Source organism: Lynx rufus, unplaced genomic scaffold (assembly GCF_022079265.1).
Source record: "Lynx rufus isolate CCGP_SWC_20201006 ecotype Redwood Valley unplaced genomic scaffold, mLynRuf1.p SCAF_9, whole genome shotgun sequence".
Lineage (NCBI taxonomy): Eukaryota > Metazoa > Chordata > Mammalia > Carnivora > Felidae > Lynx > Lynx rufus.
Window position 1 is genome coordinate 51,803,289 of NW_025814897.1, and position 72,089 is coordinate 51,875,377.

Genomic DNA, 72,089 nt, shown 5'->3' on the forward strand with positions numbered 1-72,089 from the left:
TTGGGGATTCTTTCCCATATCCATTAGGGAGAAGGAATTTCTGTGGAGGACAAGATGCTACACGATAGGATAGGGAATTATAGTTGGATGAAATTATCTCATTGAATTTTTTATATTGTGTGTCCTAATGCCAAATTCATCTGTTCACTAAATGAACATTGATGAGCACAGCTCTAACACAGGTCATAGGGAGGATACACCGGATACCTGGAATATTTATACATATGTATGTATATCTTTATAGGAATGTAAATAGAGGTGCCTGGGTGGCTCAGTTGGGTAAGCGTCTGACTTTGGCTCAGGTCATGATCTTGTGGTTTGTGGGTTCAAGCCCTGTCTGGGCTGACAGCTCAGAGCCCGGAGCCTGCTTCAGATTCTGTGTGTCTTTCTCTCTGTCCCTCCCCCATTCACACACAACACTCTCTCTCTCTCTCTCTCTCTCTCTCTCTCTCTCAAAAATAAGCATTTAAAAAAATTTTTTAAAGAATGTAAATAAATATTTATACACATTAATTATATATATTTATTTAAAGGTATATAAATTATAAATAGACATAGATATTTAAGACAATACAAGTCATTTGCATGTAAAAGTGCAATTTCTGGACTCAGTCAGTGTGTGTGCATGGAGCAGGAGAGGAATATGTAAGGAGAAGACCAGCTGGAGGTTGGGTTGAATGATTTCGAGACCAGCATATTTATTTTGAGGTGAAAAGCCATAGTAGTGTGAGACTAGGAGGTAAGCAAAGATCAGATAAGGGACTTCTAAAATACAGAATTTTGACATTTGGCTATAGACAGTAGGGAGGCATCCTGTCATTCAGGATGCTGTCATTGAATAGTTACCCAAAACGAAGTAGCCCTTAGTATAGTTAAGTAGGGTCTCTTTAAACTAAATAGATTTTGCATGTTTGGGTTTCGGTTTCGTTTGATAGTTTTCTGTAATTGACAGAGGCAGTGTTTCCACATTCCTGGAGACTGTAACTTGCATTATTGTGGAAGGGCTGCGGGTATGGGAGACAAGAGGACTGACTTTGAACACTGATTTTGCTGTTAACCAGCGATGTAGTCTGAACCATAGCACTTTTCTCTTCGGTGTCACTGTCTGCAAATCAGGAAGGAAAGTGTTGTTGGAATAAATAACATTAAACCTCCTTGGATTGTTCACTTTGATCTCTTGTGACTGCCACTAACAACTCTTGCCTTTTGTCTTTTAGACGATAATCCAGATTAACACTCATTCCAGATAATATAAAACCCAACCTAAAGTTAAATAGGATTTTGAAGTTTGCTCTCACTTGGAAACAAAGTTCAAGAAGGAAAAATGTTATATGCTGCTACTACAAACGAATTGAATTTGGAATTTGGGCAGTTTTGAAGATTGCTGCCCTATTGTTGTTGTTGTTAAAGCTGTTAGTACTATTTAAAACTGAACAAGTACGTTCCTGTTTGGCATTTGTAATAGTGTGTGGTACATAGTAAGAGCCCAATAGAAATGATCTTCCTGATAGTGTTGCTTATGAGAAACTAATAAGCTAAATTTAGTAGTAGTATTATGTAAAGTACACATAAATTTAGTGTACACATAAATTTAGTAAATTTAGTAGTACTAGTATGTAAAGTACACAACACAGCATGTCCTCAAAAATGCTAGTTTCTGACTCACCTTATAGGGCCCTTGTCAACCTGTAGCTATCTATGTTGCTATTCATCTGTGCTTTTTGGGTGCTTTCCTGTAGCACCTGATCCATTTTACAGTACAAGTGGCTGAGCTTCAGTAATGGGCAGATGACTCATTCTGAAGATTGGAGATTATGTTAAGCATCAGGGCAGTGAGGGTGGAAAATAAAAAGCTCCATAAAAGAAGAGAGAAATAGAAAACCATACTTGATAGCCTCAATATTTTTGACAGACTTCTCTCTGGTTCATGAGTGAGGAGGGCAGAATGATGGATATTAAGATACCAGAGGTGGAGGTGCTACTTTTACCATTTTACCACTCAGTGCATAGCAAATTGAGCCAGTGCAAAAGTAGATTTTTATTATAATGGCCAGAACCCTTCCTAGACACAGATGAAACCTCAGCCCAAAGGAAGAAAGAAGCCCTCTTGGAAGAGAAAAAAAAATCACTTTGAGAATAGAAACAATACAATTCAAAATTGGATGATAAAATTTTGCTTATATTTAACTAAAGTAGACTGTTATTTAAGAATTTTGGAAAGGATATGACCTAAACTGTGCTTATTGACAGCTCTGCAAAACCTTGATAAATTAGATCTATACTATTGGCTTTGCTTTAAACCTAAGCTTGAATATGACTGCTGTATCTCCCGTTACTCAGTAACTGTACAATCTGAAGAAAACTGGTTGAAACTCCCAAACTTCATCTTTCTCATTTGTAAAATGAAGATACAAAACCCTAATTGCAGAGTCATGCTAAGGATTAAGTGAGATAACAGCAATGACCTTGCCTAACACAGTACCCGTTATTTAGTTGGTAATAAATCAATTTCAATTGCCCTAATGTCAGAACATTTACACGTTGGACAATCCCATTTTATTATTTGGTCCTCAGTTTTTCTATGCCTTAAATGAGTTTTGGAGTGAGATTATTTATTAAATTTATTACAGCTCTAGCATTCTACTCTTTATGTCTTTCTATGGCTCTGTTCCCTACACATATTTACATGCTAAGAAAACTATCAATGTTCCTAAAACAAAAAACAAAAAAACCTGGAATTTGGGAAATTTCAGGTATTCTACCAATGAACAGAAAGGGATCCTAGGATCAGTAGGCAGCAACAAGTAGCTTTTAACCTTACTAATTTGCCATATCTATTATATGTATTGTATTTCTGTCTGTAACCCAAGCCGCTCCCTACTTCAGGAGACTGAGTTTAATACTAAGAATGAAGAATTCAGGACATACCAGTTTGTTTTTTGTTTTCTTTTGTTTTTTACAGTAAAATCCTGGACTTTTTGCTTTTCCCCAGTTATTCCTATATGTTGGTATTATGGTGGTGGTAAATTACTTGCATATTTGCCTGTGTTGTCTTGTTTTAAGCTCCTTGTTCAATACCGGGACCTTGGCACTGGGAAAAGAAGCAGATTTCCAGTTTGACTTGTACAGCTCTTTCTTGGCCACATGTTTTCTTACACCTCGTTCCCCAATTGGATCAGGTACCATTTCTTCCACAGTGGATCTAGATGTTTAACCCTATTTGACATGATATTAGTGGGTTGCATAGGTAGTCTCTGTAAAATACTCCCAAGCTAGAAAGCATGATGTTAATTTGATTCTACCAAGCAAGACACCCTGCTTCCTAACTGGGGTGGAAATTTCTTACAGTCGTGTTTACCTATACCACAGACTTCTCTGAAGGGTGATGCCTGAAAATTTTCTTATCCACTCCCATAACTAGATCATGAGTGCTTGGATGGCATACACTAAGACCCAGTGTCTTATTTCTACTGTGGTTGCCACAGGGGTTGCTTGGTCCTGGGAACTCTGGAAGGCCCTTGTGGTGAAATATACAGGCAAGTAAGACATGGGGTCTGCTTCAACCAGTTCACAGTTTAGCTATGGAGATAGGCAGGAAAACAAATACATTAAGATGTTTGAAAAATAAATACTATAACAAACATAGGAGCAAAGTGCTAGTACCAAGTACAGGGTCCAGAGCATAGCAGTTGCTTATAATAAGCAACTTAAATCCTGAGAAACACATTAAGTCATTTTCCCCAGGAAAGGGTAAGGTTACTACCTAAAAGAGGTGAAATTTGAGATGGACTTTGGAAAAACAGTTTGAGAAGTTTAGCTGTGTTGATGTTTGTGCTGTTTATACTACTTGAATAATTCTCTGGAGACCTGGTTAAGGCCACTGTGGCTCTAACCTCATTCTTCCTCTTTTGCTTTCAAGGAGACCTAAAGACAGCAGGGACAATGATAACATAACCAATTTGGAAGTAGAGGCAAAGGCCTCATTGCAGAGAACTTTGCATGCCAAGTGAAACATTGCAAAATGATAAATTTACTCTAAATCTAGCCTGTTGCTTTTTCTGTTAATCCCCAGCCTAAATTTGAATTTGTGGTGAAGCACTCAGGCCATGCTCACCCCCCAGCTAAAGATATACAGTTTAAAAAGCAAATAATTGAGTACGAGATCCCCCATTATAAACCCATGGCCTCTAGAGTAGACAATCTTCATTACAATGTCAGGGAAACTGGGCCATATCTCAGGGCCCTAAAGGGCCTTGTCTCCATTCTGTCTCTTGAGAGTTACACATCCAGAATATAAAGGCAACATATTTGTCTTTGACCAGAACTCTGTGGGATCCCCTTTCTGTAAAACTAAAATGTCAAAAGAGACAAAATCATGCCACTCACTGATTCATATCTTGATACAGATCATATAAGGATAATTTGTAGGAAATATAACCAAATCAATAGGAAAGATACCCAACTAAAAGAAAGATAACTCAAAACCAGCCTAATAAATAAAATCAAAGGTTAAACTATGGATGTTGACAGCCTGAAATGGAGAAAACAACATTGAATTTTAGAACAGAATCTTAGGTTAATAACTAATTTCTGCAACTATATTTATTGTGTGAAACTAGGCACATTCTGTAGCCTACCCTTGTCATAATATGTGGACATGTTGCCATTTGGCTTTTCTCCTTCACAGGTTTTATTTATTTTTTTTAAAGAGAGTCCAATGACTTATATTAAAGCCCCTTATAAACTGTACAATGCTGTTTAAATGCATTCTTTAATTTTTGGCTATTTGTTTTGTATAACAAAATATGATTTGCTACATAAAAATTTAATATACAAGCTCTTTTTTTATATCACCTTTGTTGTGGTCAGTGAGGGACTAGCGTGTTGAGCTAGATAGTGTTGTTATGCACAACTGTGAGTTCCTTGAATCACATATGTTTTTGTTTTTTGGTTTTTTTAACTGCTGTGAGTTATAGTGCACTAGCATTTTCAGTATGGCCCTTTGTTTATGTTTCATAAGTAATATATATTCTGTCTTGGCATTGAGGAATTGCCATGACCCTAATAGTTTTGATTAAGTATCCTTGCCAAATCAACTACAAAAGAGCCCAAACTTATTTTCCCATTCCCTACTCAAGCAAAAGGAGAAAAAAAAAAGTGACCCATTTTAGACTGGAATAATACTATATTCCCCCCAACTCACAGATGAATAGATCTGTAATGAAGTGCAATTTTCCTCAGAAAATAAACTCCAACGAATGGAAAATTGGGGTTACGGCGCATGCATTGTGAAGTAATAGTCACTTAAGTATTGAATACAGCCAAAGGACAATTTGAAAAGATGAAGGACATTCAAGCAAGAAACTAGAAATCTGGCAAAGGTGAAAGGGGGTCCACTGGAAGCTTTATTGGACAGCGATTGCGAGTGTAACAGTGAAATAATGATTCAGTTCTGAAGGATGGAAGGGGTTGAAAGGGCAAAGTACATCCTGGTTCATGTCTAGACAATAGTTATGTACAGGCCATGGTCCAACAGGTGACTTCGCAGGGGAATTGATTAAAATAGAAAAAATAAGTTTCAAACATTAACAACCTGCACAGAAAATGAAAGATCAAAGCAAATTCAGGCTCCAGATGTGCATATTTAGGGTTTTCAAATGCTCTGAAAACACTTTATTTTAAGATCATTTACTGATGCAACCAACATTTATTAAGTACACTACTTACCCTATCCCAGGCATAGGAACTTGCCAGGGTCAGCAGGGACAAAACTGGATGAGATGTTTTTGCTCATGCAGCTTCAGACTAATAACTTTCACCTGATTCCAAGGAAACACACCATACTCTGTTTCTGAAGTTATTAGTGTAGGTTGAACCATAATAAACTGTCATTTCTGTAGGTCAAAAACATTTAGTATTGGCAAGTTTAGAGGTTCAGCCTAATATTATCTTTTAACCTTTGTTTGAAAGGTGGAAGCCTTTTAAGTAAATGTTCTTTGCCTTAAAAATATTTTTTCCCTCCTAATCAGCATTTTCTTCTTTGGTTTAATAAATGAAATCTCTTGGGGTGTTTGGATGGCTCAGTCGGTTGAGCATCTGACTCTTGATTTCGGCTCAGGTCATAATCCCTGGGTCATGAGTTTGAGTCCTGTGTTGGGCTCCCTGCTGGTGCTGAACATGGAGCCTGCTTGGAATTCTCTCTCTCTCCCTTTGTCTCCTTCCCCTGTTCTCCCTCTCAAAAAAAAAAAAAAAAAAGAAAAGAAAAGAAAAAAAAAAGTTTCACTTTTATTATCCCTTCCAGACTCACTTGAAATCTCCAAATTAATTTATTTCATGTTACAGTGTAGTGGATGCCACTGTGGTCACCTTCATATACTAAAGGATCAATATGCTGTAGCACAGACTTCCCTCATTCTTATATAACTTTCTCTGTAAGGAAATCTTTTACTGACATTCTATAAATTATGTTCTGGAGTCATTTCATCTTCCCTGTGTCTGAAACCAAAACCTTCACTCTTTACCTTTGGGATATATCTCTTATTCATTATGTTGAATGAGTTGTGTTATCAATTAATGGGTCATATATTAGTATGACTGGCTTACATCCCTCTCCCGCATCCATTAACCACAACTGCCAAGTTATTTCTCTAACACAATCGTATGATACCAGACCAGCAGCATTAACAGCTGTATATTCTTGAGAAATGCGAACACCATGCTCCACCCCAAACCTACTAAATAAGGAACTTTGGGGTGGGCGGGTCCAGTCATCCTGTTTAGGAAGCCTTCCAGGTAATTCTCATGCAGCACTTAAATTTGAGGACAACTGATCTGAAGCAGTAGTTCTCAGTCTTGACTACATGTTGGAATCAGCTTGGAGAATATCAGTAAGTATTGATTCATGGGTCCTAACTAGAAATTTCGTTCTTATTGTGAGGCTGCAGGATGGTTTTGTTAAATAAGCTCTCCAGGTGTCACTAATGAATAGCTAAGGTTGAAAAGCTCTGGCTTATGAAAGTTAATAGTTTTCACATAGCTTCTGTGATTACTACCTGCGAAGCCAGACATGAGGCTTCTTATCTTGGGAGGTGAGGTTCGGTGGTATAGAAATGGGTTAGGGATTTTAGATCAATTGATCAATTGATTGGTTTATCTTAACTGTCACTTATGCTGAATGGATGCTGGATGCCTGCTGGTGACTATAGAATAGTACACCAGCATGTACAACTATGGAAACCCTCAAATAAAGTAATCAATAAGTCTATCTATCTATCTATCTATCTATCTATCTATCTATCTTAGGTTTATAGAAATAGGATCTAAATTACTTAGTTGGTGGAGGGATGAGTGGAGTTGTGGGGGGAAGGAGTTATGGAAAATGCCATGCAAAGACAACTAGTCTAGCCAACTCAAATCTGTATAGCCTCTACCAATGTGGGACTGACCTTCTCAGCCTTTCAAAGACTGTGCCATATGGCCCCCACACTACTCCTTTCCTGTATGAAGGCCTGAATTACTTTAACTCCTCTTTTCCCTTATTCTCCTGCCCTCTCCACATTTTTGACTCCCCTCTGACTTCCTCCTTCATTTGTATCTTGGAAATCCTCGGGTCTCCAGCATAGACCATGGGCATGGGACTCAATTATTTTCTTGATTCTGTATTTTATCTGCTTGGAAAGGAAGGGGAGAAACTTTGCCTGTAAAGTTGGAAGATGTGGGGAGGACCACATCATGGCCTTGACTCTGGATCAGAGTCAGGTAGGATTGAACAGGTGAGCTAGGTCAGGTGAGAACTGGAATCCACTCTAGCTCTGAGAACCAAAGGCTCTAAAAGGTGGGAGGGGTACAACTGGGCTGGCAGGATACAGGGTGTGTGTGAGGAATTCCTTTCTCTGTAAAGAAAAATCTTGGGTTGACAAGATAGGGGAGGGTTTTTCTTAGTGAAAAGGCACCTTTAGGTCAGGGAGGCCCTGAGGGCAACTCACTTGGTCTTCTTTCTGAACGCTGTAGTCTTCCCCAGATAATAGTACAAACATCAACCAGCTACAAATTAAGTGTAATTATTTCTATTCCCCTTGTAAACAAAAGCATTAGAGATTATTTTACTAGAGAATGTATTTCTCTTTAAAATAATCTATTTTACCACCGTATTTGTGATGTTTTGTCTGTCGGTTTGCCCTTGTCTAAAGTCTAAATTGTTATCTTTTTCCTTTAAATGCATTGGAAGGTCTTTGGATCACATAGGGTTAGAGCCTGGGGGAAGCCTTCTCTTGGAAGAGAAGTCAGTTTCTGTGGGAAAGGAGAGAAGAGAGGCACTAGCTTAGAAATGGTTCTGGCTCTGGAAATGTGACGCTTTTAATGTGGAGTCACCCTTTAACCATCAGTAAGTCTAAAGGCTGAATTCTGAACATTCCTTAGTTCAGTCTTGGAATGAAGTTAATGGCTTGGGCTGGCATGGGGGATGAGGGGGTGGGAGAAGGTGGGGAGAGCACAGAAGAATAAATGAATATGCCGGAATGTAATTTTGGGCCATTTTATAGCATCTAGTAAATTAACTCTTCCAGTGATGTAGAATGGAAGAATCCAGATCTTTCCCCAGTGTGAGCCATTTGCTTTTCTCCCAAGGCTTGGTATGGTTAACATGGATAAAATAACCTTATCTCTTTGCTTTCTTAAGTCCTTCACTTTAATGTCATGAAAAGCCTTTGCTCAGGGAACCCATTCAGTGTGGATTGGGTTGGCAGAAAAGAAGAGAAGAGAATCTAAATGTTCGTCCTTTTTTTCCCCCCTTTCAAAAGCACAAGAGTCCCAGCTTGCAAAAATTAAGCAGCCAAGAATATTTGATGCCTCATTTTGAAATGTCAAATCTTACATAAACCTTTCCCAAAGTAACTGTAGGTTTTTGCCCTAGATATATTCAGAGAATTTTTATTACTGAAAAATGACACTCTTTCTTTTCAGTGAAGCTACATCCTATAACTACTACCTAATTCCTCATGATCTGCCATCTTTACCCTGGGGATGCCGAATTCTAAAGAATGGAAGGGTATCAAGGGTCAGGGTAAATGTTTATAGGAAACTTCAAAAAGACTATTGCCAAATAGCGTTAAGCTTTGGCAGTTGTGATTCATCATTTTCTTGGGGAGAACATTTTAAGCATGGCTGTCTTAAGTCTTAAGTAGGACTAGTTACTATCAAATCAGGAGAATTTTCAAAAGTAGGCTAGCTTGGCTTTACAGACACTGGTAGATGGAACAGATGAAATGCTTTGGCACTGATGAGAATGTTGAGCTTTCAATTTTCTCTGTGCTATGTTGCTTTTATTGTCCTCATTAAACACATTATTAGTAGACAGCTTTTATATTTATATTTGCCAAGGACTACAAATTGGCATTTACACACGCAGGAGACTTGACAGGCACTTATTAGGGAGTCTTCATATCTATCACTGTTAACATTTATGTATGGTTCTCCAAGTCTCTATGTTTTAAGCAAGTATTCTTCAAATTTGTTTGGATGCACTGACAGTAATAGCTAATAATAATGGCAGTGAGGTGCCAGGCCTTTTTAATGTATTATTTCTAATCCTTCTAACAATCCTGGAATTCAGATGTTATAATCTCCATTATCAGATGAGGAAGCTGAATTTGAGAATTACCTTGGCCTATGTCAAAGACACGCCAGGTGGAAAAAGAAGTGAGGATTCAAACCTGCGTTTGTGTAGTGACAAATCCCTACTTTTGTATCGGCATCTTAATTTTCTCAAGCATCAGTGAGATCATTATTCAGGGAGAAGTTAAACTTCATTGAGGCCCAGTCACATTTTGTCACTTGCCAAGCCTATGGATGTGAGACTGTGAAGCTAACACTCACATGACTCCACTTTAATGGAGCCATGTCTGTTTTGCCCTTCAGTACATTCCCTGTATACAGCACTATGCCTGGAGCCCAAGACTATGCAGTAAACTTTTTTTTTTTTTTTGAATGAGTGAAAAAATAAAGGAATAAATTGGCTTCCATATCTGTTGATCAAGAAGGTGTCGGATTCAGCCTGGGCTGGATTCCCAATTCTGCTTCGTAGATTCTTTAGCTGAATAAACTTGGAAAAGACACTCAATTCTACTAAGTCTCCGTTGTTTCATCTACATTAAAAGGAATGGTTTAGAAGATCAATTGAAAGATGAGTGTAAAAACATTTAGTAAATATAGTGTAAATATTAATTGCTATAGCTGCGATGTAATTTGCAAAGCCCTGGAAAATGATTTCTTATCTAGATTGAAGATTAAATCCTTCCATCTGCTTTTGGGTGCCTAAGTTCTGGCAATAATTTTCACATATTTTTGACTTTTTTATCTTGTTCCACTTTAAGTAATATATTTTATGTCAAAACCAGCTCATATATATATATATATATATATATGTGTATATATATGTATATATATATCTGTAAATATATATATATATTTGTATATGTATGTATATATGAAATTACAATTAAAATTAAGACAAAATTGCCATGAAATAATATTTAAATCCATTTTATGCTTGCCAGTGTTCTGTGTTCTCTTCTGCTTTATTTTATTCAAATAAAATATTGTTTATAACCCACTAAATTGATTTTAGGATCCACTTATTTGAAACCTGCTTTTTGAAAAATACTGTCTTAGGGGAAAGTTCTACTCTGATTTTAAACTCATGCTGTAAGACTTTTTGTTTTTTTATAGTAAGACTCTGACTCAACAGATGGTGTCATTTTTGAAGGGAAGGCAGGAGTGTATATGTGTGTGTGTGTGTGCACAAATGTGCTTGTGTGCTTGTATGTGCTTGTGGTTGGGGGTGACAATGATGTAGAAGCAGAGCTAATTAGAGATGGACTCTCTATCTCTATCTCTATCTCTATCTCTATCTCTCTATCTCTGTCTCTATCTCTATCATCTATCTTAGTATGTTCAGACTGCTATAACAAGATAATATAGACTGGGTCTTTTAAAAGCAAACATTTACTTCTCACAGTTCTGGAGGATGGGTAGTCCAAGATCATGGCACCAGCAGATTTGGTGTCTGGAAAGTGTCCACTTCCTGGTTCACAGTCCATCTCCTTGCTGTATCTTCACATAATGGAAGGGATGAGAGAATTCTTGAGGGTCCCCTTTACAAAAATACTATCTCATTCATGAGGGTTCCACCCTTATGTCCTTATCATCTTCCTAATTCCATGACATTGTGGGTTTAAGATCTCAACTTACGAATTTGGGGAAAATATACATATTTAGTCCATAACTCTGTCCATCTTTCCATCTATGCTTCAATGTGTCTTCTTTCATTTGTCTAAATCTATCCACCTACCTAACTACTGCTTACTCTATAACTGGGTCTATAAATAAATGAGTATAATGCTCATGTGTTTCTTTAGGATCCATCTTAGAACCATTCCCATGAGTTTCCTACAGTCAGTGCCCATACAGACTTCTGAGGAGATGAAAAGCATATCTGCTAACATGTAAATGTTGACAGGAACAGATAAGAAGCGAATAATGACAATCCATAAGATTTTTTTTTTTTTTTTTGAGAGAGAGAGACAAAGCACATGCACATGCACAAGACAGTTAGTGGAGGAGAGGCAGAGGGAGAGAGAGGAATCTTAAGCAAGATCCACAGAGCAGGATTGCAGAGCCAACAAAGGGGCTTGAACTCAGGACCCTGAGATCATGACCTGAGCCGAAATCAAGAGTCTGAGGCTGAACTGACTGAGCCACCCAGCTACCCCATAAGATTGTATTTTTTACAGCTTGAGTTTAGAATTTTCTATAATCTGTTACACTAAATATGTGCCACCTATTTTCTGAATTTTTTTGTGCCACCTACTTTAAACTCAATGGAATACATTATATATTTAAGAATTTTATATGTTACCGGTCATTTAACTTAAATGACTTTAAAAGTATTGGGGGGATTTATTTCTTAATTTTTAATGTTTATTTTTTGGAGAGAGAGAGAGAGAGAGAGAGAACGAACAGGGGAGGGGCAGAGAGAGAGGGAGACACAGAATACAAAGCAGGCTCTAGGCTTTAAGTTGTCAGCACAGAGCCTGATGCAGGGCTCGAACTCACAAACCGCAAAAAAATGACCTAAGTGGAAGTCTGACACTTAACTGACTGAGCCACCCAGAAACCCCAGGGGTGGGATTTATTTCTTAAGCAAACATGCAAAAATTTGAAGATATTTAAAAGTGAACATAGTTGAACTATGCATAAGAACTCTAGACATTAAAAGAGACAATGATATTAAAGTGCCATAATTTATTTAACTAGCTTTTTATTGATGAGCATTTAGGCTTTTTCTAATCTCATTTTATATTGTGAATCTTATTGCACTGAATGACTATATATCATTTAATTTACATATAAGTAATGTGTATTTTTCTCTTTTTTGGTAAATATTCCCAAATTGTCCTCTATAGAAGTTGTATGAATTTCATCCTCACCAAGAATGTGAATGCCTGCTTCCCTATATGCTCAATGATGTAAATTATCAAAATTATCTATTTTTGGCAATTCAATAGATTAAAAGTAAGTCATTGTAATTTAATTTGACTTTTTTTAATGTTTCTGGAAGTGAACTTTTTCCATGTGTTTCAAAATCATTTGCATTTTCTTTTGTGTGAACTCTGCTTATAATCCTTTTCCCATTCCACTGGCTTTTTTTGTTCTTTTTTCTTTATTGAATATATATTGAAGCCTTGTTGAAGCCAACAGTCTATGTTTTTTTTTTCCTTTCTGTGATGGATTGAAAATATGTTCCTGTTCATCTATTTATTTTGTGTAGTAATTTTTGCCATGCGGTTATGCAGTTGAACAATGTTTTAATGGCTTCTGAGTCTTGCATTTTCTCATAAATGCCTTTTTCAACCTGATATTTTTAAACATCCTAGGTTTTCTATCAATTCCTTTATAGTTTCATCCTCAAAAGAATATTTTTAAATGTTTGATGCTTTTGATCTGGTATTATGAGTGAGGCATAGATCTAATAATTACCCAATTGTCTATCAAGTTGTTGTAGAACCTTTCACTAAATACTTCATGTTTTCTTTACTTACTTGTAATTATTAACTTTATCATACACCAGACTCCAATACATATTTGAATATATTTCTAGACTTTCTAATCTAAGTCACTGAGTTTTTAATTGTTTGCCGGCATCACATTGCTTTGTTCATTGAAGCTATAGAATGTGTTTCAGTATTTGGTGGCATTACACACCTTAAACACCAATCTATTTTTTTTTCAGTTTTCCAAGTGATTCTTGATTGTTTTTTCATATAAAATTTATATAATAATTAGCTTGTTTACTTCCCACCAGAGAAAAAGTTGAATTTGAGTGGTATTTGTATCATGATGAATTGGTGGAATAACTTAGGGAGACCAAGCATCACTATTTATTGAATCTTCCTAGTCAGACTCTCTGTATGCCTTTTCATCTGTTCTAATCATCTTTGGGTTCCTCAGGAGCATTTAATATTTATCTTTGTATAGATCTTGACACTTCTTGTTGGATTTATTTCTAAGCGTTTTATCTGTTTTATTGGTGTTCTGAATGTTTATTTTATTTTATTTTACTGTGTCCTTTAACTGGATGTTGTTTGCATATATGAAGGCTATTATTTTATGTATAAAAATTTTGCACCTAGAACTTTACAAAAGTTCTTTTTTTTTATCGGTAGGAGTTTTTCCAGGGCATTCTGAGTTTCCAAGTAAACAATCATATATTATCTTCTTCCAAGTTTACACTGGAGCTCTTTTCCAGTATGTAATTTGTTAATTGATACTTTCTTTTTTTTTTTTTTTTTTTTTAATTTTTTTTTTCCACGTTTATTTATTTTGGGGACAGAGAGAGACAGAGCATGAACGGGGGAGGGGCAGAGAGAGAGGGAGACACAGAATCGGAAACAGGCTCCAGGCTCTGAGCCGTCAGCCCAGAGCCCGACGCGGGGCTCGAACTCACGGACCGTGAGATCGTGACCTGGCTGAAGTCGGACGCTTAACCGACTGCGCCACCCAGGCGCCCCAAATTGATATTTTCAAAAATACTAAGTAGTAATTGTGACTATAGATATCATTGTTTGGTTCTTAGGATTCTTCATCTCTTTCTCTTTTATTTTTTTATTTTTTTTTATATATATGAAATTTATTGACAAATTGGTTTCCATACAACACCCAGTGCTCATCCCAAAAGGTGCCCTCCTCAATACCCATCACCCACCCTCCCCTCCCTCCCACCCCCCATCAACCCTCAGTTTGCTCTCAGTTTTTAACAGTCTCTTATGCTTTGGCTCTCTCCCACTCTAACCTCTTTTTTTTTTTTTTTCCTTCCCCTCCCCCATGGGTTCCTGTTAAGTTTCTCAGGATCCACATAAGAGTGAAACCATATGGTATCTGTCTTTCTCTGTATGGCTTATTTCACTTAGCATTACACTCTCCAGTTCCATCCACGTTGCTACAAAAGGCCATATTTCATTTTTTCTCATTGCCACGTAGTATTCCATTGTGTATATAAACCACAATTTCTTTATCCATTCATCAGTTGATGGACATTTAGGCTTTTTCCATAATTTGGCTATTGTTGAGAGTGCTGCTATGAACATTGGGGTACAAGTGCCCCTATGCATCAGTACTCCTGTATCCCTTGGATAAATTCCTAGCAGTGCTATTGCTGGGTCATAGGGTAGGTCTATTTTTAATTTTCTGAGGAACCTCCACACTGCTTTCCAGAGCGGCTGCACCAATTTGCATTCCCACCAACAGTGCAAGAGGGTTCCCGTTTCTCCACATCCTCTCCAGCATCTATAGTCTCCTGATGTGTTCATTTTGGCCACTCTGACTGGCGTGAGGTGATACCTGAGTGTGGTTTTGATTTGTATTTCCCTGATAAGGAGCGACGCTGAACATCTTTTCATGTGCCTGTTGGCCATCTGGATGTCTTCTTTAGAGAAGTGTCTATTCATGTTTTCTGCCCATTTCTTCACTGGGTTATTTGTTTTTCGGGTGTGGAGTTTGGTGAGCTCTTTATAGATTTTAGATACTAGCCCTTTGTCTGATATGTCATTTGCAAATATCTTTTCCCCATCTCTTTCTCTTTTAAATATGATCTTTGAATTTGAGATAGATATGCTTTATCATGTCAGTGAAATATTTATATATCCTATTCTATCCTATATAAATATGTTTTCAAAGGACTTTTTAGCATTGAGAGAAATGTCCATATATTTGTTCTTATTTATTAATATTATAAATTATGACATATACCTATATTTATGGAATAATATCCTAAGCCAACAATTGTTAGGTTTGTTATCAAGTTATGCCTGCTTCATTAAAATAATTTGAGGCATTTCCTTCTATTTCCATGCTTTAAAACTTTGGAAATGATACTGAAATTCTTTTTCTTTCTTTCTTTCTTTCTTTCTTTCTTTCTTTCTTTCTACTTATTTACTTATTTATTTGAGAGAGAGAGAGAGAGAGCATAATGCAGGGAGAGAGGCAGAGTGAGAGAGAATCTTTGGGCTCAATCTCAGGACCCTGGGATCATGACCTGAGCCAAAATCAAGAGTTAGACCCTTAACTTACTGAACCATCTAGGTGCCCCTGAAATTATTTCTTAACACTATTATACTATAACAGTAGAACTATATATAACAGTGTAACTGTAACAGTCCTTTGCTTATTACTGGCATCCTTTCTGGTCAGGAGTCCTTCCTGACTAGTGTGCTTATGTGGTTAGGAATTTGATGATTATCCCAACCACCATCATTGTAAAACTATATTGAGAGAGATCTTTGGGAAGGAGTATAGGCAAGAGCCTGAGGATTACAGTGAGACACTTCACACATTTCAATGGGAAATTCCTTCATTCCTCAGAGTGATATCCAGCAAAATGAGGAGTTTTGAGTAGATTTCTTGCAGTTCCTTTCCCCTGCAGAGATAATACCAATATTACAGTCAGTATAATATCCAATGGTGACTGGGAAGAATTTCTGCGGGTTTAAAGGTTTTCCCTGTGCAAAGTCTAGGCTAAAATGGATATCCTATGGTTTCCAGTCAGGAGCCCTTTGTATATATTTGGATATAATTTTGAATTATGCAAGAATTCTCCCCTGTATTGCTTGAATTAATGTCTATAAAGCAACTAGCACCATGACTTATACATGGTAAGTGCCCAGTAAATATTAGACCACATTATTATTGGCGGCATTATGATGTCATTCAGTTATCACTAAATTCTTGCAAGTAGAGTTGAGAAAATTATAACTCACAGTTATTAAAAGGACTTGCTTGGGTCACACATTTATAATGCGGCAATACTAGATTGCTAATTAAGTTGTTTTCACTCTAAGACCAAAGTTTTTCTCACTAGTAGATATTTAGAAGTTGAGGGTTTATGTACATGAATGGAGAAATTCACTAGTTTCCTAATCTCTAACTGAAAATTTTTAAGCATCTCCTTGGTTTATGGATGTGTGCAGTAAATCCATTAGTGTAAGCTATTCTTCTGACTTTATCACTAATAGAAATAAAAATACTTTTATGCCACACTAAAGTTATTGTATATATGCTGAGATATCATTTATGCTTACCACTATTTTGAAATTGCACTAGCTATCATACCTGCTGCTTGAATAAATATTTGTAATTGTATGTCAATCTAATTAGTTTCTTGAGATGCTATGTACTTATCTTATGCACTTAAAGTATTATTATGAGAAAGGAGTCCATAGTTTGACCACAGAGTCAAAGAGGTTAATGTGCAAACACAATGAAGAGCCCCTGGTAAACTATGCTGTGATTGTCTGACCCTCTTGTCCTAGTCTGTATTTTTAACTACATTTCAAAAGGAACATATCATTGTAGGATGAATATTCCCATCTCATTCAAAGGAAATTTGAGACATCCATACCTGATAGTAGTTGGCACTGAATTCAGTGAATTCTTCAGCTGGCAGAATATCCAGATGGATTTTAATTGCCCGGTGAAGGGATAATTTTCCCCAAGAAATCCTACACATGCCAACACAGCCCTGTGAGCTAGTCACAAGGCTGCTCCTCTGCCAACCTTTTCAGTTTGCTGCAAATGGTGCTTTTCAAAGGGATCCTATGACAGCATCAAGCGAAATTTAGTAAATGTCTTTGCTGGATTGGGGTAGAAGTGAAATAAATAGCCAGCGCTCTAGGGGAAAGCCACAGACAATGCTCTCTTGCCTCTCAGTGTGCTTATCAGCTCACACACAGCGTTTCTCCAGAATGAATTGTGCTAAATCTAATCTGACGCCTTCCCCTGGAGAGATGTGGGGAGAATGTAGGGATGATCAGAGGGTTGATGGATTGGGACATATTCCATCTTCCTTTAGAACGCCAGTGTTTCCCTTCAACAGAGTCTTGGTATGCTTTATGTTCCTTGCATTTGGAGTGATTTTTGATGTTCTGGTAGTCAAAACCATGGTTTTCAGATTCTTTAAACTTTAGGATTCATAAAGAGTATGGATATATGAGAAATGTTTATAAATGGAAGTCACATAATTTTCAAGCAGGAAAGGACCAAGAGCCATTATCTTCTATCATCTAAGGCTTAATTCAATGGATTAAAATTTTAATTTGTATTTTAAAATGAATAGAATTAGCATTTCTTAGGGTCTATTTAGGCATTTCTATTTACTAAGGTGTTAATATCCCTTATTTTATTTAATCTCCATGACCACTCATTATTCTCATTTTGCATATAAGGAAATTGAGGATCAGAATAATTAACTAATTTAGTCAAGGTCACACAACTATCAAAGAACAGAGTTTGCCTTCAAATCAGCGTATCATCAACCTTTGCAGTTTATACCTGCACGATATTTTCAGAAAAGAAAAAAAAATACATATTTTGGGGTGCCATCTTGGAATGCTTCTTGACCTAGATCTTAAAGAGCTGAGTTAGAGTTGCATCAGTACAAGTAAAGAAGTTTTTTAAAACAAAAACAATACTCCTAGAAGCATTTCTCAGCAATAACAATACAAAGCAAAGTTTTCCACTTTAACCTTAAAGCAAGTATTCCACTTTACTTGTAAGTTTCTGTTCATTCCTCAATCAAATTAAATTGGTTTTTCCACATAGCAATTTGGAGAAATATCAGGTCCATTGGGATCAAGTGAAAAACAGATGTGAAATAATATGCATTTTTCATGTGCCCCCAAGGGTTGTGACATTTCCAATTTAGTGACACTCTGGGGTAACGAAAACATATCTCTGAGCGTGAAACCAAAGCTCTCAGTCCCACAATTTGGTTGCTGGAATGAGCTTATTTAGGTAGGTGGAGAATTTCTCTGAATATCTTGTGTGGAAATTTGCAAAGCTTGGACCTTTTTACACAATTGATCATTTACGACAGCCAGTTATTTTCTTGCTTGGGGAACAGCTGGCTTTTAAAAATACTGCAACATTAACTCACTTACCCATACCTACCCGTATAAATAACGTTATGCTGTCAGGGAGTTTGGTGTAACAAATCCTATTTCAGCTTTTCCTCAAATATAGGTATTAATAAAATAGAATTATGCTAAGATATCCAGATCATCTTTTCCTCATAGCTGGTATAAGACTCTTTTAGTCATTTATTAAAAACAAAATTACTGGGGCGCCTGGGTGGCGCAGTCGGTTAAGCGTCGGACTTCAGCCAGGTCACGATCTCGCGGTCCGTGAGTTCGAGCCCCGCATCAGGCTCTGGGCTGATGGCTCAGAGCCTGGAGCCTGTTTCCGATTCTGTGTCTCCCTCTCTCTCTGCCCCTCCCCCGTTCATGCTCTGTCTCTCTCTGTCCCAAAAATAAATAAACGTTGAAAAAAAAAATTAAAAAAAAAATTCCTAAATGACCCCTGCGTATGGTATCTAGATATTTTGAAGGGCAGAGGGGGTTTTGATAAAGCTTTTAATGCAAACTATTAATCTTCCAGCTTCGTGTTTATTGTGTTCTCTGTGTTTTGTTTGTCTATTTACCAAGTATTAAACACCACAGACATATTAACCCCATAACGACCCCTTGTCCTTTGGGGACTCCCTGCACATTAGGTGCTGATTAACTAGGAATGGAGCTGTGAGGAAGACCCAAAGAGCAAGGTGTTTGAAAGCATTATATACGTATCCATTCACTACTTACACTGATGATAATGGAAGTAATAGTTACTTATTATAATTAATATTGTCCCTGATTCCTGTTAGGAATTGTACTCTTCCCTCCTAGTTAAATGTCAGGATAACCATAACATCTACTCTTTAGGCATATAATAAGCCATATATGAGTAGCATAGTGACTGGCCATAAATTGAGCTTAAGAATATACCATTGGGGTTCATGTCTGGGTGGGCAATTTTGTGACTTCGTGACAGAACCAAGTGTGTCACTTGTATAATTGGAAGGTGACATATTGGGAAGGAGCTGAGCTGTCAGGCAAGGGATGAGGGACTTTTATTTTTTCCATAGAAAAGGAATAAGTGGATAGTAATTGCCTTTCTTTTCCACCTGGGCACCTGAACCTACTTTGGGAGGAAACTAAATGTCCCATATCTCCTGTGCATTAAAATATCTTAGCATTTGCTTTTCAGCTATCTCACCAAGCTCTCTGAAAGATTTCAATTGTCAGCAACCTGGCTGCAAGAGCTGGAATTTTGTTTTTAAAGTCACATGAAAAAACGAAATATCTATAATTTAATTATTTCTATTTATCACTTCATCTGGGCTAGGTCATATGAAAGGTTGATAGTTAATATGTTACTTAATTTAATGTTTATCTTGATATTATAAAAGAGCCACCAATTTTATTTCCATTTTATGAATGAAGACACTGATGTCTGTTGAAGACATGTAATTTATTAAAAGATATTAACTTAAACCCCAAGCTTTGGTGGTCCTTATACTGCTACTACTGATAAGAGAATCTTACCATGACTCTTATTCAATAAATGGCTCTTAAACTTAATGAGACATTTCATGTTGAATCTTCTCTCCTTAGCCTGTCAGCCTCTGCAGGGTAGTTGCAAGGTCCTCATGGTCTCTGCATTCCAGTCTCTTCACGGAGCAAGGATAGGGCCTGCCTTTTCATCTCTAACCACTCCTGATTGTCTCACATGGGATAGATTGACAGGAGTCCCTACTTCTGCATCTGACAACAGTTCTGTCTCTTTTTCAAGGGATAGCTTCAAATCCAAATTTTTAGCAGAATTTGAAAGGGCCTACTTTGCCCTTTGTCTAGAGCAAGAGTCAGCAACCATTTTCTATGAAGGGCCAGAGCCTGACGGTTGCTATTTTCTTGTTTTTGTTGTTGTTGTTGTTGTTGCAACCCTTATCAACACATACAAATCCATTCTTAGTTCACAGGTTATTCAAACTGAGCCACAGTTTGACAAAATCTGGTCTAGAACCTAATATTCTTAAATGCATTTAAACCTACTTGTGTAGAAATTCTTACATTGTTTATTTTAGCCCTAATAAAGCCACAAGTTTTATTGTCAGGCCACATTTATTGAAACACCTCTAACAGTTCTAACGATAACAGTAACAAAATATCACTCTTCATTAGTTGATAAAGGGGGTTTCAGCCATAATCCCAGATGTCTCTTTCTTTTTAAAATTCTTATGTTGAGCACCATCTGGAGCATCACTTGACCTGTCTCCATCCCCACTCTCTGGAACCCAAAGTCCTTCTTCTCTGAGTCAAAAGGTATCTCCTAGCCTCTGCCCCTCCCTTCTTTCTAGGTTTCTGTCCATTAGTGTAATTGTATTCCCTTAATATTTCCTTTCCCCTCTGATTCTCAGAGTCTGTCCTTTCAAACCCATTTTGGCAGTCCACATCACAAATTCTCCAGGAACCAGGCAGAGACAGAAAATTTCTTCTCAGTGTAGGGTAATGGGAAGGGCTATATTGGTGATCACAGTGTGCCTGGTTCAGGCTGCAGGGGGAATGGGGCAGGGGATAAGGGAAATGAATGATTACATTAACACTATTGAATTTTAGTTTGTCAAAAAACAATTATAAAATAATTTTTATATTTATATGGAATTGATAAAATGTAACAGAGACAAAAAACTAGATGAAATCTTGGTCAGATTAAGCTCTTAGATGAGATGGTACAGTGGAATGGGTATGTGGGAGATAAGAGATCTAGGTTTTAGTTCTGGCTTATCCATGAAATACCCAACTCACCTTGGCTAGCTTGTGTTTGTCCCTGGACTCCAGTACCCTATATGGAAACAGTGATGTTGGATTAGGTGAACTCTAGTTCCTCCATAGTGTTGTTATTTTGTCAAAAACAGAAGAAATACCTTCTTTCCTTGTCATTTAAAATACTGGAAATCCACTTAAAAAAAAAAAAAAGAATAGTCTTACCAAGAAAACTGAAACATCAAGTTGTTGTAGAAATTCTGTATGTACACACACAATATTTTTTTTTCTCAGTTGCTAAAAAATTTACAATTGTTAATGGAACAACTTGTGATGGGAGGTGAGGGATTTGCTATTATTGGAGCTATTCAAGGCAAGTCTAGACATGGCTATAATAGAGTCTGTAGAATTATGTGAACTCACCTCTGGAGAGCTCCATGCAGGATGGGTAAGATACCCGGAGGCATGTCTTCCTGTCTGCCTTTTATATCTAAGAACACATTACAGTCTTCAGACGGGTGATTATCTCTCCTTTAGTACTTTGGCTTAAAGATGGCATTGCCATCCTTTGCTATTCAGCTTCTGAAAATGCTGGCCAAATCCAATAAAAAATAATTAAATTGGTTTCAAAAAATGAGATTGAATTCTCTTCATGGTTGATACCATATCCATTTATTTAACAAAACAGTTTCTCTATTTGTTTATTTAACAGATATATCTTTGTGCTTTCTCTGTCTCACAGTAACAAAGAAGAGTGATACAGTCACTAGTCTATCATGTCAGGAAGGGCAGGGTTTTTTTCTGTTTAGTTACACTATTTCCCCATTACAAGTTCTGATATATAGCAGAACTCAGAAAAATCTTTTGGTTTTTCTTGGCTTGAAGACTTATAAGATGGAAAAATTAGACTAATAATTGGTAATAATCCTAATGCCATGAGTTACTATGAGATATGAGCGTAGGGAAAATTACATTTGAAATATAGAAATTGTTCAGAGTAAGGAGTGACTAATTCAGTTTTGACAGAAGGCAATAATGAAAACTTCAAAGATGAGATAATGATCAGAGCAGGACTTTCAACAATAAATAGGAGTTTTCCTGATAAATAAGCAGAGGGGATCATTCTACACATATGAGAGAGCAATGAGGTCAGTTAACAGGTTGCCTAAAGAGATTTGGTACAGCAGGAGCTTGAGAGTACAGAAGGAGCATGCTAGGTTCTGGAGACAAAGGTGCAGCTTCAGGTCATAGACAGACTAACAGACAGGATAAGGAGGCGGAGGACACGATCCATATTTCTGCTACAAAGATCCGATTGGCTAGAGAGTCAGAGATAGACTGGAGCTAAAGCAGCAAGATTCAGGAAAGTGAGTGGGGTTGGTCTTGAAGTAGCCCAAATGAGATCTAATGAGGCCCTGAATTAAAACAGTGGTAGTAGCAACAGAGACAGGGGAGAGAAACGAGACATTTAGATTCAACACAATTTCTGAGTTTCTAGAATTATTTTGTAGGTTATATATAGATGTGAGGGGGAAAGTGCATAAGCCCATATCTTGATAACTTGTTAAAATTTTTCACACCCTTTATTTTCCCATGTAGAATTTTAGTGACTTCTACTTGCATGGGATGTTTGGGGATGATAGAATGTGTTTTCAGCATCTGGTTCTCTCAGTAACGGGGAACCATGGGAAGTTTAAGAGCAGGTAAGTATGAGGATCAGAACTGTATTTTCAAAATACAATTAATAAAGCACTGAAATTAGTTGAGGGGTGGGAGTCTCATCAAGTCTGGCTCTATCAATTTAGACCAGGTTAATGGAAACCTATAAATATTTAATGTGAGGTAAAATCCAAGTTTGTGCTAACTAATTACTTATTGAGTCATGACATATTTAAAGAATCACTAGCCTAAAAATAGGAAGCCCCAAGTCTCACTCTGCAGGGGAATTTCCTTCCATTCAACAGATATCTAGTCCCCATCCCCTGAAAGTCAAGGACTGCTGATGTGGCATGGACTGCCTTCTGCAAATTTGTACGGGGTTGTTGCAAGAAGAGTGTGAGTTAATTTTAAAACTCATGATGAGGGGCGCCTGGGTGGCGCAGTCGGTTAAGCGTCCGACTTCAGCCAGGTCACGATCTCGCGGTCTGTGAGTTCGAGACCCGCGTCAGGCTCTGGGCTGATGGCTCAGAGCCTGGAGCCTGTTTCCAATCCTGTTTCCGATTCTGTGTCTCCCTCTCTCTCTGCCCCTCCCCCGTTCATGCTCTGTCTCTCTCTGTCCCAAAAATAAATAAACGTTAAAAAAAAAAAATAAAACTCATGATGAAGGATAGGCTACAGTGAAAATAAGGGAAGGATGTCAACAAAGAGATACAGAAACAGATATTTGAACCTGTCTGTTAAACATAGCGTGGGTTAATGACATTTCCTTCTCTGGAGTGATAAACAAGTGAAAGCAAATGAGAAAAACCTATTATGACAATTACAACTACACTCATTCAGTTCATTGATATGCGTTTAAACATAGTGGAGTTAAAAGATACTTATCTAGCTTATGAAAAATATTGCAGTAGGAAAGTTTAAAATCTTTCAAGAAAGATAAGGAAAACTTTGGGGAGGCTCGTTGTTAATAGTTTCTGTAAAACATCAACATGTATTCTAGGATCTTATGTTCTCTGTCAGTTACACAATTGTATCATCCAGTCCAAAGAAATTGATTTATAATAGAAATATTGCATCAATTTTAATGCCAATTCCTTTCAGACCAGATTGTTTGCTACATGTAAGTTTGATAGGATTTCATTTGGAAAATTCGTTGTCAGAAATTGAAAGATTTTGAAATGAAAGGTACCTGGAGGTCACAGGGTGAACTAGGAGTTGTTGAGTCTTTGGGCTACTAACCTCTATTCTTTGGACTCCAAAGCTCTTATTAAAACAAAACAAAGCAAAAAGGAAAAAGAAGAAAATTAGTAGCAATGCCTACTTTGAGTTTTGTGAGGATAAAATAGCAGAACACCTGATTACTTATTTAGTAGGTAACCAAGAGGTTAGCAAGAAGGTTACCTTGTGGGCATCAAATTGGTGTTACAAAAATGGTGGTGATAATGCCTTTAATATAACAATTAACTGATTTCAGTGAAAAGAAAAAACAGTTATAAAAATGACAACTACACTACAAAAACAAATACACTCCAAACAGATGTGAACATATGGTTTTAGAATTACTATTCACAATTGAAAATTGTGAAATATTCACCAATACAACCTAAGAGTTTAATAAGCATCAAGCTAGTGTGTCTTTTTTAGAGGCAAGTTGGTGACTGATAGGAAAGCAGTTATGGCCAATGTTTAACACTGTGGAAACTTCACGCACGTCTCCTAAAAAGTCTTCAGAGTTAGGTTGAAAGAAGGTTCTGATTCATATCAGTCCCTCCATGTTAAAATGTAAATATCTGGCATCCCACCCACCGCTTTAGGGTTGGTCTTCTCAATTCAGAGACCTGTCTACACTGATGTAATTATCTACCTTCTGTCTCCTGGTGAGTGAAAGTAATGTATGTGGTAAGCACTAATATATTGACCTCCTCTAGGAACACAAAAACATACTTTACTTTTCCACCTTGAGGAGTATGGAGAGAGTGGGATTATCCAATGAGCAGTTGTTGTTTTTTTTTTTTTGAAACACACACATACGCACACACACAGGAAAAAACACTAAGTAGCCAACAATATTTTAAAAACCACTACATTAAGACATGTAGAAATTTTTAATTTATACACTTATTTTCTCATTGTTTTGACAAAAAAACGTGCTAAGTTTCTGATATATGCAAGAATTTGTACTTAACTATACAAAGACTAAAAATTACCTACTATTCTGATTTAATCATAAACGGCAAGGCTCATAACTATTATTGCTGCTGTTACTATAACTACTATTAGTATACCAAGGTTTTTTTTATCATTATAGCATTTAATCTTTAAGACAACCCTATATATTGGTTCAATGGCTAAATACCTATCAAATCAGCAAAAGGAAATAAAATAAACATTTTATTTATGTCTTAGCCTAGGCTTTGGAATTTTTTTATTCCCATGAGAAATTGTGACCTGATTCATATGTAGGGTTGAAATTTATAGCTCTTCTGAGACCTCCAGATTATAAGCTGATGAGTCCAATAAGAGTTGCCAGATTGGAAACAGGATGGAAACTAACAAATCAAAAGTAAAATTTATCTAGAGGGACATAACTTTATCTTTTTATTTCTACAGATCTTATTTTTTTAATTCTTACAAATGAAACACGATGTGAATATAAACTCACAATAGAAATTGCAAAACAGAAGAAAATAAAAAGAGTAAGAGTCAGCATAAACAAACAGAAGAGATTATCAAATTGGATGGATGAGTAAATCAACAGAATAGAAAACAATAACAACAACAACTAAAGTGAGAGTTACGAAATACAGAGAAGAGATTAAAAAGAATCACACAGAATGTAGCACAAAGATCAAAGGTACAGAGACTAAGAAAGAATAGTTAAGAGACATGCAAGACAGAAGGAAATGGTCTAACATATGTTTTATTGGAGTTCCAGAAGTGGGAAATAGAGTGGGAAGAGGTAATAGCTAGAGTGATAATGGTGGATAGTTTTCAAAACTGATTAAAGACATGAAATTTGACTTCTAGGAAGACCCAATAAATCATAAGCAGAATAAAAATAAATGCATAACAGGATATATGGTAAGGAAACTGCAATACACCAGACATAAATAAAATATCTTAAAATTAATCAACAGAAGAGTAAGATCACTTAAGATAAAATGATAGTCTTAAATTTGACTTCCTGTTAACAATAGTGGAAGTGAGAAGAGGAAAATGGGATCTGCAGAGTGTTCCAAGAAGTAAAAAGGTTTGCAGGCTAAAGTATTATTCAAGAATAAGAATAAAATCAAAATAATTTTGGGCAAACAAAAATAGCATTTCCCACCCACAACACTTACAATAAATCAATTCTAAAGGCTATATTTTTAAATTCAATTTAATGAATGCATTCTGGATGAATAATTCCAGGAAAATATATGAGACACAAAGAGAAATTGTGAGCAAAGAAACTCAGTGACTTAATTGAAACTGATTGTATAAAATAATAAAAAATATTTCATTGGATGGGGACAAAATTTAGAACCAACATAAAGGAAAAGATATCTAAAATGGGGGAGGTAGTAATAATTAGACTGAAATATTATCATACCCTTCAATTTTTCCAGAGGATGCTGTGGCTATCAATTTTAAACTTTAAATGTTCATGTTAAAATATAAAAGTTAACCTCAAAAAGAATAGAAATAAAATTTATATTTTTCCAACCAAGACAGAGAGAAAATGAAATTTTATAAATAGAATCCATCTAAAGAAGGCAGCAAATGAGAAAAAAAAAACACATAGGGAAAGCAGAACCAGTAAAAAATGAAATGTAATGTGGGAACTGTAACTCCATATATACCAGTAAGCAGGAAATGAGAACATAAAGTGTCTTGTGTACTTAGCAAAGGAGTTGTAACAGTTTTCCATGGGAAATAGGGAGTCAATGAATCCTGCAATTGTATCTCTATCTTCCTATGTAACCATGAGTGTTTGGTAGGCAATTCTTTCTGATTCAGCTGTGTATTCACATGGACAACCACTCCCCTCAGTGCTATTAGAGACTTAAAATTTTTAAAGTTCTTTAAATGATGACCAAGATACTTAGCTAGACTGACTTCTTTTTGAAGGAAAAAGCAATCTTTCTTTTGGTCCTCATTTTTTGAAATGATCACATGTTGAGTATATATAAGTAAATGATCTCTTATTTTCTCTAAGATGTTACATATTTTATCCTACTGAAGTAGTAAGAGTTTCTAAAGGACTTGCACCAAGATTTTGTAACCATAAATATAGACGTGGAATTAATAATGAGAATAATACAGTAGGACTAAAGCAAATTACTTTATTGAGCATTCACTCTATCTAAGACACTGTATTAAACATCTAGTATGTATTTGAATCCTCACATATGTAAGATATGTGGTGTGTACTTAGTAATCACATTTTATAGCTGAGAATCTACAGACTTGAGAGACCTAATGCTTCCTTAAGGTTACACCTAAGGAGTGGCTAAGTAGGAATTCAGGCTCAGGTGTTTTGACTTCAGAGTTGATCCATTATACTTACTGTTTCTCAGGCCTTCCCAAACCCTTCAAGTTCAGTGAAAGTCCATTTGGCTGTTTTTATGTTGATGAAGTAAAGAACATTCAGACAATCAAAGAGAAATGGGATTTTATTTGCATACTTGATGAGAACAGCACCACCAGCAACAAAAATCTAAGATGTTTGCTTAAAATGCACATATTCTGTTGTTTACTTTGGATAGATTTGTGATTGTCATTAAAAGACAGCTCCTTATTCTCTCAACATTCAATTCTCTTTGAACACCACTCTTTACTGGGAGATAAAAGCAATGTTAAAAAAAGCTCACTATGAAAGATCAAGAGTGGCATTTAATCAACAAGTATTTATTAGCAACCTCTTCTGTGTGTGTAATTGTGTAGGCTCTGGAGAATATGATGATAAAGTTCCTCTCCTGAGGGACTGTACTGATTGGCAGAGGAGTAGGAGGAAAGCACGTAAGTACATGATCTGGCATGGAGTCAGCCTTTAGGAAAATTAGTTGAATGAATGAATGAGGAAGAAAGTGTTAGGGATGTGTTCAGTTTCAGGGGTGCCTTATCAAACAGGCACAAACAGGATGGCTTCAAACAACAGAAATTTATTGTCTCACAGTCTCAGAGGCTAAAATCTTGAAATCAAGGTGAAGACAAGGCCATCCTCCTTCTTTTTTTTTTTCAGCGTTTTTTTTTTTTTTATTTATTTTTGGGACAGAGAGAGAGCATGAGTGGGGGAGGGGCAGAGAGAGAGGGAGACACAGAATCTGAAGCAGGCTCCAGGCTCCGAGCCATCAGCCCAGAGCCCGACGCGGGGCTCGAACTCACGGACCGCGAGATCGTGACCTGGCTGAAGTCGGACGCTTAACCGACTGCGCCACCCAGGCGCCCCTAGGCCATCCTCCTTCTGAAGGCTCTAGAGGAGGATGGTCTTTGACTCTTTCTAGCTTCTGGTAGTTGCTGACAGTCCTTGGTGTTTGTTGACTTATAGATATATCACTCCAGTCTCTTTGTCATCATGTAGTGATCTCCCTGTATATCGGTGTCTAAATTTCTTTCTCTTTATATGGATAGTAGTCATTGGATTAAGGCCCATTTTTAATAGGCATGACTTCATCTTAATTTGATTACATCTGCAAAGACTATTTTCTAATGAGGTCCCTTTCACAGCTAACAGGCATTAGAACATGAACATATCTTTTGGGGGGACGTGACTCAATCCGTAATGAGGGGCTTTAGAAAAGTTTTATGGAGTATAAGAGCCTCTCGCCCCCACGTGTGTGTGTGTGTGTGTGCATGTGTGTGTGTTTAGGTATATGGGAAGGCAGAGGATGACTTCCTAGAGAAGATGCAGTTTAGTTGACATTTAAAAATATGTAAGGTTATCCTAGGAAATGGTACGGGGTGAGGCTGGCATTGCTGGTAGAGGGAAGCATCTGAGAAGCTGTATTGAATAATGTCACTGTGAATCCTGAGCCTCAGCCCAAGAAATCACTAGTGTGTGAAAAGAACTAACTCACAATCTGTTGGTGTTCTTTATTGTTTCAGCCAATCCTCTTATACCTGATTATGTATATATTTTCTCACATCTAGCAATCTGTATGTGAAGTTTATGGTGATTCTTTGGCATGAACTTTTATGAACCTCATATTCCAACAAGAAGCCCTTAGTACTCTGTCTCAAATTCTGGGAATCAGAAATGACAATGTCTGCACCATGCTAATAATGAAGAAACTTTTGTGTTGAAAGAACTAACCTTACTTTCTTCATTGTTATTTATTAGTAATTGTGCCAAACTAAAACAAATTGTCTTTTGGTTGTTTAAAGTGAGAAGACACTAAAAATGAATCACAAGTGCAAACTATACAAGATAAAGTATAGAATACTACAATGATATCAAAGCAATTAATCTCCTAATATGGGTTATAATTATTATAATTTTGAGTAACTATCAGCCTTCATGTACGGATTTGAAACATCTTTGACCTGAATTCTCACGTCTTTGGTTAATGAGAGGTTATAAACATTACCATAAATTGTACCTCTAGAATATATAGTTTGTTCAACAGTATAAATTTGGAATTCATCAAATAAATTATGAATAAATCTATATTATGAAAGAGTATTCCTTTATTAAAGAATGTTTTAAAGGAATGTTTAATAGCATAGGGAACTGTTCATGAGGTATTGTTGAAATTAAAACACTGTTCACAGTGTATCTGAAATTTTGAAGTAATGTGTACGTGAAAGGAAACACCCCAAAAGACAAAATATTATATATATTTTACTTGTGTTGTTCCATATTTTTCAAATTCATGGCAAGACTAACTTGTACTTAAATAAATTTAAACACTTGAAAATACATTAAAAATGAAAAAAAAAGGAAATTTAAGATACAATTTTATGTGAGATCTAGGCAGTGCTGTGCTTATAAATATTTAATAAACCAGTTTACTAGAGAAAAATATAGATGTTTATTATTAATTTTACTGTTATATGCAACACACAATTTACAAAAAATAGTTTCATATACTATATTCTTTATTGTAACTTTCACAGCCATTGATTTTGTAGAACACTTTCTTTGATATTTGCCAAACTCGTATCTATAGACAGCTTATAGTGTCAGGTAACAGATGAGTATAGTTCTGAGAGAATTGTTAGTTGACATTTTGTTTATATTAATTAATAATGAAAAAACGAAACAATGAAGACCTTCTATTTTATCCTTTTTCCATTACACAGAAACAAAGGATGTAAATAACTTCCAGAGCAGAGGTAATAGTAAATTATAGTAAAATTATTATGAAATGGAGTTTTGATTATTTATCCCCATATCTAAATTTATACTCATATAACAATGTGAAATAATTGCTTGCAAACTGTAGAGAAAAATAACTGACTCTCAGAAGTTGGTGTTAATTGACTTCAGCATACCACTATATAGGAGAAAACACAAACAAATATAGGTGTAGAAAGCAGAACTTGGGCAAATTTTACTGCTAGCCTGCACATTAGAATCTCATGGAAACCAAAAATATTCAGTCGGTATGTATACATATGGTAGAAGTTATCCTACATACATTAATCTTATGATGATCTCTCCTTACATAAAATTCAAACACAGACATATACATGCATACATATGTAATGTGTGTGTAAATATAATATATATGCACAGATAGACATTTATGAATATACATGTGCATCTATATTTTTTCTAAATTGTATTAAGCTGTTTATGAAAATAGCTGAATATCATCCATCATGGATAATCAGAAAAATAGGGAGTTTGGGGCTAGAAATAGAAAGAAATAAAGGGAAAGGAGAGCAGACCAGGAGTTAGAGTTTGTTCTGTTATAATTTTGATTATTTTTTGAAAAAATCTAGACTGAACTTCCTATACATTTTATTTTTCATATATTTTGATGACATTTTCTCCAGAAATATTCGATCAATTTGAACTTGGATTAGCTGTGTATGAGAATGTTTAATAGGTGACACTCCTTAATATTCTGTATTTTCTTTTTATCTTCTCAATTTTATAGGTGAAAATCATATTTGATTGTTTTAATCTGTATTTTGAAATTATTTATCAAGTTGATACAATGTGTAACATTTATTGGCCACTAGTAATTTTTCATTTATAAGTTGCTCTTTCATATCTTTGCCTGTATTTCTATGGGAATACAAAGATTTTCTATGATATTTAGGAACTTTTCATCTGTTATTCACATAAAAATTTGATTATTATATGTAATGAAATTTTTTTCATTAAATAGGTCAATTAGTATTTTTCCTTGTTGTTTTCTTTTTCCTTTGGCATGATCTTTATAACTGACCTCCCCATGCCCAATATTATAGAAATACAATTTCTGTATATTTTAAAGTATCTGGGGCTTAATTTTTTCACATGCATATTTTTATTCAAAATGTATTACAATTTATGGCATGAATTCAACCCATTTTTTTTTCAATTTGCATGAATCCATGTATTTACAATTCTATTCTGTCCTGATTGACTTAAAGTCTTGCCTTTATCACATATTAGACCTCCAAATATTCTTTCTTCTTAATTTTCCATTGAGTTATATTACTATGCCAGTTCTATACTAGTCCTCCTTATCTGTGCCCCATATTTGAAGCTCCTGTAACTTAAGTACAGATCAGAATCTACAACTCTAAAGGCTGAAGTGCAACAATGTTTATGGTAGGTTAACACTGTTTCACTATAATTTTAAAAGTGGTTCACTTTATTGCAAGGGGACATGTTTTTTGAAGCATTTTTATGTTTTTGGCACTGTTTTGGTCTTGGTTTTATTTTTATTCCCTGAAAAGAAATACTCATCTAAGTTAGCAAATGATGATAGAGTTTTTGGTAAAATAGACAGGAGCATTACACTGACTCATAGCATCTGTTATGGTATACCTCTCACTTATGTTATTCATATTTAATGTTTTAATTGCATGGTAGAATATTTTTCTATGTTAAGTAGATATTTCATCTCAATAGAGTTGTTTTTTTTTTCTTCCCTCAGTAGATATTTTAAGCTGAAAAGATACTTTTACATTTGACTAAAGAGAGATAATTAAAACTTTCTTTAGAAAAGCAATATGGTAAGAATAATTCTGTTTTATGGACTCCCAAATTATCATTTCTTATCTCAATGAATTAGTCTTAGAAGCTTTTAATCTAATTAATCCTCAACCAAGTATAACACCACAGGGTGATATTTTGTGTAACTGCTAGTGTGCATGGATTTAATTATGGGTTTGCAAACAGCTTTAGATAAAATTGTCTCTACCTGACCTATGTCTATTCTGGGTTTAAAGTTGGGAACATTTCAGTTAATTTAAATATCTTAGTTAATTTAAATGTCTTATATTAATCTGCATTTGTGCATTTAGTGCATCTGTGTTCATGTGCATGTTTATGCACATTTATTTATTCTTTCTTCCATGTTTGCCTAGAATTCTTGATACATTTTTCAGTATGGTGTAAATTAATCTATGCAAGGTAATATAAAGGCATTGTGCCTGAAACTTAAGAGACTTGGTCTCCACTTTCAGCCACTCTCTTTCTCTGGGATTTATTTTCTTGAAATGTAAGAAGATTGGATATCTAGGACCACTTCAAACTCTAACATACTGTGATTCTAAATTTAATAATCGTGAAATTTATTTCAGAAAGAAAATTGTTGTTACATTCTTGACTGAGTATATCTTCCATATCTAGATCTGGGTTCTAGAACTCTTGAACAAACTTTATCTTGGTTATTTGCCTTTTCAGATATTAAGTCTAGAAATGTGAGTTTGAACTTTTGATAAGTAGACATGAAATATTAGTGATCCTGAATATATATGTACATACATAAATATTCAAAATGTATGTGTACCACACTATTCCAGAAAATTGTATAAATTGGAAGTGGAAAATATATTCATTTATCATCCATTATCATTGTTACAAACTGTATATGTAATACATTATAAGAAAAAATCAACAATGAAAATTAAATGTTTAAAATATAGTTGCTATCACTGATTAAACAGTGTATACACACACATACTATGTATATGTATATGTACATATATGTTAATGTATATGTTAATACACATATATGTATATAGACATGTAGATATGTCTATATACATATATGTATATATGCAGTGTGTATACACACACGAATGTCTGCTCTACATTAAGAAAGACAATAACTCCTACACAAAATTATTATAGGGGTTGCATTAAAACAGCATACATAAAGTTCCAAGCATGGATTTTGGCATAGAAGAATGGTGCTTCTTACTTTATTACTTATTTCTGCAACAGCTTATTATAGAAAATCAGAAAAGTATACAAAATAGACCTAGGAAAATAGTGACCCCATGTGTCCATCATTCAGCTTCAACAAGAATCAAGTTGTTTTGTCCCCACCCAGTGTGTATTATTAGCAATAATTGATTGGCTAATTGGATGTGATAATGCTATTTGAGTTGTTTTATATGAAAAGACTTATTATTTAGATAAACATACATAAATGCTTACAGATAAATTGTTGTGATGTTTGCTACTTGCTTCAAAGTAATACAGTATATATGTGTGTATATATATATATATATATATATTTTTTCTTTCTGTTTTGTTATGTTTTTGCATCGTATGTTGTGCCTGAATCTCAGAACACAGGTCAATAATGAGCCTGGAGCTAAAACACTCACTTCCTGACTTAGGTCAGTCTCCTCCTGATTCCATACTAATGTGTATATTTTAAGAAGTGATAAATTTCCCACTGTAAATAAATAGAGTTGATTCCATTATTTGTGGTAGTTACATTCTGTAAAATAGCCATGAACACTGAATTGGTGAATTCTGAACCATTGTTCCTAGAGGAAATACAGGGTTAGGTGCCTGTAAACCTCTGTTGACATTTTTGTCAACTGATTAATACATAACCTTGTTTTATATGTGTTTCTGCTTAAAGACATTGCATTTAACATCTATTGCTGATTCATTAACATTGACCTCATGGCCAACAGAACTATGACTGATGCTGAACAAAGTTTCTTGGATACATGCATTTTTTTCACAAAGCAAATCACAGCCATCTTGCACTTAAGAACACTAGACAGCACTTAAGCACTACCCTTGGGCTGTTTTAGATAGTGAAATTATCAAAAAGCACTGAAGTGAAAAAAAAAAAAAAGGAGCAGTAAATATACCAGAGTGGGGGAAGATATTTACAGGGTAAGCACTGAAAAAGAAAGCAGAGCATTACTTTGTTTGACCTTAATTGGGAACTTGCATGCCATTCAACTCAAGTTTTTCATCATTTTGCACGTTTGAGAAAGATCATGAAAGCGACAAGTGCTGATTTGGCGGTTACCGACAAATGTTAATAAGTAGGCAAATTTGCAAATATGGAATCCATGAATATTGACAATTGATTGTACTTGCATTTATATAAATGTATACATTTGGAACTTGACATTTAACCTTAGAGAATAATTATAAAGAATATTAGATTATGATGTTAAAAAATTTTAAAAGGGGTGCCTAGGTGGCTCAGTTGCTTAGGTTTCCAATTTTGGCCAAGAATCATGATCTCACGGTTTGTGAGTTCAAGCCCCACTTGGGGCCCTGTTCTGACAGCTCAGAGCCTAGAACCTGCTTCAAATTCTGTCTGTCTCTCTCTCTCTCTCACTCTCTGCCCCTCCCCCACTCATGCTCTCTCTCTGTCTCTCAAAAATAAATAAATGTTAATTTTTTTTTAAAAAGGAAGAATATTAGGTTATGGAAGTTTAGGGGGCAAAGAAGGGGGCAAAGTATATGGCGGAGCAACAGCACGTAAGTTTTCAATATAGCATTTGATGAAATACAGTAAATTAAAATAAAGCACGTCCAGAACTTTCGAGTGGTATTCCTGAGTCTGTTGATGAGGAAGCAGCGGGGGTGTCTGCATGGTGTGATGGAAAGAGGTGCCAGAACTCTGCTATGTTGCTGTGTTCTATCCTACCCTGGCATATATTAATTACTGAAGAGATATTACTGTATAACCCTGTGGCTTACAGGAAATTGCCCCTTCACTTCTGACAAATATTTCATGGCTAGTAAGAATTCACCATCTTGACTATCCAAGTTTTGTATTCTTCAGATCAGAGTGAGCATGTAATTTTCAATGAGACTAAGAAAACTTACCTGATGATTCAAGAACTGCTTAGCAGTCGACAAACAGTAGGGGAGAAAGACAGTCAAGGCAATAAATATTTTTTTTTTCCATGAAAATACTATATCCTCACAAATACAGTTGAGGATTAAAATGAAATAACCCTTAAATAGGACAGAGTAACTTCTGACATATAACTTCTGGGCCCCTCGTTGGCAAAGCCAAACCCAAACGGACAGTGTCCTTTGGACATGAGGTCTGTGGATACAATTCATGGGCTTTCTTTATCTTTCATGAAGTTATCTGGGAGAAAAAACAGTGGTCATGTGAATTTCCCTAGATCTTAAACAAAACTAACATTTAGCAGAGCAAAATTTTGAGTCTGAGAACTGGAAATATGAAGGAGGTGACCTTTAGATTGATTAATTCCAAAGGATTTAGCCCTGAAGTTTTTGTTTCATGGAGGTGACAACTTGAAAATGTTGAAGATGTCTTTCCTGGAGCTTTACAAAGGCTCTTTGCTTCACTAATCTAATTCTTTGGTCAAGCCATTAATTTTACCTGTAAGAATAAGGGATGTTTTAGCTCATAAGAAACTCCACAATCATGAAGCAATGACTTGACTTGATTAAAACAAGCTTTTTCCATCATAGGCTCAGCTGAGGAATTTGGATAAATGCTAATTCTGTGATTTTCATATTCCAATGATTTGGCTCTCTTATCAGTTCCCATTATGCTAACTTTTTTTTTTCCATGAAAATGAAAAGAAAATGAGGGATTGCAGTTCAAGTTTCCTCTTAATGTGATGGCTGCCTTCTGTGAGAGTCATCAAGAAGTCAGCTCACTCAAATTTTGACAACTGACTAGAATCCATAATTACTGATGTCTGAGGCCCATACTCTCCTGAAGACCTGTGAGTGCTCCTTGGCTTTCACTCAGTCAAGAGGATTCCCTGTGCTTATGTTCTTCATCTTCCATATACTCCCAATAGATAGATAGTGAATTGCCCAGGTTATTTATGGTGGGCAGAAATACTTGTTTCTAGAATATTCTGAATATTTAAGAAGAATGAAACCATCTCCTTATGATGATGCTAGGAAGTAGGGTCTTTGAGAGGTAATTAGGTTTAGAGGAGGTTAAGGGATTAGAACCCCTATGATGAGATAGTTTCCTTATTTAAAAAAAAAAAAAAAAAGGAAGAGACACCAGAGCTGTTTCTGCCTTATGTGGACATGGCAAGAAAGTGGCCATCTGAAAGCCAGGAAGCTATTCCTCACCAACAACCAATTCTGCTGGCACTTTGATCTTGAGCTTCTTAGCCTCTTAGCATAGTAAGAAACAAATGTCTGTTGTTTAAGCCACGTAGTCTATGGGAGTATGTTATAGCAGCCAGGACTATGACAAACGACAATAATAATGACAAGAATACAATAGTAGTAATTATAACATATCTCATACACCATTTAGGAGAACTCTTTCTCTCTTGCCCTTGCCATCTAAGTCATCTCATTCACAGACCATGGAAAACCAAGTACTCTCTCCTCAAGTTTGCTTACCTCTCTGTTCTTTTATCCTCATGGCCTCTGTATTCTTCCTGGGCTCCTATTTCCACCCACAGTCTCTGTGACTCTATTCCTTGACCTTGACATGCAACTTAGCATTCCTTGGAGTATAAAACCGAAACACAAATCCACTTGAGTAAAACATTTGTGGGCACAACTGACATTGCTGAAGTTTTTCATTGCTGTTTTGTTTATTTCTTTTGTGGTTTTTTTTTTTTTTTGAGGGAGGGGAATGCTGAAATAGGAATGATGGTGAAGCGATGCAAACCATATTAAGCTCCATATTAAACAGAGTATTTCTAAATATTTTTGTGTGTGAAACACCAAAAAGTTTTACTGTTTATATTAGTTTCCTATGCCTGTTATAATGAAATACCAGAAACTTAGTGGCTTAAAGCAATGGGTATTTATTATCTCAAGGTTTTAGAAGCTAGAAATCCTAAATTATTATCACTGAGCCAAAATCAAGGTATCAGCAGCATGACATTCCCATAGTAAATTCTCAAGGCAAATTCATTCCTTGCCTCTCTCTGCTTCTGGTGGCTGCTGACATTCCTTTGCTTATGGCTGTATCATTACAGCTCTGCTTCTTTTTTTTTTTTTTTTTAACTTCTTCATCTATATGTGTCTAATTTCCCTCTGTCTCTTTCTTCAAGGACGTTTATGATGACATTCAGGCCCAAGCAGATAATCCAGGATAATCTCCCCCTGCCAAGATCCTTAACTTAATCACATTTGCAAAGACATGTTTTTTTTTTTTGCCCTTATAAGGTAGCATTTATAGGTTCCATGGATTTGAACTGGATATCTTTGAGTGCCTATTATTTATCCTACAGTGTTCTCACCTAATTCCAGCCTATCTCCATTTTGTTAGTTCCTCTTTTCCCTCTTCTGCCTTAGCAACCTCTTTCTTCCAAGGAGAGCTAAACTCTTCTCTTTGTATTACATGAAACACGTTTACTCTTCCCAGTCCTAAGAATCAATACTCATTTGTTGCAGATTTATCAAGGTATTCCAGACAAAAACAAACAAAAAATACAGGAATAATGAATAAACAAAAACTTATTTACAGAAACCAGGATTGCTACAAAGTGTGAATTTATTTTCCTGTTATGGCAAAGGGAGTTGTTTCATTTTAGTTAGATTATCTCTCAAAATCTCATGATGATTTAAAAATAACTGCAATATTTTAATATTATTATAATTCTCAATGGAATAAGGTTAATTACCCTATTTTAAACATGAGTTAACTGGCCTCAAAAGATACGGTGACTGTGCAAGTTTATATAGGTAGGAAGGGGAAAGTAAGTCTAAAGTAGTCTCTCTGAAGTCTAGAAGTCTAAAGTAGTACTCTCTGACTCCAAAGTCCTGTTCTTCTTCTTTTTTTTTTTTAAGTTTATTTATTTATTTTGAAAGAGCTAGAGAGTGTGTGCGTGCACACATGAGTGGGGAAGGGGCAGAGAGCAAGGGTGAAAAAGGATCCCAAGCAGGCTCTGCACTGACAGTCTCCATGGGACTGAAACCCATGAACAGTGAGTTCACCCACCCAGGTGCCCCTCCGGGGCCTTGTTTGTAATCACTAAGCTTTCCTGCCCCTTGAGGTTCAGTTGGCTAGTCTATAGGAAGAGATACTAGTGTTTTTAACCAGGTGTTATCTGCAGTGTTAAGTAAAGTGGTTCAGGCAGAAGTACTACATAAATGATTAAACTTCATGCAAAAGTGACCACTGTCGTCTCCATAATCACCACCAAGTCCACCATGGCTACTGTCACCACCCTCAGTACCGCCACGATCACCATCACTTCTAACATGACAGTCGTCACTACCATCGCCATCGTCTCCACTACTGCTGTCACCACCATTACCGCCAGCTTTGCCATCCTGAACACAGCTACCACCGTCACCACCATACCTCTGTCAACATCAGAACTGTCATCAGTATCGCCACTGCGATGACTGTCATGACTGCTACTAGCACCGCTGCTAGCAACAGGCCTGTGAGGACCACTGGTGCCACTACTACATTACCTCCAGTGGGGTGCTAGAGGTAACTGTAACTGGCTCATACCAGCTCTTGAGATACGGCTGTTAAAATCTCTCCTCAACTCTACATTCCCTGATCTTACACTGGTAACTCAAAACAGACCATGGTGGGGCCATGTATCCTATGAAAATGAGGAAATACTACAAACCAGTGACGTTTATCTTCTAGCACACCAGGAATCCCCACAACCACCAAGCTACCATACCAATACCACCGCCATCACTTCCACAATCACTGCCATCCCATCATTCTCAGCATTATCAACCCATTGTAATTATTACCATCCAAAGATGGTATTTTTTAAAAAAACATATTTTTTTCTCGAATGAACCAACATGCCATTGTGGTGATAATTTAGGTGGTTATACATTAGAAAATAATGTAAATTTTGGCCTTGGTATGTGAGCCTACTGTGTGAGAGCATAAAGGAACTAAGGCGGGACTGGGACGACGGGCATCTACCAAGCTCAGCATCCTTCTTGGCTATAAAACATGCTGTGAGGTTTTGCTAGATTTATTGGACAGGCAAAGTCTATCCACACCAAATCCGTTAAAACAATGCTGCTGGCACTCCCATTAGTGTCACATCCGTTAGTTGCTTGAAATACATTCATCTCTGGGAATAGGAGAGAGTGGTGCTAAAGCTGACATGTCTACATACCTGGGGGGGCTGGAGGCTGTGAGTAAGGAATCTCCTCTTTTATTATAGCATTGCATAGGGCTAAAAAGTGAGTTGATTGTGGCTTAGGACACTGCAAATGAAACAGTCTTTCTTCAGAGAGAAAAAGAAATAGAAAGCAAACCAAGATATATATATAATAATATTTGCCGAATACTTACGAACTCTGTCCTTTATAACAACACTGTATGATTGATATTATTTCCATTTCACTAATAAGTGGGCTGAAGCTAAGAGAAGTAGAGTTCAATCATTGCAGGGTGGAGTTCTCTGCTTTCAAAGTCCATACTTTCCTACTGCATCTCATTTCCTCATAGACAGGGGGAAAGAGGGCATTTGATATACAGACTTAAAAAGTACAAAACCAAAGTTAGATCTTTTCATGTGTATCTCTTTATATTATCAAAATAAATTTATAAAATAGGCATTAATATCCCTATTTTACAATTCAGAAAATGGATATTTAATTTTTTTAATGTTTATTTATTTTTGAGAGAGAGAGAGAGAGAGAGAGAGAGACAGAACATGAGTAGGAGAGGAGCAGAGACAGAAGGAGACACAGAATCCAAAGCAGGCTCCAGGCTCTGAGCTGTCAGCACAGAGCCCTATGTGGGGCGTGAATTCACGAGCCCTGAGATCATGACCTGAGCCGAAGTCAGATGCCCAACCGACTAAGCCACCCAGACACCCCCAGAAAATGGATATTTAAAGAAATCAAGTTACTTGTTCAAAGCAAATCAGCTGATAAGAGCCAGAACTAGGATTCAGATGCATAGTACAATATTCTAAACGTTACTTTCTCCTCTTCTTCCCCTACCCAAACTTGGGAAATGTTAGTACATACACATTTAGTGGGAATTGGATCAGACTGTTTTATAACATGATTTAAAATATTCTTTGCTCAGTAGCCACCTAAAGTTTTATTTTCATATCATAGCCAGTTTGTTTTGTTTGATTTTGAGTTTATTGTTGTTGTTTCTTTGCATTTATTTTATCAACTGATTGAACTAATGTCAGTGTTTGTTGTATGGGTGGCTTTCAAGTTGATCACTGAATAACACTCTTTATACAGTGCCTTCATTTAATCCAGTATATTTGGAATCTAGAACTTTATTATTGTCCATGTTAAGATGAATAAATTAGTTGACTTTTTGAGCTTCTTCTTAGGCAATGTTATGAATTGTCCTAATTATTTAAGTCTTTCTGACCCTTTTCTAAAACCCTATATTGATTCTAATTACTGTTCCTTATGTGATTATTATCTAATATCTTGGTAAATGCACGTATGAACATTTATCTTGACTTTCTCTATTTACCTAAAGCAAGATATTTTTGAGCGACTCATCTTCCCTTTAATCAGCTGTCACCTTTCACATAATGCCAGTAGCAGAAATAAACTGAGAGTAATCATATGGTGAGAGGCAGTAGAAACAATTTAATCTTAGACTAAGGAATTCCCAGCTGCATACAGTATGCATACAAGATGATGTTTTAGCAAGAATCCTCTTTGTTCTATTTCCTCAGTATTTCTTCAGTTTGTTCCTTTTACTCTACATTCACTGCCACTGACTTTGAGAGACTCTTACTTTTCTTCAGGTAAAGTCTAATAAGTAATAAAGTGGTTCTTACATGTGTTCGGACTCAGAATGAGAGCTTGACCAAGCTGTCTGTTCAGTCTTGAACCTCCTCTGTATGAGAGAAAGAAATGGCAACAGAACTGGTATAGATTCTTATGTTCCTCTTCCCGTACCACTTACAGTTATTTAGATGCCAGATGTGCTGACACAGGCGTTGTCCTCTGTGCTGAAAATACAGAGAATTTTAGCACAGACGGTATGGATGATGCATGAACAGTAATTCATTAGAGTTTAAGCAGCACGAAAACCACTAAAATTGTTGTTCCATAAATACAGAGGTCAAGTGGGGTCTAACTTATTTTGTTTATGGGGAGAGTGAGTGGTGTATATGGGAGGATATAGCAGTCTATTAAGCCTAATTTTCAGATCCTTTTTGATCCTTAAAGGATACAGTCATTATTAACCAGGTAGAAAATGGTGAGAAAGTAAAGAAAATTAATTCTGAAACATTTTATGTGCATGATAGTATTTAGTTTTCACATTGCCCCTATTAAATAAACATCCGTTGTTACATACAACTCTACACAATTAGCCAAAGCTGAGAGAAGCTAAGTAATTTGTTCAAAATCGTCACTTAGTAATTTTTAAGCAATAGTTTAATGCTGTAGTGGTTTGTTAAAAACAAGACAACAGGCCTAAAATGGAGTTGGTCATGCTACGCCCCATGTTTCTAAACTGAGACTTAATTAGTGTTTCAACTCTCCCAGAAATGGTACTTTAAACCAGTCAGTCGGGAATCCCCTGAGCAGCATTAGTTAGCTAATCTGCCTGACAACCTCCGAAGTTCCCTAAAGGAAAGTAACCTTGCAATAACCAGCTGGCTTTTTGCCTACTATAACTTTCTTATACCTGTTCCTTCTCCCTAGAAAAGTCTTTTATTTTGTACAGCTCCTTAGAGCCCCTTTCTGATAGGTGGATGCCACCTGCTTCATTAATCATTGAAAGAAGCCAATAAGATCTTCAAAATTTACTCATTGAATTTATTTGTTTTTTATTTTGCTTTTTATTAAAAAATTTTTTAATGTTTATTTTTGAGAGAGAGAGAGAGAGAGAGAGAGAGAGAGAGCACCAGTGGGGGAGGGGCTGAGAGAGACAGAGAATCCAAAGCAGGCTCCAGGCTCTGAGTCCTCAGCAAAGAGCCTGACACGGGGCTCGAACTCACGAACTCTGAGATCAGATGCTTAACCGACTGAGCCACCCAGGCACCCCTTGATTTTGCCTTTTAACAGATTTGATTCTCCACCCCAATTTCTTTGCTGTACCAGTGCTCATTTTTTAGATTTCACAGATGAGTAAAAGTTTTTTAATGGAAATTTATCATAAGGTTTCCAACATTGCATTTTTAAAAAGTAATATTTTTAAAAATATCTATTATCTATTAGAAATCCCATTTAATAAAAAGAAGGAATTTTAGTAAAAAGATTAACAGACAGACATATAGAACAAAAGCAGTCATTTCCAAGAAAGTATACTTGGCAACCTCTACCTCTCTCACATACACAAACACACACACATACTCCATTATTCTAAAATTTATTTTCTTCATATTTGTGAACACTTTCTTGTGGATCAGTATTTGGAAACCACTACAGTAAGCTAGTAATTGACTTGGGACAATTAGCCAAACAATGTGCTATTTAATAGTCACCCTTTCTTTTGGGAGAGCCCAGACTCAGAGGGTGCCCATAGGCCAGTCCAAATGGCTGACTCCCCGGGACCCTGTATTGTGATACTCTGTATTTGTTTCCATGTAGGCCAACTCTGTCTCTCACAGGTGCTTGTTTTTCATGGGGGTTGGGGGAATCATGGAGGAGGGAGTGAGCAGCCCCCTCCCCTTTTCCCCTTTAAGAATGATGGTCAGAGTGAGAGAGAGTAGAGCTCCCGTGATTAGAATTAGAAATGCCAGCTTTCCCCTCTGGTTTATTGGGAGGAGGAAATAAAACTTGCCAAGTGCCCCACAGAGTCTCCCAATATGAAGTCCTATTTCAAATACTTACTGCCTGCTGCTATCTGAATTTCCATTTAAAAATAATTATCAAAACCATATGGGTTAAAAGGGTTGGGGGGAGTCTCAAAATGGAAATATGTAAATCGCAGCAACTTTGGCCTTTTGCATTTGGCGGAGTCTCCCCCAAGCCCAGAACTTCCCTCTGTGCCTTTTGCAACATGGGTTCCCATGCTGCTGCCCCCACCAGGGCATAGGCCACCCCCTTGTTTACTTGCAATCCTGTGCTACAGCTCTGAACAGCAGAATAGAGTGAACTTAGTTCTCTAGGTACTAGTGGCTCTCCACTTCTCAGAACCATTTGAAGCTCTTCTCCTCCATGAGACGTTGTTCCTACCTTCTTGGCTTACCACCAGGTAAAACGACCAGTGACTCCCATGTGTCTCTAATGTGTCCTGTGCGAACCTCGTTCAAAAAAACAAACAAAAAAAAAGGCTTTCTCACAAATCCATCTGGCTGTTGGCTCTAGTAGATTGTGACCTACTTGTAGGCAAGGAATAATTACTCATCTCAGGGTGCCTGGGTGGCTCAGTCGGTATGGCATCTGACTTTGGCTCAGGTCATGATCTCATGGTTCATGGGTTCAAGCCCCACTTTGGGCTCTGTACTGACAGCTTAGAGTCTGGAGCCTGTTTCAGATTTTCTGTATCCCTCTCTCTCACTGCCCCTCCTCTACTTGCACTCTGTCTCTCTTTCTCTCTCTTTCTCAAGAATAAATAAATATTAAAAAAAATTACTCATCTCTACATCCCTAGAACCTACATGTTACCTGACATACCTGATGTACATGGTCATTGCATGAATAGAAGCTAACATAAATTTAATTTAAGCTATGTAATAATTATATATAGCATATATTACATAATATATATAATTAATAATAAAATTCCTACCTAAAATAGATTAATAGAATTTGTTATGAATCCTCAAGCCCACCATTAGAAACCTTAGAAATCACATATAGAAGATTTCTTACAGGCCATTTAAATTTATGTAAGGTATTGGGGTGCCTGGGTGACTGAGTCAGTTAAGTACCCAGCTCCTAATTTTGGCTCACTTCATGATCCCAGGCTTGTGAGATGAAGCCCTGCAGTGGGATCTGTGCTTAGCATGGGTTGCCTCTCCCCACTCTGCCTCTCTTCCCGGTGTGCACTCTCTCTCTTAAATAAATTAACAAACAATAAATAAAAATTTATGTAAGGTATTAAGACTATTCCTGTCAAAAACCAAAATTCAACGTAGTGAATTTTAAAGATCTTATAAGCTTATTTAATGGCTCATGAATCAGACAGCATCCCATCTAGTATATAGGAAGGAACACCCAACAGTTGTACAAAATGAAGCATTTTTATATGCAGAAGGGGGTGGGGTTAAGAAGACATACTAGTGAAGAGCTGGGCAAAGTTACCTTTCTTTAGGGGACAGCAGGGTTCTATATGTATTGACCAGATCATTTTAATCAACTTGTTTGAGACTCCATTCCTGAGAGAGGCTAAAACTGTAAGTAAGTTAGGTAGTAAGTCTCAGTTTGGTGACTCTGGTTAGCTTAGCATACATGACTCCACTGAGCCTATTTGGCCTAGTGCCTTGTTTTAAACATTCCTAACTAGACTTGTTTATGCAATGACGTAGTATTTTGGATTATAGTTACATGATTTAAAAACATAACCAAGAAAGACACTAATAAGAAGTGCTAGGTATGCCTGAGTGGCTTACTCGGTTAAGCATCTGACTCATGATTTTGGCTCAGGTCATGATCTTGTGGTTCATGGGTTCAAGCCCCATGTCTAGCTCTGCACTGTCAGCCTGGGATTCTGTCTCCCTTGGCCTCCCCCTTCCCTACTTGCTCTCTCTCTCTCTCTCTCAAAAATAAACATTAAAAAAATAATAACTAGTGCTAACTAGATGCTTGTTCCATAATGATGCTAACATCTTAATATTTGGGCATTGTGAGAGAACAGCTTTCGTTTGACAAAAACTACTTTGAGAGACTTTAAAGTAACACTAGCAAGTTTATATAGCAATGGTATTGTGCATTTTTAATATAAATTCCTGACTCTTTTTTTTTATGTCAAATCTTATCACAATTTAGCTCTTGGAGCATTATTTTTATACAATGTCATAGGTGTAGGTTATGTGTATATCTGACCTAATACATGTCCATATTTATCAATGTGTGGCTACTAATCACCAGAAATGTGGCTTGTCTGAATTAAGATGTAAGGATGATATATATACCAAATTTTGAAAATTTTAGGTAAAAAATCTCATTAATATGTGTATTGATTATATATTAAATAATAATATTTAGAGTATATTGGGTTAAATAAAAATCAACTTCAGTGGTTTAATTTTTATTTGTTTATTTTTTTAACTTTTTTTTTTTTTTTTTATTGAGAGACAGAGAGACACAGAGTGTGAGCAGGGGAGGGGCAGAGAGAGGGGGAGACACAGAATCTGAAGCAGGCTCCAGGCTCTGAGCTGTCAGCACAGAGCCTGACACGGGGCTTGAACACGCAAACTGCGAGATCATGACCTGAGCTGAAGTCAGATGCTTAACTAACTGAGCCACCCAAGCGCCCCTATTTTTATTTATTTCTTTAACATGGCTACTAGGGGTGTGTGGGTGGCTCAGTTGGTTAAGTGTCAAACTCTTGATTTCAGCTCGGGTCATGATCTCATGGTTTGTGGGTTCAAGCCCCACATTGGGCTCTGCACTGACCACGTGGAGCCTGCTTGGGATTCTCTGCCTCTCTGCCTCTCTCCCTTTCGCTATCTGTCTCTCTCTTTCTCTCAAAATAAATAAACATTAAAAAAAACATGGCTACTAGAATATTTAAAGTTACGTACATGCCTCACATTTGTGACTTATGTTTTATTTCTTTTGGACAGGGCTATTCTAGATAGATTATGTAAATGAGACTATTCTAGACTAGACTATTTCATGTTATATGGCTACTTTGTGTGTTGCCCTTGAATACTGGGTACAAGCACAGAGGGTGGTGACATTTAATATCATTAATACAAGTTTATTTAGAATCTACCATGCAGCATACCCTGTGATGAGCCCTGAAAATGCAGGTTTGGAATAGGCAGTCACGATCCCTGCTGTCACAATATATAACAGTGAGAAAGACAGATATTAAACAAATAATTATTTGAATACCTAATTTGACCAATATGGTGCTTGGCACAGTAAGAGATATGAAGAAGTACATAAATCAAAGTATCCAGCTTGAATGAATTCTCAAAATAGTCAAATACATTTCCTAGTAAAAAATGAAAACATTTATTCCACAGTGTATTTTTTTTCTCTTTTGATATTTTTCTCCTTGAATATTTAAAACAGTTTTTAGGGGCGCCTGGGTGGCGCAGTCGGTTAAGCGTCCGACTTCAGCCAGGTCACGATCTCGCGGTCCGGGAGTTCGAGCCCCGCGTCAGGCTCTGGGCTGATGGCTCAGAGCCTGGAGCCTGCTTCCGATTCTGTGTCTCCCTCTCTCTCTGCCCCTCCCCCGTTCATGCTCTGTCTCTCTCTGTCCCAAAAATAAAATAAATGTTGAAAAAAAAAATAAAAAACAGTTTTTATTTAACCACAGTTCTCTTAGAAATGATAAATTCTAAGTATTCTAGAAATCTTAGACCTTTCCCTTACTGTGTACCTTCGTAACTCAACTTGTTGCATGGGAAAGGTCGCTAGACTGGGCATGCAGAATCCTGAATGCTAGACTTGTCTTTGTCTTGAGTCAGCCATGCCATCTTGGAAAAGTGTTTCCTTTCTTTCAGCTTCATAACCTCTTTCTGGAGAAAAGGTGTTGATCTAGGTGATTTGTATATCAATTAGTTGCCATAAGTGGAAGCCTCAACGTTGTTTAAATACTGGAGGTTAATTCTGGGCCCAAGGAGCTAAAAAGTCCCAAATCCCTCCAATCTCCACAAAAATCTGCAAGGTTTGGTCCAGCAGCTTAATCAGGACCAAACTTCCCTCCATCTCTCTGTCTGCTTGCTTCATTTTGGGGCTCAATGGTTCTAAAATGGCTGCTAGCAGCATCTTCTTCACACAACCAGCAGAAGAGAGTGGCATCTGCTTCATCATTGTTAGTGCAAGTTCTTAGATTCTCTGGTTGAAGGAGCTCAGATGTCATGCCCATCCTTAAATTTAGCTCTGCAGGTAAACGGCACCCTGATGGGTTTAGTTTAGTTCACATGTGTCACCTATGGAGCCAGGAATGAATTCGGTTTCTCTGAAACCACATGGACCCCTAAACAGAAATTGTAGCCATTGTGAAAGCGGAAAGGAGAAGTGAAGCAACCCACAAATGCTCCACAGGGTGCCTGTATGATCTTGATGAAATTATGTTAACTCTGTGCTACTACATTATGTCATCTACAACATGATGAGAATACTGTCATACTCAATGCACAAGATTATTATGAGGGATAAACAAAAGAGCCAATGTCTTTACATTGGCAGAGAGCACAGAGCCTAGCTTTCAACAGGCATTTACATAAAACTTTCAGGCACTCATTCATTCTATTTGTCTATGAGTCTCTAAGCCCCTCATTTCCCCATTCCTCACTCTATTTGTCCATAAAATATAAATATGAGAGCTTCCCTTTTGGCTTCATCTGAGAACTCTAATGAGAATTCATGGGTCAGAAATGTAAATTGTGTGAAACTTTTTATATATCAACATCATTTCATTTATTCTATCAGAAGCTGAACTGCATTGGTCTGGATGTTTGCTTTAGTGTGACTTAATGTGTAAAGATACATCAGTTTCCCTACATTGACTAATTGCCATTTCCAGCGACACATCCTGAGAAAAATGTTTTCACAATATTCTGCAAACATGCACTGATTTCTCCCTCTGAACTTCCTTGTAAACAACTTATCAAGTCTTCCAAATTCAGACTGTCATTAATAGAGTAGAAACAGTGTAGTAATTTTTTTGAACTGCTGATGTAGGGTAAACACCAAACATAAACATATACTCCTTTCTCTATAACTGTAAACATAGTAGATGCACAAACGTGATCAAAATCATTTTGTTACAAAAATAACCAGAAAGTGCATGTTAGTTTTCCCTGAATTCTGTAAATGAGCTTCAATTACACATATTACTACCCATGGTGATTCTATTTCAAAATGTCTTTGAATTCATCTGCAGTGAGATGACCTGGCATCTCTTCAACTCAATATGTGCAAAAGGAAACTCAGTTTTGTCTCTCTTACCTGATTTTTCTTTCACGTTGCTTATTTCTGTTAATGAGACCTCCATCCTCTCAAGTCTTAAGGTCTCAGAATTATCATTAGCACCTTTCTTTTTCTTACAATAATATCCTGTCCTATTACCTTAACCACTGTGTGTGTGTGTGTGTGTGTGTGTGTGTGTGTGTGTGTGTATCAAACCCATTTCCATCTCATCGTCACAATTGCTACTCCCTTGGCATTTGTCAAATGAGTCAGTGGATCCAGGTTCATTAAATGCCGGAATCTAATGGCTGTTTGCTGATAGGTCTTCCTGAATAAACTCTGAAAACTTTGCCTGATTCATCTTTATATTCTTACCATTTAGCACAGTTTCTAACGTATAGTATATGCTCATTAAATACTAGTTGGAGCAACATTTGATTTCTCCAAATCTCCCTGTCTCTCCCCATTCAAAGTCAAAGTACCTCTTAAATGTGTGATTAATTTTCTCAAAGGACAGTTCTGTTCATATCATTCTTTTAATAAACACAATGAAAAGTACCATTTGTTTAAAATCTACTGTGTTTCAGGGTTATTCTTCTCACTAACACTCCAGCAAGCTATCATTTCCATGTTCACTGATGAGGAAATTGAGGTACAGTGAGGTGAGGACATAGGTTGAGCTCACAAGACTATCAAGGTGCAGGTCTGTATATAAACTCACATCTGTGTGACTCCAGAGACTGTGGCTTCCACTAGGCTATTTGCTTTACTCTGCTCAAAAACTTCTGTAATGCCTCTCTAAAACGACTTGCCCTTTTAGGACAGGAACAGATCATTAAAGATCTAGGTTGTGAATGTCTACTGAGGCCTTATTATTTGGACTGAGGTGGGTAGAGCAGTGGCATGCTGTTCCTCAGAGCTCGTTAGTGATGCTGAATCTCGGGCTCCAGTCCAGACCTACTGAACCAGAATTTACATTTTAACAAGATCCCTCAAGTGATTTGTAAACACGTGGAAGGTTCAGACTCATATTTCAGGGACACCCTGATCACTAGGCACCAACATTGATTTACCAAGGAGAACTAGTCATACGAGCATAACCTCAGCTCCTTTCATAGGTTATCAAAGACATTGCTTAAGGAGATAAGGGTGATTTTAGCAATGCCTTGTATACATATATAGTAACACTGTAATAATTCAAGGCATTTTTATTCGTAACAACCATTACAGTTTGTAGTCACATTTTGAGAAGACTCCTTGCTTATGAAACTGATGAGGCTAAGAGTTCTAACATGCAGTGTCTCTGTTCTCTGCCTCATTGTTTCCCCACACCAAGCACAGGACATGGTAAGGATTCAATATACATGTGCTGAATAAATGAATACGGTACTGAATAATGACCTTGGGGACAGAATTTGGTGAAAATATGTGGGTTTACTGATAAGAATATTTTAGCTAAGGGATGGGCATTCAAGCTGGAGGGAAATTTCTAGTGTCGTGTTACATGGCTGTCTTTTGTTCTACATTTATTCCGTTACTTCATCTAAGACATTCCAATTATGTTTCCTTACTTTGTAAATATGGTCACCCTGGGGAAAGGTTGAATGTGTTGGAGGACAGAATTCATGTCAAAAAAGATATTTAAAGATGGAAGTGATGGTATGATTCTTATAAAATGAAATTCAAAGGAACCAAATGTAATAACATGCATGTTGGTTCAAAAGATCAATGAAGAAAGTGGAGGAGTTGTGGCTTTAGGAACATGAGGGAAAACATAGTTTTACTTGGTACAGTATCATTCAAAAGAGTGATATCACCACCCTTAAAAATTATGTAAGTTAAGGATGAAGTAAGAGAAGTGGAGTATGCAGAGTGAAGAAGATCGCATTTGCCGATTTCGAGGCTCAATTAACTTTTCTCAAAAGAGCTAAGTAGTCAAATTCACATGTTTGTGGGCCAGAAGTTCTTCTTTATCACAACTACTCAATTCCTCTGTTGTCATGGGAAAGCTGCTATAGATAGGTAATAGGTAAACAAATGAATGATTGTGTTGCAATAAACTGTTTTTATATACACTGAAGTTTTAATTTCATATAATTACCTGAAACGTTCTTCTTAAAAATTTTCATATATACAAAATGTAAAAATCATTCTTAGCTCATGAGCCATACAAAAATAGGTGGTGGGCTAAACTTGGTCTACAGGCCAAAATTGGGCAAACACTGCTTTATTCTGTGGTAGTCTGAGTCCACTTAGAATTTAGTTATTGGGCTCCTCCCATTTGGACAGAAATGAATAAACTGTTAGGGCTTCAACTGGGAATGGATATCATACGGATAAGACTGAAAATGAGGAAAATAAAAAGAAAATGGGGTACCTAGTTTGGAAAAGAAAGGACTTTATACTACCTGGTTGGCACCTTCAAATAACTGAAAGTAAACTTAAGAAAAATACCATTGTATCTTCAGGTATAGAATTTAGATTCAGAAAGGCTTGGATTCATCATGGAATGTGTATGCTGTTTAGGACAATATACTAAATATTTCCTTGCCCACTCTCCTCATTTATATATTGAAAAAAATTAAATTAACCTTTGTTATATAAAACAAATAAACAAAACAAACAAACAAACAAACAAAAAACTACTTCCAAACTTGGTGGCTTTAAACAATCATATATTATTTCTCTCATTCTGCGGGTAAACTGGGTAATCCCTCTACTGGTTTTGCCTGGATTCCTTAACATGACTAACATTTAGCCAGAGCATCAGCTGGGCTGAAATATCGAAAATGGACTCACTTATGTCTGATAATCATGGTACTGGCTCTTGGGTGAGGTTCCTGGGATCTTCTCCACATGGCCTCTCACTCTCCAGTAGTCTAGACTGCTTCTTTATTTGATGGCTTGAGGGCACGATTCTAAGAAAGCAAAGGAAGATACTCCAGGGACTTTTGAGACCTAGGATACAAAACACACACCATGTCACTTCCACCACATTATATTTCTCAAAGAAAGATACAAGTTTAGTCCAGATTTAAGAAGGTGGGGAAAGAGTCTTCACCTCTGGATGATAGGGGCAGAACAGTTAAATTGCAAAGGGTGTGGTCTTAGGGATTTGTCATTAAATATGGTCATTAATCTACCACACCTACTTAATGGGGTATTGTGAGGGTTAAACAAGGTAACATTTGCAAAACACTTATCATAGTGTTCAACCCACAGTAATTGCTTACTAAATAATGACTATGTCATTCTGGGTCTGATAGAATAAAAAGAGAAGGAAGAACACAGAATGGGAGATGTTCCAGGTTGGAATGAGCTCTTTCTGAGTATACTGTCATCATGACAAGTATCAAGATTGGATGGATTAAACAAGAGACATTAACACTGGGTAAGAGGAATCTAAAATTCATTCACTCTTCAAATTTCTTAATTGGTTTTTTTTCCATTCATTGTATGGATATCAGATATCAATGGGCACAATATAAGCCAAAAATCATGACAGGTATGAGGAAGTATATATACTTAATTTTATTGCCAGCTTTTTGAAATTAAGTTTGTAATTTCAAATTTTTTTTTTTTCAACGTTTATTTATTTTTGGGACAGAGAGAGACAGAGCATGAACGGGGGAGGGGCAGAGAGAGAGGGAGACACAGAATCAGAAACAGGCTCCAGGCTCCGAGCCATCAGCCCGGAGCCTGACGCGGGGCTCGAACTCCCGGACCGCGAGATCGTGACCTGGCTGAAGTCGGACGCTTAACCGACTGCGCCACCCAGGCGCCCCAAAATTAAGTTTGTAATTTCAAATCATGGGGAACAGTTATGAACTTAATCTGAAGGTGATTGTGATATATTTGACTTTTTTAAAAAATGAAATGCTGTGTCCAGTTATTTTGGTTTGTATTACCTCTTTTCCTTTATAAATTTCCAGAAAGAATATGAGAGGATGTTATCTATAAAGTTTTTTTTCCAACATCATTTGGATTAAAAGACCAACATTAGAGATATTTTGGAAAACATCTGGTACTTGAGAGAAAACCAATTGTATCTAAAATACGAAAATAGAGAGGAAAGAGAAAAAAACAAACCTTTCTCCTCTTTTTTGTCCATGTCTCCTCACTACTGAGATGAGGAGAGGAAGAGTTCTCTGACAAGCAACACAATGACAAAGAAACATCTGAGTCATCCAATCCCATAATGAATGTGGAAGGTTGTAGAAAACAATGTCAGAGAGGTGTCTTATTGAGTTTGACTCAACCTACTCTGAAAGGTTTAGGTGGGTAGATTCCTTAACATTTTTTTTAAATCTGTATTTATTTTTGAGAGAGAGAGAAAGAGAGAGCCCACAAGTTAGGGAGGGGCAGAGAGAGAGAGAAAGACTGACAATCCAAAGCAGGCTCTGCACTGACAGCAGTGAACCCCCGATGCAGAGCTCTAAGTCACAAACCCCAAGATCATGACCTGAATCAAAGTCGGACACTTAACCAACTGAGCCTCCGAGGTGCCCCAATTCCTTAAACATTTTTTTAAACATTTTCACATATGCTTTTGGAGGCCTGAGTCCACGAAAGAAAACATTACCTATTAAAGTATTGACAGAAGGCAGTTTCATCCTTTTACTAAAGAAATAAGTAAAAATGAATGAACCAGTAAATAAATAAGTGACTGTTCTTCTAGGTATAATAAACTTTGCATGATGTGCTGGATATTTTTGTTTGTTCATTTAAATCCATTCTCTACCTTCTTTTTGTCTGGCAAAGCTGATCTGTACAAACTATAACAACAGATTCTCTTTTCTTCTGGCTTCTGGATGTTTATAGCCAAAGAGAAATATAGGCAGGAAACTGAAGGGAAGGAGGAAAGGGATTCCCCCTCCACCATCACTCTGATTACTGTCAATAGCTGAGAAGCACTACAGTGTCTCTTGTGATTTTCCTGTACCCATCTCACACCTTGGTAAATAGTTTATTAAACATTCTTCAAATTATTTAATTTTATTGTGTCATCTCTTTTCTGCTGATACGCAGAGAGATCCTAAAATATCTTCTAGTCTATCCAAAACTAAAAATAATTTGTGACAACAGACAGAAACTATAAGGTAATCAATTACTACAGCTAACATTGAATGCATCAAACACTTCATTCAGATATTTTCCCTCATTTATTAAAAACTAAATAGTTTTTAATAGTGCCTCCTCACTGCTCAAAAACTGGACCAAAATATAGTCTGGGCAAGCAGCTTATAGTCTAGATGTATAGGTAGCCATTAATCAATCACACAAAACAAATATACAATTTAAACTGTGGTGAATACCATGTAAGAAGGCATGTTGTAGCAAGTGTGTAAGAGGGGCTTCTAGTGGGCTAGGGATGAGGGAAGTTGAGCTGCAGAAATCATATTTAAGCAGAGATACGATGGATTGTAGGTATTAATTAAATGTGGAGGACTGGGAAGAAAATTTCAGGCAGAGATATGCCAAAGTCTTACAGTAGAGATAAACACAATACATTGTAAGGACGAGAAGACAGCTGGTGTGGCCAGAGTTCAGAAGGTACGTGAGATCACAGTGTTGGATGAGGCTAATAGAGTAAATATGGCCAAACTGTCAAGGACCTTGTGAGTCATACTGAAGATTTTTGGTTTATATACAAAGAACAACGGGAAGCCTTTTGTTTAAATGAAGGAATGATATGATTTGTATATTGAAAAGATCTGTCTAAACTGTGGAGAATAGACTGGAAAAGGGCAAGGTGGAAGGGGAATTAATTAGAAACCTACGGCAACCACCCAGGTAAGAAATAATGACAGCTTAAAAGAGATAAAAGATGAAAAAGAGAAGAAAAGATGATGCCTATCAGACTTACCATTTAATCCAGGTTTCACAGAGATCAGATGTTGAGTTTTCGATATTGTTGAGTTTGAAGTGTTGTCGGAATATTAAAGTGCTATGGTGAGGTAGTTCTAGATAGAAGCCTAGAGCTCAGAGGAGATTCTGGGCTGCAGAAGAAACTCAGAATTCATCTCTGTGTGGGAAGTCCTCCAATCCAGATACATAATTTAGATGCTATAGGACAAAATCAGAGAAAGAGAAGAAGACAGAACCTTGAGAAGTCCCAGCATATGATAGCTGAGTAAATGAACAGGAGCATGCAGATAAGACTGAAAAGGGGACTCCAGAGGATGGCAGTAAAAACAGCAGTAACATCAGAAGCTAAGAAAAGAGAGTTGACAGCAGTGACTAGTGTGCATGGAAGCCAGGTAAAATGAGAACAACAACAAAATTCATTCTCTTTTCCATTATTAGATAATTGCTGATGGAATGGAAGCCAGATTGAAATGAATAAAGAGTGAGGAAGCATGAAGTATAAATAAAGGAAATTTGTTCAATGGCTTTGGTGTAAAAGGGAGAGTTCAGGATTGGATGAAGAGTGTGGCTGAGGGAGATTTATTTTTTCAAGGGGGAAAAACTTGAGTGTCTTTAAATGTCAACAGAGAAGAATAAAGGGTTAGAGGAAAAGGTTGAATATACCAAAAAGTTGATAAAATAGAGGGAAAATGTGACAAGATCCAAAATGTAAATGGAAGGAATAGCTATATTTAATATCACCAGATACATAATGAAGAACTGACCCCTATAATGTAAGAATAGTTGGACATAAAATAACAGGTAGTTGCAGAATAAAAACAATTAGGGATCTTAGAAATGAAAAATATCACAGCTGTAAAATAATAGATGACTCAGAAGTGGACTTGATCCAGCTACTAGTAAATTAATAGTCTGAGCGATTGAGAAGGATTCTTCCAGATAGCAGTACGAAAAAACAAACAAACAAACAAACAAACAAACAAAAAACCAAAGTGGAAAGTATGGAAAAAAAGTTAAGAGCTGTGGACGATAGATATAGAATTTTTTTCACCTACCTATTAGGAGTTCCAAAAAGAAGGATAGAAAAAATGGAAGAGAATCAATATATGAAGAAATAATGGCTGAGAATTGTCTAGAAGTTATGAGAGACATGAGTCTAGAGATTGTCTACAGATCTACAGTATTTCAAATAGTATTAAACAAACACATATACACTTCACAGTGAAAATTCAAAATATTAAGGGCATTTAGGAAACTGTAAAAATGTACTAGGAGGAAATGACAGATCATCAACAAAAGAGTACCAATTGTAGTCATCTATCATTGAGCTGGATTCTGAGGAAGAGAGGGATGTAAATAAAGCTTCTATTCTCTTGGCCTTTGCCAGATACTAAGAGATACTGACAGTTTCATTAAAAAAATATCCATTAATCTGTGATAGATGATGGCCAAAAGATGCAAGCCAAGGATATGAAAGTACAATTTATACAGTGCTCTAAATTTTAGGAAGTTGATTTTTTTTTTCATGCATTCACAAATAGTTACTGAGGACTTCTCATGTGTAAAGCTCTGCATGTGACCCTCAGGGTAAATGACAAGAAAGAAGAATGATGTTTTCTGCCCTCATGGAACTGCAATCTGGCATATTTTCATTTTGTAGTACCTGACCAACTGTAAGATCTCTATAAAAACATGGTTAATGATTTGGCTATATAGAGAATTAAGCCTTTCAATGTTGTTTATCCAGGTAGAGGAACATGGGATATGGCTCAGATTAGATCACTGCGATCTTTAAAAACTCATACAGGGAGGCTCAGTAATGCGGCCCAACCAACACATTCTAGACATCTTTGATTAACTTGCCAGGTAAAATGCACCCTCTTAGATGTGCTGAGGCATTCTCAGTGGTTGTCCCAGTGCTGGGCATTATTTACATAGGGCTACCTGGGTTTGTGTAAAAAAAATTATTCAGTAAATATTTTTCAACTCAAATTACCTGACTGAAAACACAGATAGGTTGTATAGTTCATTCAGGTTGTTTCTTTCAAATAATCCTGACATTATAGAACTTGCCTTGTAAACCATAAAAAATAGCTATCCCCTTATATTTACATCGATCTTCAATAAACAAATCAAATCCTATTTATTGAGCATACAAAGAATCCTGTTTGCCCAAAGAATCCTATCTACACAACATGTGCTGTTGGTGTTATTCATCATATTGCACATCATATACAATAATATGTATGTAATCATCACTGCTCACTTTGGGCAGAATTAGAATCCAACCCAACTTGGTCATTAAGACTCCTGCTTTTTTATACATTGTGCTGCATTCCCAATTTTGCACTTTTCCAAGTGCTTTTGTATTGTTTCTTATAATATGCATGAAAATATTCTTCATCTTATTTTACCAAGAAACAAACTAATAATAACTTTGGTTTTATTAACAAACATTTAATACCAATCATTTGGTGTTTTGATTTTCTTTCTTGTTGTTTGATATTTTTCAAGGCCATTTATTTTAGTTCTTGGACTCCTCAGTTTCTTGGGTAGTGTGAACATAAAAATTCGATAATGTTCTCATTCATAAGTATTTCTTTAACAGAGAAAAAATAGTGTTTATTTATTAGAGAAAAATGTTTGCCTTTTAAAATAGCTAGGCTAAGGAGGCAGCACTTATACCAAGACTGTGCATAGATAATTTTTGTCAAAGGCTTGGCTTATTACTTGGGCCATTTTATAGAGAGAAATTCCAAGGATTTGAAACTGGCCTCATTCATAAATATTTAAATAAATATTGGTTTGAGTATGCCTTTTTAAAAAATATTTTTAATGTTTATTTTTGAGAGAAAAGGAGACAGGGGGGACAGAGAGAGAAGGAGACAGAATCCAAAACAGTCAACAGGCTCTGAGATGTCAGCACAGAGCCCTAGGCAGGGCTTGAACTCACGAGCCATGAGATCATGACCTGAGCCGAAGTTGGATGCTTAACTGACTGAGCCACCCAGGCGCCCGGAGCATGCAAATTTTAAAGTCCTATTTGTTTCAGAAAAGATGGAAATGGCCGATCAATCTATCTAGATGCTGCACAATGTATTTGGGGTCACCCAAAAATGCATAGTTCTTTCTTTTAAATTTTTTTAACATTTTTTCATTTTTGAGAGAGAGAGAGAAACAGAGAGACAGAGAGAGCATGAGCAGGATAGGGGCAGAGCAAGGGAGACACAGAATTAGAAGCAGGCTCCAGGCTCTGAGCTGTCAACACAGAGCCTGACACGGGACTCGAAGCCACAAATCGTGAGATCATGACCTGAGCCAGAGTCAGACTCTTAAGAGCCCCCCAAATGTATAATTCTTTGAGAGAAAAGATGGATTTACAAGCCAATGTTTTCACTATAGCTAGCAATGCTCAGAGCAGTTACATAAGTCAGGGGAGGAGGGGGTGGAAGTTAGCAAAAAAATTAAAAATTAAAGCTAAGAGAGGGCATAGGTATGGCTGAAACCTGCCAGTCTCACTCCAGCTTTCTTTAAACAAGGCAGTAGAGTCCACCTTCTCTGTGTTCCTTTTCTCCCTCTAGAAAAGATTCTGTCCTAAGGCCTCGAAAACAGCAACATGGGAAAGGATTCTTAGCCACCCTGTTCACTGACCACTTTGGCCAGGCACTGTACTGTCACTTTTCTCTCCAGAAGGGCTTCTTCCTCCTCTGTCCTTTGACAGTGATTGGCAGCTACAACAAGTTGTTGTGTCAAAGCTCCTGCAAGTCAATTATGAAAATGATGTGCACTTGCTTAAAGATGATTGTAAATTGCTTCTAGCTGATCAGAATAATGAGTTGCGGTGATGCTAATCAACTTTGGGCATATATAGCACCTTGTTTCTGCCGTTGTGTTAGCAGCTGCAACTAGTTCACCCAAATGAGAGTGTTTTCGAATTTCTCATGGATTGAGGCAGGATGCTCACAATGGGCACATTATTGGAGGAGGGAAGTGTTGGTCTCAAGGAGAGAGGGTGAAACAAAGCAACACTCATTTTGTATCAGTTGTATAAGCCCCTATGTTTTCCAGTCCTTTTTGACTTTGGTTTAGGGGAGCAGGGAGGAAGCAAATATTAGCTAGAGCCAGGTCCTTTTCTACGTATATTTTATCTTTAAATTCCATGAATGCACTATGAAGGGGCTGTTTTGAACCCCATAAAATATATGAACACATTAACCTGAGGAAATGCTCAGCATTGCACAGACAATGGATGATGGAGGGTTCAAATTTTGCCATATAGCTTTCAAGGGTCAGTCCACTCATCGATGTTACCGAAATATTATCTACAGACCTGCTGCTTTATCCCCTGCTCTATGTTCAAGTCTCACCTTCCCTGGCACACCCCTACAGAATCTCTGGGTGTGTGTGAGATAGGTCCCAGGGATGTACAAGTCTAACAAGCAATTCCAGACTGTATTCATGCACATTGAAGCTTGATAGCAGTTGTACCTCACCTTGACTATTCCTGCTTTCTCTTGAAATTCTATACCACCACAGGTATTTCAATTCATCACAAAGACACACAAATTTTTGTTTTTTATTTACTATACCTCATAGGTTTTGTTTCATCTTTTCTTTAGAAATTGGAGAAATATCTTTTTCATTTTATTGATTTATTACTGTCCTCTCTCCTACAAGTCACTTTTTATGTAAGACTGATTCCTTTTTCTCAAATAGTTTAGGTGGCTCAGAAGAAGGATAGGGTGAACTGACATAAGCCACAATACCATATGGTGCAGTGTGCCTTGTGCCTTGTTCAGAAAGGCACAGATGGGAGAAGCTAGGACTAGAGGTCAAAGAATGGATTCTGACATTGCAATTTTATTTTCTCACTAATTAACTCCATGACTTTGTTATTATTTGACCCTCTAAGTATTTTTTATCTAATAATAATAGGAAATGTGATTAATATGAAATCACAAAACCAACTTCTTCTCCTACTTAAGATGAGGTATTGCCTTGTGAAAGTCAATTCAAAAATAGTTTTGCAGTTTCTCAAAATGCTAAACATAGAGTTTACCAGGCAATTAAACTCCAAGGTATCTACCCAAGAAAAATAAAAACATATATGTCTACTCAAAAACTTGTACACATTATTCATTATATCCATAAAGTGGAAACAACCCAAATGTCTGTCAACTGATAAATTGATTAATATGAGGTGGTATATCCATACAATGAAATATTATTTGGCAATAAAAGAAGAATGTAGTACAGATCCCTGATAAAACCTGGATAAGCCTTGAAAACATCATGCTGAGTGAAAGAAGCCAATTACAAAAAGCCATACTGTGTGATTCCACTTATATGAAATGTTCAGGATAGGCAAATCCATAGAGACAGAAAGCAGATTAATGGTTGCCTGGTTGGGGATATGGGGGGTGGAGAATGACTGTTAATGGGCATGGGTTTTTTTTTTTTTGTGGGGGGTAGGGGTGAGGGTGATGTGAATGTTCTAAAATTGATGATGCTAATGACTGCACGACTATGATTATACTAAAAACTATTTAACGACACATTTTAAAAGGGTGAATTATATAACATGTTAACTTTACATCAATGAGCCTACTGAAAAATGAGGTATTAGAAAATCATAAATTAGAGATTGTGCCTAAGTGTGTTTACTCAAAGTGGTTGTACACAACATCAATAAGCTCTTTTATTATTTTTAGAATGGGAATTTGAAATGGAGCAATTTTCAGTACTTCTGAATGCTGAGGAAACTGAGGAAGTTTGTGGATTAGGAGATATGCTAATAAAAATATTGGAACCATTATCCAGGGTTTTCTAATCTAGATCCCCAGTACTGCTCTGATGTAAATCAGTTTTTGGATGCTGTAATAAAGGAAAATGGAGAAGGTAAATCTGGCATGGTACATGCTGGGTGGAGTGAAGAAGTAAGGCCTTAGCAGCAAGAAGAAAAGCTTACCCATCATTTTCAGTAACCTAGTCATTGAATACAAAGGTTCTGTTTATGTCCCTAAAGTCCATTTTCTCCCAGAAATCCATTTTGCGATTTGGAACAAGCTAGGTATCATGATAATCTCATCTGCAGTACAAGTACACAGTTTCAGTACAAAGGGGAAGGACGAAATATCATTTTTTATTTGATTCCAGGATTCAGACCCTAATTCTATGACATGATATCTATCACGCAACTAATTTCTCTGCCGAGCTCAATGGGGATGAATGGGCCTTGCTCCGGAAATATGAGTTCAATAGTTCGGTTGTATGAACCTTGGAAGTCTGGAATGTTTTGTCTGATTCTGCTTGTAAACTCTTTAATGCCTTCTGACTCTTCACACTGCCCAAACCCACATGGCAGAGCTCAAATCACATCTGGTATGTCTCATCAACTTCTGGGACACCCCTGCACATTTTTTCAGTGTAGTCTCTAGTGATATCTAGCATTAACCTGAAGAAACATTTTTTTATTCAGCCTCTACTCTTGTTAAGAAATGGTGCTATTGTTGAATGTTGTAAGAAAGATAGAGATTGGGGCGCCTGGGTGGCTCAGTCGGTTGAGCGTCCAATTTCGGCTCAGGTCATGATCTCGCAGTCTGTGAGTTCGAGCCCCATGTCGGGCTCTGTGCTGACAGCTCAGAGCCTGGAGCCTGCTTCTGATTCTGTGTCTCCTTCTCTCTCTGACCCTCCCCCGCTCATGCTCTGTCTCTGTCAAAAATAAAAATAAACATTAAAAAAAAATAAAAAAGAAAGATATTAACATTAGCACAATACTGGACATTTGCTTTTTGGTTGAATGCTTAAATTAGCCTTAGGTGGTAGATGTTATATCCCCCACTTCAGAAAAAAGAAAGCTGATTTTTTTTTTTTTTTTTTTTGAGAGAGAGCATGCAGGTTGGGGAGGGGCAGAAAGAGAGGAGGAGAGAATTCTGAGCAGGCTCTGAACTGTCAACATGGAGCCCAACTTAGGACTGGAACTCACAAACTGTGAGATCATGACCTGAGCTGAAACCAAGAGCCAGATACGTAACTGACAGAGCCACCCAGGCTCCCCAAGGAAGCTAAACTTTAGAGAGGTTAAATAACTTGCTAATGGTCAGATAATTAAGAAACAGAGAGGGGGCAGAGTTCAGGCCTAAGTTTATCTAATTGTAAGCATCCCCCCCCCCCATTTCATGTTGATTGGCTTTACTGGCAAGCTTTATGGACAAGCTCATATCCTTGAATTTCTGTAAGAAATATTAGCAAATTGTGGTTCAGTTAGTAGGAAAGGCATGAATGAAAATTTTAGCACTGAAGGGAAAACTAACATTGATCAAGCACTGATTAGATACCAGGTGATGTCACATATGTATCAACATGCGTGGACATCATTCCTTTGTTTAGGCTACAGGTGGGGAAAATGAGGCACAAGATAGCAAACTAACTTGGTAGTATTTACTTCAAGGTGGTATTTTTGTCTGGAGTCTGTGTTCTTCTCAATGTCCTTATAGTGTATGTAGAAAAGTAAAGTAAAAAAAAAAAAAAAAAAGACTCTTGAACTGGAAAACAAGGAATTAACAGATCTAAGTAAGGCCACAAAAATTAATAAGTGCATATTTCCAAGAATTTTAAGACCAATGTTAAGAATTTGAATTCAAATTTGTATATATCCTTTTCCAGAAACAGAGGGGTTTAATCCTCCAGATAGTGAATTTGTTTGTGAATATAGAACTTACCTTGTGCTCATTGCATCCAGGAAGTCTGCAGATTTTTTTTTTTGTGATGTTGTCCTTTTCTTATCATTGCATAGATTTCTTTGTAGCAGATACTAGAGTAATTGAGAGCTGAATATAACATTCAGAGCTATGCAACATTTTGAACTATATACTATGGCACCATGGGGATAAGAGGTGAGATTCTCACCTTGACTGAAGGGCAGTATGTTTCTGGAAGGCTCCTTGGTGCAGACCACACCTGGCTACATCCTCAAACTCTCCATCAGATATAGTCAGGTCCAAGATAGAGGATAGAGGAAAGGTGATCAAAGAAAAGTAGGATTCCAGGAAGAGAAAAGTTTTCTTTAGTTAAAACTTAATTCATGTATACAATGAAGAGAAGCTTTCTAGTGAGGAGATAATGGCACTATTTTCATTAAAATGGCTTCAGAAGGTAGGTGGGATGAGTAAGTCACATATATACTATGAAAGTAGAAGATAGGAACCCAATGAGACTCATAATTATTGACTCAAGAAAAGAAAGTATGGCACATATTTTTCAAAGTGGGTGATTTATTAGATGTTATACAGGGAACAGAAAAAGTTTTCATGATGAAACAAACTTATAGCCATCAAAATTAAACTTACCCTTTGACTGCATGTCTTTTAGAATTTGGATGTCCTAATATGTATTTTGAATCTCCAAGAGAAAAATACATTATGCAGTGTTTTTAAAACTTGTTTGGTCTCTAATCACTGATCATTTTTATTTTTATTTTTTTGTGGAATAGTCTGAGGAGGAATCAATGTTCAATAGAAAAGAAATTTAGCAGTTACTGGTTAAGAGAACATCTTTGATATATGATGATCCTGAGTTTAATACCAACTTAACAGGAATAATTGTGGAATCATGGGACAGTTACTTGCTCTGTATCTGCTTCCACAAATGCTATATAATAATGATCATAGTACCCCAGAGACCTGCTGTGAGCATTAAACGGATACACAAAAATTCTTAACCTAGTGTCTGACTTACTGTAAGCACTTAATACATGGTTGCTGTTATTTTTAATGTTAACGTACCAAAAGGAAAGGAACCAAAACCCAGTGTTATATCCAGCAAAGCGGCACTGAAAAGGGGAATAGCAATCCTGTCTTATAAATGTCCACTTTTCAGAGGTGCTATACCTTCTTTTAACTTTAAGTGAATAGTAATTAAGGAAGAAGTGTGAATGATGGTGTATTTGAGAAAGGAGAATCACAGGGAAGGAAAACTGAGGTTCCCCAATATGAGACAGGCTGGAGCAGCTTTTATACCACAGGTGCTTACGTGCTTAACCAGTGACCCTGCTATTGCAAAACTTAGTGTAGTTGGTTAAAAGACATTTGGATAATAAAGATGTGTTTTTAAGAGTAGAAGGAGTGCCATAAACCATCACTTTAAGATGTCATTTCCAAAGGTTGAGCAGTATCAGCTTATAGAAAGGGTAACAGGACTTACTGGTCCATTCCTCACCAACACTCTTCTGCCCTGGCCACATCCTTTTTTTTTTTTTTTTTTTTTCCTCCACTTAAATTGGATGGAATTAAAGGTAGGATTTTATGCCAAGAAGATGACTTTTGAAGTTATTAATAATTTATGCTCCATGTTTTTAAAAAAAAAAAAGGATGGGGTGCCTGGGTGGTTCAGTCCGGCTGGGTAAGCATCTGGCTTTTGATTTCCGCTCAGGTCATTATCTCATGATTTGTGAGGTCAAGCCCCGCTTTGGGCTTTGTGCTGACAGAGCAGAGCCTGCCTAGGATTCTCTCTTTTTTCCTCTCTCTCTGCTCCTCTCTTGCTCAAGTGCTCACTCTTGTTCTAAACAAACAAACATTTTAAAAAGGGATAAGGGAATTTGATATAGCAAAGAGAAATAATGATGTCTGTATATAGATAAATTTTTTTCTATGGATTCTTGATCCATTGCTTTTACATTACTAAACACCAAAACCAGTATTTTCTCTTTGCTGTGTTTTGGTTACTAACTTGAAAATTAAAGGGTTCTAGTCTACATAGTATTTGATCAAAGAGAACTACTGTCTGTTTAAAATTACTGTTTGTTTGTTTTCTAGTTTTTTCTAACTTCTCAGATTTGATTTTTGATTTTTTGTTTTTTTCTTTTGTCCACCTTCCTGCTTTCAGCTGAAAGTCACTGAAGTACATTTTCGATTACTGCTTACCTATTTTGATTTTTCTATGTTTCGTTACCATAGTTTCCTTTTTAACTAAAATCACTTCACCTTGGAAGCTTTCCTAAGACAGAAGTATGATGTGCTCTCAAACCCATTAGTTCTATTTGTTAATTTGGAAAGAGACCAAGTTCTTGTCCATTGTTTGAGCATTGATAGTGTATCATATTTGATGGGGGTAAATAAAAGTGATGATTGCTGTGACTTTATACGGTTGTAAGACTAAAAACCCAAATTATTTCATAGCTATTCTAGCACAATCAGAAATTTAAAGTAACTTAACTTGCCTTGGCGTAATTATTCATATAGGCAGTAACTTTTTTACTAAGGCATTTTTGCATGATGGCTTTACTTTTACTTGTGTCAGTCTTGGAAACAAAAAAGGAGAATCAGCATATTTCTGTATTTCTATAAGCCTGTCAACTTTTAAGCTGTGCTTCCTTTTATAGCCATAGAATTTAATAATTTTAGAATTCATATACTCCAGCCTCCTTATTTTCCCCTATTTATCGGCAAGACAAAATTTAAAACCTTCGGTTTGGCTTTTTCAGCTTATTCATTGAGTAGCCCTTCTCCTGCTCTCAATCTCCACAGATCCCAAAGTAGAGACAAAAGGGAATTCTCGGTATTGTAATGCACACCATGTAGTGACCCCATGCCTTGGAATCTCTGCTATTTTTCCCTGAAATGCCTTCTACTTGCTTTGTTTGTCTGACAAAATTTTTACTAAATCTTCACAGTCGAGCTTTTGTGCAGTCTTCTCCAGGCCAAACTCAAGTGAGCTCATTTGTTCCATCATTTATTCAATTTCATCTCATTATAATAGTTACAAATCTGACTCTTCAGCTAGACTGTGCTTTATTTAAACGTAAAGAGAAGGTCTTATTTATTTTCCATTGTCAATATCTAGGTCTAGAGTGGAAATCAAACAGTCCCAGATTTAAATCCCATTCCAATACTTACTCTACATGATTTTGAAAAAAATCCACAGAACCTGTCTCCTCACTTGTAAAACTGATGTAATATGCTACTTGCCTAGGCTTTGATAGAATTCATGATTTTATTTAAAAAAAAATCAGGGCAATGTCTGAAACAGCAAATATTCAGTTAACTCTTGCTAAGTAGTTGTGGGTAAATGAAATGGATATTCATTTTGACTTACTGGCAGTATTTTATTTGTTTATTGTTTTCTCAAAGGCATTTTTTTTTTTTTTTACATTTGAGATCCACATTGAACATTTATCTGTATTTGGTTTGGTCCATTTGTGCACGGATGGCTTTTTGTGCCAACATCTACCTAAAAAGAAGTAGTTCTGGATGGTTACAAGAGTTGTCAAAGTACCCAATAGAAAGTAAAATGTCAAGTTCTCTCAGGTTAAGGAGATTGACCATGGTCTTTGTTAATCTATCTCGTGTAAACCTGATCTACCTAGTTCATTAGAAGACAGGTCAAACCAGAATGATGCCATGGTTTCCATCCTTCTGTGGGGAGGTCAAGCATCTTCTACCATCTCTTTTTTTATGATCCATACGTAGCTTTATAAATACTTCTTTCCTAGTAAAGATGTTCACAAAGCCAAGTGATGACTATTTTAGGGCTCAATTGTTGATAAATTAACTAACCATCAAAGGACTAGTTGGGAAAATTAGGGCTGTTCACTAGAGACTAATCCCTATTATTAACAAAACTACCACCAGTAAAATAGTAACTAACATTTTTTACAGCAATTTACAATATACTTGAGAGTATCACCGTCTTTCATTATTTATGATGATACACTAAGATCATTACAACACATGTAATTTATTCAGGTGGATTGTTTTGGAGACCGTGTTGTATAGTAGATAAGATGGGTGTTGAAATTAGGCCCAGGTTTGAATTTTTGTTTATCCACATGGTAGGTTCATAGCTTTGGACAGGTTACTAAAACCTCTGAACCCTCAATTTTCTCATTTATAAAATAATAACTTCCAACTCAGATCACGTTGTAAGCATGGTATCAGAAAATGTAAGTATAGGATTTAGACCAGTGTGAACGATAAATCTGCTGTTAGAGTTGCTCTAGTTGTTATTGATGTGGTTAACTCCCTTCTCAAATTCCATATTCATCGACTGAAGTTTACCTCACCCCAAACTGAAGATTTTCTTTTTAAAAACCTTCACTTTTTTGTTTATTTGTTTTCTCTTTTTCCGTGAAGGGCATCATCATGCTTTCTGTTACACAGGTGGGAAGAGCATGAGTAAGACTATATTTAACTCATCACTTTCCAGACCGTAGTTGTCAAGATCTGCCAGCCTGTCTTAGTTAGGCTCACCTCCAGCCTATGTGTGCTGTCCCACATCAGGCCTGCCTCATTACTCCTCACTTGGATTATTGTCAGACCATGAATCTGACATTCAGGCTTATGATCCCTCCCTTTGAATCTGTTTTCAGTTACAGTCTATTCCATAAACATATTCCTTTCATGTTTTCTCACCCTGTTTACTCCTCTTGGTCCTGGTGACCTAAATCCTGCCCTTTCATCCTACTGCTGATTATCAAAAGTACTAGATCTCTTGTTTTAAATTTGGGTGTTTTTCAAGTGTTTATTTCATGTCAGGAGGTATGCTAGGTACTTTGATACACACTATCAGTGTGTTTGCTTCTCACAGTCACAGAACCCTCCTCCTTTTAGGTGTAAATGTTTTTATACCCTTTTTAGAGACAAACCAAGAGTGCCAGAGATCGAGCACTTTGGTAATGGTCATCATAGCTTTCTGTTTGCTGGTGGAGCTAGGATTTGAATCCAGCACTCTTTAATTTCATGGCACTATCTCTTAAATTAGATACACTGCCTTTTCTTGGGTGCCATGTCCAAATTCTCTTTCTTCCTGATTGTCCCTGTCAAAATTTGTCTTTCTCTTCTATTTCTATTATCATTTGTCTGTGCCTTTTTTTATAAGACCTGTCATAGTATATTTTTGTAGTGAAGGTCTTTGTGGTGAAGTATATATCTAATCTCCTGTACTGTGTTCTCAATTCAGTAAGAACTTACACCATTTCCTTTTCAACTTTTATTTCCAGTGGTGCCTTGAACAGATTCTTATATGAAGCAGATACTTAGTAAATGTAGAACTGAACTAAAATGAATTAAATTGATTGCATTGACCCAGTGCCCACAGGTATTCAACAGCAGAGGATGGAGTTGAACCAGGTTTCTCCTTAAACCGTCTGCTCTTTAAAACCTCATACTGTCAAAGAAAATAGACTCTAGGAAAACAGGTGTGGATTTTGATTCTATTTGTCACACTTAGCAGGACTGTGGTTTTGGGTAGGTTGCTTTACCTATCTCACTTTTTCCTTATACATAAAGTGGGAAAAAAATCTGTATTACAGATGTGTATTGTAAGAATTAAAATAGAGAGCATATGTAAAACATTGAACACGTTCTTGGTCCCTTACATGCTAGTAATAAGTGGTGGTTGTATTCAGCATGGTCCTTCCTATTATATAACAATATAAGAAGTAAGAACCACAAGCTTACTTCCAGTGATTTTTTAAATCTCCTTCCTTCCTTCCTCCCTACCTCTCTTCCTCTTTCTTTCTTTCTTTCTTTCTTTCTTTCTTTCTTTCTTTTTTCTTTCTTGTTAGGAATCAATATGAAAGTGAGAAAGTCTGAAAGAATAAATGCAATTGTTTCTACCTAGAATAACTGTCAAGTGTTCTCTGAGTCATCAACAACCTTAGAAAGTGCTCCAGGGGGCGCCTGGGTGGCTCAGTCGGTGAAGCGGCCGACTTCGGCTCAGGTCATGATCTCACGGTCCGTGAGTTCGAGCCCCACGTCAGGCTCTGTGCTGACAGCTCAGAGCCTGGAGCCTGTTTCAGATTCTGTGTCTCCCTCTCTCTGACCCTCCCCTGTTCATGCTCTGTCTCTCCCTGTCTCAAAAATAAATAAAAACGTTAAAAAAATTAAAAAAGAAAGAAAGTGCTCCAGGCATATTGGAAGGAGAGTGAGCTAGTCATAAGTTAGAACCAAGGCTAATAATCCTCACTTTGGTTCCATTACAGTTAGGCATTAAGTAGTTGATAGAGAATGGTTGGAAAAATAAAATCAAATTAGTTTGTCCTGGAACAGAATGTAAGAGTGGAGTCCATGTGCATTGACTAATGCATGAGCCACCTTATAAAGGGAAAACCAGAGAAACTGTCACCATGAAAAACAAATCAGCAACTAGAACAGAAGACAATAATCATAGTAGGCGATTTATGGAAAAGCCATCTACTGTCAATCTTCTCTTGATACTGACTGACTTTGTTCTAATCTATGAAGCAGGTATTTCTGTCCTGTCTTCTCAATTGCACAAACAAGAAAATGGAGCCCCAGAAAGACAATAGGATGGTAAATTTATCCAATCTCTCTGCAGATAAAAATTTTATAATATGATTTCTAATAATTTTACTTTTCATTTTTAATTTTACTTTTCATAATTTACTTTTAATTTTCCACAGAAGTATGTTCTGTGGAACAGAGTAAATGTAAATCAGATTTCAGAGGTGACTTAGAAATCTAAAGATTAATTTATTCAACAAATATTTATTGAATATATACCATGTGTTAAGAATAATGATGTAAATTTAGATACAGTGTTAAAAATAACATACTAAAAAACCCCAAACAAGCAAACAAAAATCCCTACCTACTCTGTCCTCAGATATCCCAGTCTGTGAGAAAGAAAGGTAAGTAAACAATACAATTTGGTGTGAGTTGTCCCATGTTAGAGAAAAACATAAAAATAATGGTAACTTTTTTAAAAACTTTTTTTAATGCCTCTTCATTTTTGAGAGACAGAGCATGAGTAGGGGGAGGGGCAGAAGAGAGGGAGACACAGAATCCACACCAGGCTCCAGGCTCCAAGCTGTCAGCACAGAGCCCGATGTGGGCTCATTTCACCCCAAGGCATGGGTCTAGATTATGTCCTGATTCCCCAAAGCACAGATGACACAAGACTATCAAGTCAACAACTTTCACTAAAGCAAAAAGATTTCAGCATGGAAAGTGTTATGTATAATTCTGCTGACAGTTTACGGCACAAGAATTCTTGAATGTCTTGTAAATAATTTCATGATCCCCAAAGAGCTCAAGTCCCCTTAGGTGAAAACCCCAGTAGTAGAAGTACCAATATTCAGAATCCAGAAGATCAAGTCTCACAATGGACTTGGAGTTACCCTACTAGACATATGATGGGGATTCCCACGGGGTTGTCTATGAGGTTTTTACCATATCACTTACCTGCTTACAAGAGGCTCTCAGTAGTCTTCCAACAATCAAGGATGAGATCAGTCTCCTCTGAAAGGCACACACATTCTCTAAGCCCTCCCCACCTTACTTTTCAACCATTTCCTGGCCCAAACTCGAAAGTCAGTAATACAAAAACATCATGAAAGAAATATTGTGCCTCAGAGCCTTTGCTTCTGCTGTGTCCTCTGTCTAGAAGGCACTGCCTACTCCAATGCTTAGCTAACTTTATCAATAAAGTCTTATTAAAGCCTTTTATTCCTAAACCCATTCAGTATTTTCTCTCATATTGATTTTTAAATGTACTTTTTATTGTATTATACACATGAAAGTTATCATGAAACAGGAAGATACTGGCTTTAGCACTATCAGTGTTCATATCCAAATCATGCTACTTATTACCATATAGTTTCCCTAGATGTACGTTTTCTCATTAGTAAAAAGGGTATAATAGTAATATGGTAGTAGAATTATTATGAAATCAAATGAAAAAACTTATAACATGTCCATTCTATATATAGAGCTATTCAGTAAACAATAATTACAGGCATACCTCCAGCATATTGTGGGTTTGGTTCCAGACCACCACAATCAAGTGAATGTCACAATAAAGTGAATCAAATGAATTTTTTTTCCTTTTTTGGTTTCCCAGTGCATATAAAAGTTATGTTTACATTATACTGTAGTCCATTAAGTGTGCAATAATAGAATTATGTCCAAAAAACAATGTACATACCTCAATTAAAAAACCTCAATTAAAAAACCTCCTGGTGGAGGTTCTTGCTTCAGTGTCACTGGCTGCTGACTGATCAGGTGGTCACTGAAGGTTGGTGTAGCTGTGGCAGTTTCTCACAATAGGACAACCATGGAGTTTGCCACATCAATTGACTCTTCCTTTCATGAACAATTTCTCTGTAGCATGTGATGGCATTTGATAGCAATTTATGCATAGTAGAACTTCTTTCACTATTGGAGTCAATCTTTTCAAACCCTGCGACTGCTTTATCAACTAAGCTTGTGCAATATTCTAAATCCTTTGTGTCATTTCAACAATTTTCACAGCATCTTCATTTCAAGAAACTACTTTCTTTGCTCATCCATGAGAAGCAACTCCTCATCCGTTAACATTTTGTCATGAGATTGTAGCAATTCAAATATAATCATAATGGAAAAGTTTGAAATATTGCAAGAATTACCAAAATGCAACAGAAAAATGTAAAGTGACCAAATGCTGTTGGAAAAATGGTACCAGCACACTTGCTCAAAGTGGGGTTGTCACAAACCTTCAACTTGTAGAACCCATAGTTTCTGCAAAGCACAAATGAGATAGGCTTTTATTATAATTTATATTATTAATGAAGACTGATAGGAAAGCTGTTTAGAATTCACAGACTTTTGAATTGACTAGATTTTAAAAATAATCGTTCTATAACATTCTTATAAGACACAGACACTTTTCTGATGTTAGCCAAAACTCTTGTGGCAGCCTTTTCTATGCAAAAACAAGACCTTGTTATCCTGTCCTAGTTATATATCGCTGTGTAGCTAAGTACCCCAAAACTTTGTGGCTTAGGACAATGCGAATCACTTATTTACTCACAAATAGAGTAGGACTTGATTGGGACAGCTTGTTTCTGATCCACCAGACTTCAGAGGGAGACATTTCAGCTGGAGCTTGGAGGATCTGCTTTCAAAATGGCATGCTTACATGGCCAGGGATATGGGCTTGTTTCTTTCCACCTGGACCTCTCTGAATGCGGCTTGGGCTTCTTCAATGCATGACTTCCAGGTTCCATGAGCGATCATCCTGAAAGATGGGAAAATGGAGACTGCCAGTTTGATAAAGTCTGAGCCAGAAATTGGCACAGCATCGCTTTCACTGTATTCTAATTTGTCAAGAAGTCATAGCCCAGATTCAAAAAAAGAGCCATGACCCCCACCATTTGATAGAAACCGTGTCAAAGAATTTGGAAGACATGTTTTAAAGTACATCTCTCAAACCTCCCAGCATTCAGTGGTGTAGTCAGGATGTGACTGCAGGCTAATCTGATGCTGAAGTCCATTTCACAAATACTAAAACTGATTTAAAGAGAAATACAAAACGTTTAGGTAATTTGCCCAGGGAAAAATGGTAAGTGAATTCAGTCTTTAAATTAGCTATCATAATATGATTACACGATTAGATGGACCAGTGAATGGCAGTGTACATTTAAATTTTGATGCTTTCCGGGTACCTGGTTGGCTCAGTCAGTTAAGCACCTGACTTTGGCCCAGGTCATGATCTCACGGTTTGTGAGTTCCAGCCCCACCTCAGGCTCTGTGCTGACAGCTCAGAGCCTGGAGTCTGCTTCAGATTCTGTGTCTCCTCCTCTCTCTCTGCCCCTCCCCTACCCACCCTCTGTCTCTCAAAAATAAATAAACATTAAAAATTTATTAAAATAAATTTGATGCTATCAATGAACTGGGTGCAAATACAAATAAATTGTGATGTAGAGCCTTAGTTTTAACACTGTGGACTGCTATTATGAGCTAGAAAGGCACACAGTGAGGTTGGTAAAACAGTAAAAATTATAATCTTCGTGGCTAAATGATATTCAAGTTAAATCCTTTCTGAACCATCTGGTCCTAAGCAAACAATGCCTCTTTTGCATACATACATGTTGTTTGGATTTAGACTGATTAGCTGCTTGTACTATTCTACAGTTTCAGCATACTGCTACAGTGGATGAGGTCGTATGTGGATGGAGAGTGATGACCAGATATCTATAGGGGATCCTCTTAAGGATATTAGGCTTCTGTGTGAGGCAGATTGCACAAAGTGTAATTTTATATAACGTCTAA